Raw genomic sequence first — 70,010 nt, forward strand, 5'->3', positions numbered from 1 at the left:
AACTGTACTATTCTTTGCTCACAACAACATAAAATAGAACAGAATGAGCTAGGAGAATTATCCATGGCAGTTTTTATAGATAATGGTTAAAAACTAAATCATCTGCTTTAGGGCCATACTGGAGGGCTAATTGGTTTATTTAAAACATCTGAAGATAGAAGACACAAAGACCTGTGCTGTGTATCGTATACTATGCAAATCACACCTGTTGGGGGTTGCACTGCGTCATTGGTGGCTTCTTCAATTGCTGCAAAGGTGTTCATTTTTTGTTTATTTATTATTATTATTATAGAACAGTAAAAAAAATGCAAGTTTCTCAAAGGATTACCATATAATCACAAATAGGTGTGTGGACTTGTTCATTCTAGGATATACATGATTTTCCTGCATATAATAGGATTATTTGAGCACTACTAAACTCAGAGGAAGAAGATTTAATACTGTCTTTTTATTTATTTTAATAATAATAATAATAATAATACCGAAAGTTTTTATTTTAGTCTGATGCTATAAAACACCTGACAAATCAGTGGGTTTGTGTCACTTACCTTCCCGCAAATGAAAACCTGTTGACTGAATGCCATGCAAATCTCAAAGCATAATCCAATATTGTACAGATTCTCTGCTACTGACATGCAATTGCAGTGTTATGTTACTTTTTCAGTGTGATTATGTCATTAATAATAATGATATGAAGAATATCAATGTGACCTGTGTCCATTGTACGTGTGGGACATTCCAAAGAACAAATAGATCGATGTGCAGGTTACTACATATAGTATACCCAGTTCAAATACGCTAACCAAGTTCCATCACAACAGGATAAGCGGTTAGAATTATTTAATACATTTTGGCAAAAGTTTCAAAGGGAAGCCATATATTATAAGCTTTGTGGGTTTGGGGAAATATACGTTATTGGGGTGGTGCCGGTCACTTCCAATAATAGGAGTAGGATTCACAATTGAGCACAGAGATGACTAATCAAGAATTACAAATTATTACTATTGCTTTGAACAGATATTTGAAAAACACCAGATCCATTTGCTACAAAAGAAATCACACATGTGGCATGCAGGGTGCTTCAACAAATACAGACCAGCAGGGGGCAGAACAAACCACTCACAGCACATGCAGCATGAGAGATGAAAAGGTACAGTTCTTTGAAACACGCAAATAAGTTTACTTGTATCAATATTTATATATTTTTAGTTAAGTGGTAGTTATATGCCACCTAAGTAAACCTGTTTGCATGCTGGGCAGCCTTTTAAACAGTTTTTGGCAGATGGAAACTGTAAAAATGATATGCCAAAGTTTAAAGAAACAGTTTGAAAAACATTTAATTCCAGTTTGATTCCATGTGAGGTTACACCCTTTCCTGTTACTTTTATTGTGTATTTAGAAAAAAAAACTAATAACATTTATAAATAAAGTATATTGAATGTAGTTGTGGTTTGGCTGAAAGTTTGATAGAAATTGTTTACAGTTTTGCCTTACAAATGTTGCAACCCCTGCCAAAAAAAAACAAAAAACCTGTCAAATTATATTCATTATGCCAATTAACACGATTACAGTAACAGCACTACCATATTCTTAAAGTACTTAATATTGGGCAAGATTATATTTGGTATATTAAATATTTTAACATGGGCACAATACTGAAGAGAAGTTTTTACATTGCCCAAGTACTGTACTGTATTATAAGGTATACCAATAGAGCAGAATCAGAAGACAAAACTTGAAATAAAATATAAAAAGATACAAAAAAAACTAAATAATGGTTTGATGTTAACCAAGCAGACAGAGTGAGGAATGTGGGGTTCGTTTGCAAATAGGTCCAGGAACTGCCTAAACAGACCAGGGGCCCTATTTGGAAGTCACTGCAACATTTTTCAGTTAGGAATAATAAAAATAATGTTATGGTATAAACTGGTTACACAGAACAGTAACTGAATTTAATGTTAGTCTTATACCTTTACAATTGTTTATTCTTCTCAAATGTTTTCCTTTGCACTTACTTCAAAACAGTGCCCCAGCTTAAATAACTAAGTGGTATTTAGCTTCTGTAATCGAACTGGGTCTTATTTCTTTACTTATGTGAAACGCAGAAGAATATTCAGGTGACGCTTCACTCTTTGAGAAGCTGTTCACCGCAGTGAAAGTGTATGGGAATGCACCAACAAGACACTTCACACCACAAAGGTTAGTATAATGGATGAGAACGTGTTTCAATAAAGTGCCCACAACATATCTATAAAAATGCATCGAGAAAATGTCATTTAAAAACACAATTTCTCTCTCCTTTGGAATCGGTTCATTACCAAAACAGGTTAACTCGTCGTTTTTTCCCCCTGTTTTGGATTCACGTGATTAAATAATTGAATGCACTTGGACATCTCTGGGTTCTTTTTTTTTTTTTCAGAAGTTTTAAAATTCTATATATGTTGTACGCCTTGTATTTTATAATAAAATGTATTGCTTCTTCCTGGTATCTCATCACTGTGTCTGTGCTTGCGTAACATGACCTGATCTGAAACGAAGCTACAACACAGAAGTAGCAGTAACCTTAACTTCCCTAACATTGTCTTTTAAATATCTGCATATTAAACAAGTATAAAGAAACTGCAGAAGAAAAAAAGGATGCAGTGATAATATTCTTCAGCAAGAGGCAAGAAAATGGATTTTAAAAACTCGATTAGCACTCCATTATTTTGTAATCTTTTTCCTCTCTCTCTATTTGAATAAACAAAGGTTAATAACGTGGTCATCAAGAAGTGATTTTAAATGGAATTAAAAAGACGGTATTCAGATCTGCCAGAGTTTATATTATTAATAAAACAGCCTCTTCCCTGCCCACCATCTTGACAAACGTGTGCCATAATCTGTACAAAGTTATACAAGAGAAAAAAAATCCTGTGAAAATACTGAACATGAGAAAACAGCCACTGGATGACTTCAGGGAAAAACAAATGGAGCATTATGGTTTTCATTTGATTTTATTGTATTGTATCAGTGGTTATATAATCAGCAAAAAAAAAGGCACAAAGCCTTTCCCTATTTGAGATAATAGGAATTGTGTGCAGTTTTGTGATCATTGTACATTATAAAATCAACATTTGAACCACAGTTTCTATGGCTTTCTCTTTTGCATACATTTAAAAGCAGTAAAATAAAATAAAACGTAGTGTACCATACAAACATTATTTTGGCATATCAGTTTTGAAAATGCATGATTTTTAAAGAGATCAATGAAGTGCAGGCATTTATTACATTTCTATGGCAACTGCATTTTTTATTATTCAATAATCAGTTTTTTTTTTTGTTTAAATGGTCAGAATAAAAAGTTAAAAATGGTTAGTCCATAATGCAGTTTTAATTGTCAGTGTCCATGCTGGGTTTAAAAATGCAGATGTTATGCTAGAGACTAAAACTTCCTGACCTCACCAAGCAGTGGCATGTGAAAGACCATTATGCAAAAAAAAAGTCAAGACAATTATTAGTCAAAGGAAACCTAGGCTTTTTTCTACAAAATTACAATAAACACGTACCACGTTTCAAGATAAAGATTTAAAAATCGTCATCTATTAAACTTTCTATACAAAATAAAGATTTACACCATCTGAGCTGCCAAAAATGTATAAAAAAAATCATTTTTCACATCAAACTATACAATTTATCAGTAGGTCCAAAAATACCTGGGCATAATATATCCCAAATAATCATATTCACCGTGTAAAAAATAAAATAAAAATAATCATCATAACTATATGTAGCTATGATATTCAAATCGTATACAGTAACATCTACCTATTTTTTCTTCTTTTACAAATAGATAAAAAGCACTGTTTAAAATGCTCCAAAATATTTGTGCAGAGTAATGCTGCAAAGACTGGTTGAAAACAAGGCACATTCTCCCAGCTAGCAGCGCCAGATACCATCTTATTATTAGGAGATGAAATTAGGTACTGGAGAAGAAAGGTCAGGGCAGGATCCCAGGTGAAGGTGATAACAGTCAGGGGAGACACAGGAGGTAAATGTTTCGGAGGTAAAGCTTTACACAGAAGTGGTCACTCTGTCACTAGCATTATTGACCTCGTTTTTGTTGGAATCCAGCCCTTTAGCTGCCTTCATATCATTCCGTAAATTCTCCATGGTCTTCTTCATGGTCTTCAGCTCCCCAGGGTGCGGCGTGGCTCTCCTCAAAAGGGTTCCCTGGGGAAACGAAGGTGACATGTCAGTCATCGGATGACGCACAGACGCTTTCATCTGCTAAAGTTCAGACAGTAAAGGGACGGTAACAACATGTGGCATGCTTTCTATTTTAACCCTGTGTTGCATTCATTCTCCATACTGGCCATTTGATTTGGCTACAGTAAAACGGTAAAAAAAATAATGAATTACCCGTCACCTGCTAGTAAACCTCAGAATGGATTTTCTTTGTTCAAAGCAAGCAAATAAGTGGCACCTTGTATAAGCAGCCACTTGTTTTATGGAGTCACAAATATTCATTCACTTTTGGAACCAGGTTCATTTAAATTTAATTGTATTTAATTTGTATCTTTGAATAGCATGTTCATTACTACAGACTTTTTTGTCCATTCTACTGTATATTATTGCTGTATATTATTAGCCTAACAAAATATTTAAAATAAAAACAAATATAATTGTTTATTCGACCCAGGTCATCATAACCAAGGGGATTAAAAGCACCAGCTGGTCACTAATGTCAAGGAAATTCCCCCAAACATCATTAATAACTCCAATAGGGCAAAAATGGAGGCCTATTTCTTTAAATAGAATTAACGGGACCATTATTTATTTTTACACAATATGACTTTCAAAGTCGGTGACTGAACATTTCTAACCCTGCCTGTATCAATGTGTTTCTCCAGGCAGGATTTTCTAATTTCCCCAGCAGGAACTCAAAGAGGATTCTCTGTTCACAAACCTCTTCATCATCCTCGTCATCCTTCTCATCCTCCTGGAAGCGAATGGCACTGATCCTGTTCACTGCCCGATCGTTCCACGCCTCATCCGACGTCTCGTGAACCAAGCTTTCAAATGCGCCATAGCGAGCCAAGTTATCTGAGTGCAACAAAAAAGCAGTTTTTACATGCAAGTGAGTGAATAAACTACTAGCATGTTTTTCAAAAAATTTCAAACACTGAAAACGATTGTGTGAAAACAATCAGTTTATGTATGTTTAAGAAGCTGATTTACAAAATGAAAAGCACTAAAAAGGAACAGTTGAACTAACTTTGGAAACAAGTACAGTTGGTGTTCACAGTATTTTCCCCCATACGCCCCCCACCCAAAATCCAGATTCATGTCCCCATTTCTGTTAGGTTACACCCAGCTCCCCAGCTACAAGACAGGCATGCTGTGGAAAATGACAGTTGTGTGCAGTTTTAAGAGTCACATGTTGCAGTGTGTATTTTAATTTTAAATACATGATGCCTGGTACTGCATTAGGTTCCATGCCTTATTCTCAGGAAATCTATATTACGCTTGCACATCTTAGGTCATTTTACATCAGCAGGGGTCAAAGCATGTTATTGGCTAAAAGCATGTCAGTCAGTAAGGGGAAGCAGCTGGTTGGTTAATGACAGGAAAGAAGCTGTTGAAGGGGCAGGAACAATTTCACACTTCAGATGAAATGACCAAGAAATTGAAACTTCTTAAAGCATGGCTTGAACAGATTTTTTTTTTTTTTTTTTTAAACTTAATGCAACACCAGATATCAAGCTTTAAAATAAAAGTATGCGTTTACTATAACATGCTGACATGCTTAAAACTGCACATTTGAGTTAAATAAAACAAATGACTCGACAGATAAGATGTATTACATTATTTTGTAAGCTACAACCACATTCCGAAGGTTCCTCTGTAATAAAACCCTCCTCTGTATTTATCCAGAAGAACTGCAGGTGATTATGATCTTTCATGCGAGGCAAAGCACATAAATACATATAAAATGTGTCATTATCCCCCAAAATGGAATGTGGCCTGGAGGTTGGACCCTGGAAAGAAGATCACGGTTTCCAGCACCACCTAACAATCCCTGCCGCTTGACCCCTGAAATGTGTACAGTATATCCATGCCGATAAATTGGCCAAAAATAAATACATTTATGAGCCTGCAGTAAAAAGACATTTTGAAGGGTAAGGATGAAGAACATTTTGTCACGCTGTAGTTGATTACCTCGCACTACAGTCTGGATTGGAAGGCCGACCCCCAGATAATGCTAAGCCTCTTCAGTACTTCAATCTGCTGGCTGGTTGCAACATCAACAGTAGTATCACGAGAGCAACCTGCAGCTATGCTGCTCAGGACTCAAAGCAAAAACAGGCTGAACCCCTACCTTAAAAGGGCACAGAAAATACTGCCCTGTTGGGATTAAAGTACTTGACATCAGCACACTCTTAGTACAGACACAATGGAAGTCATGCACAGAAATGCTGTTAATGCCTGCTGTACAGTATGGGTTTCCACACTAAGCCCACCCCTCATATAACATGCCATTAGGTTTATTAGTAGCTAGCAGGATTAGGTTTGCAAACTCTGAATGAGTCTTGGTTTGAGGGAGGGGAGCTGGGAAATGCGTTTATATTATTTTGTTTGCTCCCCTACAGATTTACCCATCACGATTAGAGTTCTGTGTAAGTGGCACCCAATTGTGTTCACATCAACTGTCACATTCAATCTGTGTTTATTCACGTATCATGCCAGCCACTGTGTATGGCAATTCAAGAGCTGAAAAAAGATTTTGGTATGCAGATTTAGCCCAAACTCTAGACGACACTGGGTTTTCTTGTGTTGTTTCAGCAAATACAACAAAACCACTTTGTATGAATGTTATTTTATAAAAAGTCAGACATTAAATAACAGGCCTGAAAAGCAGCTCAGCATCTCCTCAGAACTGCTAGATTTATCATGCAGGTAAAACTCTTAAAATAGCTCAAGACCCTTAGCAATGCATTTTATCTAAACTAGACTATAGCAATAGAACAGTATGCAACGCCTACATACAAATGGAACAACCAGAAATCACTTAACTATTAACCAATTAATGCACGAAATATTGAAAATAGCTGAAAACATAATACATATTTTTCATTGCTTCATATGGGAACCAATGGTATCCTCATATGATGTCATCATGCATTTGCATCTTCCATCCAGCCACATATAAAAACTAGGTTTTTTTTATCTGCCACCATAGGAGTGTTTTTTCTCCAGGTATATACGAATCTATGTGGAATGTATATACTGTATACATTGTTTCTATTTAGTTTTGTAATATTTTAATGTGGAAGCAAGTGTGAATATATATCTAAAAAAAGGCCTGCCATCCCTAAATTTAATTTTTCGAATTTTTAAACAGTTTGCACGGACTCTATGGAGTTCGCAAAGTTACCCTGCAAAAAACAGATATGCATTATAAACTCGATAACATGGTACAATTGCACACAGTGACTGGAGGGGATATGTATGCAATAAGGCTCGACAGAGCGTCCGTATTCATCGAATAACTCCAAACCCCGAGAAGTCTGTATATTCAACGTATATGGATGCCCTGAAGGGCCTTATGGCATTTATAATCCAGGTCAAACACTGGATTTGAAGAAAAGGAAAAATATATATATATCATATTTAGAGAAATATATATATTTTTTTTATTAAATATCTTTACTCTAATAAATAAGTCCCATTTATAACTTTGAACTACACACTAAGTTTAGCTGAGCTGGAACATGCAAAAGAAAGTAAATCTGTATTTGATATTGTGGACATTGCCATCGAAAAGATACACCAGGGGGCGGAGTTATTTTTATTCCCTGTCATTGACAGTGCAGACACACTGTTTGAGCAGAACAGACGGGAGGAATAAAAATAAATCTGACCTCCTTTTCTTTCCCTCCTCCTCCCCCTCCTCTGATCTCTCTATCTCTGTTCCTCTGGAATCTACCACACTCTCTCCCTCTTCCTCCGCTAAGAACCTTGGAGTCACCCTGGACCCCTGCCTCTCTTATTCCCAGCACATCTCCACTCTGGCACGCACTTGCCGATTCTTCCTGAGCAACATCCGAAGAATCCGACCCTTCCTCACCAACTATGCTACCCAGCTCCTGGTCCAGGCCCTGGTACTCTCCCGCCTAGACTACTGCAACTCCCTCCTGGCTGGCCTCCCTGCGTCCGCCACCCGTCCGCTCCAGCTCATCCAGAACTCTGCTGCCCGCCTGGTGTTCTCTCTGCCTCGCTTCGCCCACGCTACTCCACTACTCCGCTCGCTCCACTGGCTCCCGATCACCGCTCGCATCCAGTTCAAGACTCTTGTACTAGCCTACAGATGCCTTGACGAGACTGCACCCAGCTACCTCCAGACCCTCATCTCTCCCTACACTCCCACTCGACCTCTCCGCTCCGCCTACACTAGAAGACTGGCTCTACCTCCGCTACGCTCCCCTGCCTCCCGAGCCCGCTCCTTCTCCACCCTTGCTCCGCAGTGGTGGAACGACCTTCCTACAGATGTCAGGACTGCCCAGTCCCTGACCACATTCCGGCGCCTCCTTAAGACTCACCTCTTCAAACAGCACCTGTAGAACTCCTCTGTTGTATCCTGGGACACTATCACCCTTCATTTAAATGTGCTTTATTTTGCTCTTATCTGCCCCCTATTTTACTGCATTTAATCCTGTACTTCAGAATATTGTAATCTGCCAAGTGTTTAACCTGTAGTATTTTGTATTTAATCACATCCTGATGTAACTATCACTATTTAATCATATCCTGATGTAACTATCACTATTATCTGCTGTATTATTGAATTGTGGTTTGTCACACTTGAACAAAAGTTATTGTATTTCTTGCTCTTATTGTATTACTTGTATTGTAACACTTGAATGTATTTGTATTTGCTTGCGATTGTAAGTCGCCCTGGATAAGGGCGTCTGCTAAGAAATAAATAATAATAATAATAATAATAATAATAATAATAATAATAATAATAATAATAATAAATACAACAACATCTCGGGTTTCGGTAATTTTTCAAGGTATGTGTCTGAGAGGGGTGGATAATGTGCAGAAGGGTCTGTTTGTGTTTCTGTAGTGTTTACAAACCGCTAAAAATACATTATTTTAATTGACAAAGTCGGGGTGACTTGGTATAAAGACAGCGATTTTTTTTTTGTTGCTATCTTCCAGTTCATTGAAATGTTGTTCATTCAAACTGACATGTCTACTTATTATTTTGGGATTTTTGGCAGGTAATTGGTCACTCTGCAAAAGCAACATGGCTACTGTCTGATACTTTTCTGTGAGGCAGCGCAGTGATTTAGAATATGTGACAAGACTCCAACTGTCTGTATCCATCCAATATACAGAAACTGGAACCTTGCTCAACCAATCACATTGCTTGTTTCATGTTCCACTGCCAGCCCTGGATTATAAATACATATATACACTGCATCACCATGAAATAGGTTAATGAAGTACCTTGGCTGTCTGGTTCAGAAGGCACCTGAGGAAGCAACACACAGGTCAGAACCTTTTCCCCTGTTTCAGTATCCACGTCCGTCTGGAACGTAAGCAGCGGCTGGGATTGGTTTTCAGACAGCCAAAGAGCCTTCAGTTTCAGAGTTGTAAGGGACATTGGCAAATACGTCAACCTGTTATTAAATGGAAAGTCAAAACACACTGAGTGCATGGATAATATCTGGTATGCAACAGACAAAACTTAAAAAGAAGGAAAAAAAGTTCATACCGAAAGCTGGACAATTTTGTGTACATATATTTCTATACTATGACCAACCAACAAACTAATCCCTCAACTTGACTTACTGGTGTACTATACTATAGGTTTGTAAATATTAAAACTTTTGCAGTTATGCTGCGTGCTGATTTCCAATGGACTATGCAGACGGAGCTAACTATTTAAGATATGAGCATGCACTGCTGCCTAGTGTGCTTTTATCTTTGCATCCTAATCTTGCTTTCGGCTGTGAGAGCAGCCAACATTTTTGGAATTTCCTGACTGGCATTTCTCTCTGCACGAAAGCACTTCTTACAGGAAGGGAGAGACAGACAGAATAACATTGAATTACAAATAGTTTTGCTAAACTGGAGATAACCATCACAAACAGAATTCAGCAATTCTTAATGATTGTAATTATAATTTAAAAAGTTTTTTTTTTTTTTTTTTTTTTTTACATCATACTAAACTTACACTGAAAGAATATTTAAGTGTAACAGAACATCCTGCAAAGTTTACAATAAACCCACATACTGTGTTGTACATATATCGCATTGGTATATTTTTAAACAAACACATTGTCGAGGCATCATGGGTCAGAAATCAGCTTTTGCCAGGACAGCAAAGTAATTCCCTAGTTTATTTACCCATTATGTGTGGGGAAAAAAAAGAGAGAAATTTGGAAAAATGTAATTGCTGCGATATTGACAATACGGGATACAGCAAAGGTAAAGTAATATGATTCTTGTAAACACTGCAGGGAGTTCTGTAACAAGCACAATAGAAAACATCCCTGTACTACAGTCAGTGTTTTAACTTCACAGGCTATTTATACAACAATAGATAAATACACACACCTTACTGGTATACATTCTTATTTTAATTTGACTTACTGCATTATTATTTTGTCTTACAGTGAAAACAGGGATTTACAGGCTAGCAACAGCAGAGGACCGCTTAGTTCAGGTGGCTGCAAGTACAGGCTTTACTCACCTGTTCCCAGCAACATCAAGTACATGCAATTCAGTGGCCTGGGAAATCTCAGCAGGAATTCGAGTTAAGCGGTTTTCTCGTACACAGAAGACATTAAGACTAGAGCAGCCACCAATCTAAATGCAAATAGCATAAAGCACTGTCAGATTATTGATTAATTGGGAAAACACAGTTGATTAGAAGACAATTGTGGATTCTGTGCATACCCATCATATGGTATTTTTATAGTTATACGTGTTATTTAAATTCAAATCACATCTGCATGTAGGATTTGTTTTTCTTTCTGTTTTTCTTTTCAAATTTTCAGAAAATCTTTCCTATTTTAATAGGCTTCCATAAGACATGCTTAGAATTCAGCTTTATGCTTAACCTTAGAAATTCTTCATGTACAATAAAGCTTGGATTTGAAGTCAAAACACGAATGAAATGTATCAAAAGATGGTGTATATAGTTATATATTTACAGGTTAAGAAAAAGCAGTAAACGGTATATTTTGGATGGAATTACTGCAAAAATAAATCTCCCTGAAAAAAAAAAAAAAAAATTTTTATAAGTTAAACATTAACTAACAATACTTATGTTTACGTAATTAACAAGTCACCTTGGAGAATTGGCAACAATTCTAAATGCAAACAATCAACTAAAATTATGTCTAAATTTGGATCTGTCCATATTAATCGGTAAGCCACAGTTAAAACTGCGGACCTGATGGTGGTGTTAGTAATATTTTAATCAGACACAATGTCAGGTTTCCTCAGGGAAGTAGCCGAGAAAAGGTACTATCAAATTAAAGAGACAGATAAGCTTGCCTGTTGTCCTGTCTTGGGTGCGATTAAGGAAATACCTGCAAAAGGTTCTTCAGTGCATAAATACAGCACAATAACTTCGTTGTGTTATTTAACTGTTTCAACACTACAGACCGTTAGAGGTTTTAGAAAGAGAGCACCACCCAAAATAGAAGTTTGACTTGTTAGTGCTGAAAAGCTTAATATAACATTACAATTTCAGAAAGGTTTATTTTTCCACATTTATTACCTCAATAATGTACAGTAAGGCTTGCATTAAGACCACATTATATAACTGAAAGTCAGCTGTATGGCAGCATGTCAGAGTACTGTATCTCTTTCTTTATTATCATTTTTACTCAATGCAAAGCACTATTAATGAGTAAAAAAAAAAGGAATTATTCTGTGTTCCACCATGGCTTCTTGTTGCCAAGTTCCTCATTGAAAGGAGTCAGAAGTCCTGAACTGAAGTTTCCACTGAATTCAATAAAACAAGCATTATGCCCTAGCTTGGTTTTGCTCCCAAGTCTCCATTGAACAGCAGTTTTGGACATGCTGCAAGCACTGATAGAAGCAACATGTAAGATGCAGTCTAACACAAAGTGCAATAATGCAAAAGATGACAGGAAGCCATTTACAATCAATGTGGTTCTGGACTATGGTTATTTGGAATGACAGCAGTGCACAATGCAACTGAATAGTGTCTTAAGACACACAGAACCCGGTTTTCGGCAGTTCCCAGCTGAGCATAATAGCAGATCCAGAACAAGCCTGCATGCATGTAAGGGTTATGTAACGGCAAACACAAAACAGACTTACTCACAATGCTATAAATTTTCATAATGTTCCAAGCAGCAAATATTTAAAAGTAAAAAGGAGGATTCACTTTTCCTTATTTAATACAAGAAAAGAAGCAAAAAGGATATATCAAATTTACAGCACACAATACCTTCATTTGCCACTACCTAAATTACATAAATGGAAATATTTATTTTACCTATTTATTTTAAATCAGGTTCAACATGAACTAATCCTGAAGTGTGGTAAACAGAAAAAAAGTACCTAAAAACTCTGCCACACACAAAGTGCTGACGCATTTGGGCCAACTGCTGAGTGTGTTTAAAGATGAACTCAGACTTGGGATAAACAGCACTACTACGTTTAACAACAAAAAATGCTCATTGGGTTTGTAATCCACACAGTTATTACTACAGTATATGTAAATCAGCCGAGGAAACAAGACTTTTACATAGTCTGAAGTTGTTCAATTGCTTTTTGAGCAGCTGCAAAGCAAAAGAAAACAGTTGCTGCCGAACACAAAAATGATGCATAGTTTATAAGTTTGCACTGTACAAATCACTAGAATACAGTAAATACAGATCACTGTTAAGTGGTTTATACCACATAGCTGATTTTTTTTACATACCTCTTTTGGTAAAGTCATTAATCTATTTCGGTCACAATTGAAATTTGACATTTTCCAAAGTTTCCCGATACTTCTCGGCAAACTCTGGGGGGAAAAATAAATAAATAAATAAAAAAGATGGTCTTACTTAATCTGCAAAGTACAGGATAAATGGGCTTTACATGGTTCATTGTACAAAATAATAATAACAAGGAAAAACTATCAAATCAACCAAAATGTACATAAAACAGACGTGAGAAGTAAGAAAATGTTTCTAAAGCCTTGGTTAGGGCTCCTTTAAAAGCTTCAAATTAGGCAAATTAGTAAACTGCAGCAGTGCCATTACTTACAAGCAGCTGGTTTTCAGTGAGTACAAGCTCAGTGAGGTTCACACACTCTCCAATACTTTCAGGCAAGTGTGTTAGCCGGTTCTGATCAGCCTTCAGGATTGAGAGCTGTTTTACTTTTCCTACACAAGATATAAGCACACAGGTAAATCGCACATAAAGAAAGCTTCTTTTTTTTCATGGACATTTCCAATCCAATGGGATTGTTAAGAGATATTTTATGGGAATATGCTTTAATTCCAAAAATCCATTCATATACATATACTTTTTATGATACAGCATTACCTAGAATCATGGATTATTACCATGCACTGACATCGCTGCCAAAGCACCTGCAATGTGCCTTGCAAAGCCCTCTTTCAAAACATTCTGTTTTCATCACAATGAAAGGTCAATTCAGTTCAATGGATACTATGTTTTGTGCAATGAGTCTTGGAACTAGAACAGGCATTTAGCTTTTGTATAAAAAGGGAAAATAAGAAACTGTAAGCAGTTCCCAGGGACTTCAACTTCTACATAAACATTTTGTTTACTTGCGCTTTTAAGAAGTGGCATGAAATTATGTGAACACAGTTTAGGAAGACTGCTGTGGGTTTCACGGAGCGTGCTACTTAATTAGCACACCGCTTAACCCCACGTGTCCTTCACAGGCAGACATTAAACTACAATGAAGGCATTAGGCAAAATAGATGATTTGTTAAAAAAAAAAAAAAAAAACACACCATAGATATACACTGCCTGTCCAAATTATTAGTACCTTTACCTAATGTCAGGTTAAACCACTGTTTGCCCAGATGACAGCCTTGACAGACTTCAAATTGTCTCAAGTGATGTTAACCCATTCAGTCATTAATATTTCATCCCAAACATCCTCAATTAGATTGAGATCCAGGAATTGGCTATTATAAAGTCTATTATTTTTTTAAAGCCATATCATCTTGAAAGTAGCCACCACCATCAGGATACAAGAGCAGCATTATTGGGTGAACTTAACTTGATTAAGTAAACTACATTCATTCTGCTTCCAAAGTAATTAAGGGACCTGCGGTATACCACTCCACGTCAATGGAAAATGAAATAAAGTGAACTGGCAGCGTATATCTGAAATACCTATCAGCAAGGGTTACCTATTGGTTACAGAAAGTGAAATCATTTCACTCTATTTTGTCAGCTATATTTTGAATATTAGCTTCAGAATAAAGGCCTTTATGTTCACTGTGGGTTTCGGTAGATGTTCAAACACTAATATAATGTTACTGTTAGTATTATTTAAGATCTTATGATTGATTATTATAGATACAAATACCTCCATGGCTGCACTACCTATTCAGATACATATGTAACAATGTGAATTCAAATACAACATTTTCAGTGTTTCAGGGTTGAAAGAAAGGAATACATACCAATACCATCTGGTAAAACCTCTAATAGATTCTGGGATACAAAAAGGTCAGTCAGGGAGCAGAGCCCACTGATCTGTTCGGGTAACCTTTCCAGTTTATTCTCAGACACATCCAAACACAGCAGGTTCTTCATACTTCCAATCTCCTGTTTTAATTAAAAAGGTAAGAGATTCATGTTCAGGCATGCAATGTAAATAATTTCCCTTAACTGTGGCATCTGCTTTAGGCCATAAATACGTTTACAAAATGGAACATTCAAGTACTTTCAGAATGTATTATTTAATTTTTTTTACTAAGCAGGGTTTTCAGTCATCATATTGTTTTTATGCTGTCCTTTTGATACGGCCTAAAAGACACTTCTGATGTTTGTTGATCTTAAGTTCAAAGAACAGCCAAGCTGACAAGCACTATATTATATGTGCATGATCTGTGCTCAGCCCAGAAGAGTGTAACAGTTTTCTTTCAGAGTACAGAGGTTATTGTTAGCCCTACTGTGATCTAACTCAATACTGTAAACCTACTGGAATAAAATGTCCTACTGTTGTGAGGATTTAAAATGCTTACACAGCCTTTATTCCAACCCAGACAGTAGGGGTATTTTATTTCATACCTACTTGGGCTTAACTGGTTTAGGATCTGCAACTATTAACACTACAGATATCCACATTGACACACACAGACTAAGTATCACATTAACTTTTGCTGGAATTAAGCCAGCCTTTACACACACTTATATGACCAGATCAAATTCAGACCGTGTGGGTTTGAATGAAACCCTACTGACATTATGGTTTGTGTGCATATTTGTTGGTGTTTCCACACTTATTACCATAAACTCAATATTTGTTTATGAATGACCCACTTATACAGCAGAATAGTTTATGCCTGGTACACTCTACCACTCCAGTGACTTTTAAAATTATTGGGAGTATAAAACAGGCTATTTTGTGTGTGTTAAATTATTTTAATTATTTATTTTTTGAAAAGTATTTATTAATTTACCAACTTTTCTCCCAATTTTTTGAATGTCAAATTATTATTCAACCTGGTTCACCGCTGCAACCCCCCAACTAACTCGGGAGAGATGAAGACGAGCACTCGCGTCCTCCGAAATGAGTGTCGTCAGCCGTCGGCTTTTTTCCACTCAGCAAGCCCGCCGTGCAGCCATATCTAGAACTCACAGCGTCAGAGGACCACGCAGTTCTCAATTGTGTACAGGCAGGCCTGCAGGCACCCGTCCAACCACAGGGGTCGCTGGTGTGTGGTGAGCCAAGGATTCCACAGCCAGCCTAACCCCTATCCCGCCTGGGCAGCACTTGGCCAATTGTGCGCTGCCCCCTGGGAACTTCCGTCCACGGTCGACAGAGGCATAGCTTGGATTCGAACCAGTAATCTCCAAGCTATAGGACACATCCTGCAATTGGGCGGAGTGCCTTTACTGGATGCGCCACTCGGGAGCCAATTAAAATTATCTATAAAAAAAATATCTTACCATAGGCAAATCTGCTAATTGGTTTCCATCCAGCCAGAGATCCTTCAGGTTTAAAAGTGATCCAATTGTTTCTGGCTATAGAGGGGAAATACATTTTGAAAGTACATTAGTAGCTTACATGCCCTGCCACAGTTAATACACAAATCAGAGCTATCAATATGATGAAACAGTACAGTGTGTTACCAATTACACTTACTGTGTTTTGAACAATGTCATTTAAAAAACTGAAAATACCATAAATATATTTTCTTTTAGAAAAACTAAATTATGGTGAAACTGAGTAAAAATGAAGCGATAACTTTATATTGCTGACCGTTTTAAATGGTCCCGAAAGTATATGCATCTACAAATGCATCTACTCTATGGGCTACATTACCAGAGCTCCATTCTGAACTGACCTAATCACACTGGACTAGAGTCTCAGCTTCTTTAAAAAAAAAAAAAAAAAAAAAAAGTAGATCCTGTCTAAATCAAATTTCTTCAGAGATTTTAACTTAAAACTGGGATTAACAAATAACACTTAGTTTGTCAGGCTTATTAATGCAACATAAATTTTAAAAAATACGCACCAAGTGGTAAAGCTCATTGTTTCCTAGATCAAGTTCTTCTAGTTTGTGAAGTTGGGCCAGTGACCTAAAATAAAAAAAATTAAAATGAACAATTATTGCTTTATTTTAATAGAGGATGGTAAATTTAAACTGACCATTCAGTTCACAAGTATTGTTGTAGAAAAAAAAGAGATATATTTATATAGACATATAAACTTGTATTTGTACAAAATCATTTCACAACTATAGGTAGCATGGACATACATAAAAATATGCATAGTACGCAAAATACTGATGTTACAAAAATGTGAAGTGTCCTTTTTGAGAGATACTTAAATATGTGGTATATAGTAATTTCATATATTCCCTATCTCTTGGCTACCAGTTCTTAGTTTAAAAAAAAAAACACAAAAATCATGACTTCTACTTTATTATTTATTTTGAAAATACAAATTAAGGTTGGGGGATTAAAAAACATATTTAAAATACTCACACTGGTAAATGCGTCAGCAGGTTCTCCCTTAATTCCAGGGAGATTAAATTATGAAGGCTGAAAAAAAAAAATGTAAAAAAAAAAAAAAAAGTCATGAATGGGAAAGTGATAAGTTGCATCACACATGTAAAGTACATGCAAACTGATCAGACAGTCTAAAACTAGAATCCACACAAGACAGGTTATTTAATGTTGCACATCATTGCAAGTACACCAGCTGACACAAAAATCCACGAAGTGTGTACTGTCCAGCGTTGCAGATTTCTGTATTTTGCAGCACGTTTGTCATGCTGCACACACTCTCAAGATGGGGTTGATCGGTCAGAAACTGCTTGATTAATTTAATTTAACACCTTCACATATTTTGTTGATAGTATACTTATTAGACATCACCCACAATAAAGTTTTTCTACAATACAAATTTCAACACCTTGTTCTATACATTTCAGTTCGAGTTAGAAATGGGGCTAAAGTAGATGGTCTCTAAAAAACTGTATAACCAATTGCATAGAGGCTGCTACTATGTGTGTGTATGTATGTACAGTACGGTGCAAAAGTTTTAAAAATGCTGAAAAAATGCTGTAAAGTAAGAATGCTTTCAAAAATAGACATGCTAATAGTTTATATTTATCAATTAACAAAATGCAAAGTGAGTGAACAGAAGAAAAATCTAAATCAAATCCATATTTGGTGTGACCACCCTTTGCCTTCAAAACAGCATCAATTCTTCTAGGTACACTTGCACAAAGTCAGGGATTTTGTAGGCATATAGTCAGGTGTATGATTAAACAATTATACCAAACAGGTGCTAATGATCATCAATTCAATATGTAGGTTGAAACACAATCATTAACTGAAACAGAAACAGCTGTGTAGGAAAAAAACTGGGTGAGGAACAGCCAGACTCAGCTAACAAGGTGAGGTTGCTGAAGACAGTTTACTGTCAAGTCATACACCATGGCAAGACTGAGCACAGCAACAAGACACAAGGTAGTTATACTGCATCAGCAAGGTCTCTCCCAGGCAGAAATTTCAAGGCAGACAGGGGTTTCCAGATGTGCTATCCAAGCTCTTTTGAAGAAGCACAAAGAAACGGGCAACGTTGAGGACCGTAGACGCAGTGGTCGGCCAAGGAAACTTACTGCAGCAGATGAAACACATCATGCTTACTTCCCTTTGCAATCGGAAGATGTCCAGCAGTGCCATCAGCTCAGAATTGGCAGAAAACAGTGGAACCCTGGTACACCCATCTACTGTCCAGAGAAGTCTGGTCAGAAGTGGCCTTCATGGAAGACTTGCGGCCAAAAAGCCATACCTCCGACGTGGAAACAAGGCCAAGCGACTTAACTATGCACGAAAACACAGGAAATGGGGTGCAGAAAAATGGCAGCAGGTGCTCTGGACTGATGAGTCAAAATTTGAAATATTTGGCTGTAGCAGAAGGCAGTTTGTTCGCCAAAGGGCTGGAGAGCAGTACACGAATGAGTGTCTGCAGGCAACAGTGAAGCATGGTGGAGGTTCCTTGCAAGTTTGGGGCTGCATTTCTGCAAATGGAGTTGGGGATTTGGTCAGAATTAATGGTCTCCTCAATGCTGAGAAGTACAGACAGATACTTATCCATCACGCAATACCATCAGGGAGGCATCTGATTGGCCCCAAATTTATTCTGCAGCATGACAACGACCCCAAACATACAGCAAAAGTCATTAAGAACTATCTTCAGCGTAAAGAAGAACAAGGAATCCTGGAAGTGATGGTATGGCCCCCACAGAGCCCTGATCTCAACATCATCGAGTCTGTCTGGGATTACATGAAGAGAGAGTAGCAACTGAGGCTGCCTAAATCCACAGAAGAACTGTGGTTAGTTCTCCAAGATGTTTGGGCCAACCTACCTGCCGAGTTCCTTCAAAAACTGTGTGCAAGTGTACCTAGAAGAACTGATGCTGTTTTGAATGCAAAGGGTGGTCACACCAAATATTGATTTGATGTAGATTTTTCTTCTGTTCACTCACTTTGCATTTTGTTAATTGATAAATATAAACTATTAACATGTCTCTTTTTGAAAGCATTCTTACTTTACAGCATTTTTTCACACCTGCCTAAAACTTTTGCACAGTACTGTATGTATGTATGTATGTATGTATGTATGTATGTATATAAAATCATCATCTTCAGCCTTTTTCAATCCACTGCTGGATGAAGGCCTCCCCAAGATTCTTCAACAAAAGCCTGTCTGCTGCATCCCTCATCCATGTTGCTCCAGCATGTTTCCTAATTGAAGTCATGTTCAATAAATATGCCACTCCACAGGCAACTGAAGTCAATGGGAACAAGCTTGAATAAATTATATTTATATATATATATATATATATATATATATATATATATATATATATATATATATATATATATATATATATATATATATATATATATATATACACACACACACACCTACACACACACACATATATACACAGTGCCTTGCATAAGTATTCAACCCCCTTGGACTTTTCCACATTTTGTAGTGTTACAACCTGGAATTAAAATAGATTTAATTTGGATTTTTTGTCACTGATCTACACAAAATAGTCCATAATCTCAAAGTGGGGAAAAAAATCTACATATTTTTCAAAATTATTTACAAATAAAAAACTGAAAAATCTTGATTGCATAAGTATTCACCCCCTTTGCCTTCAGAAGTCACATAATTAGTTGAATGGAGTCCACCTGTGTGCAATTAAAGTGAAACATGATCTCAGATTAAATACACCTGTTTCTGGAAGGCCCCAGAGTTTGTTAGAGAGCATATCTAAACAAACAGCATCATGAAGACCAAGGAGCTATCAAAACAAGTCCGGGATAAAGTTCTGGAGAAGCACCAATCAGGGTTGGGTTATAAAAAAATAACCCAAACTTTGAACATCCCCCGGAGCACAGTTAAATCCATTATTAAAAAATGGAAAGAATATGGCACAACCGCGACTCTGCCTAGAGAAGGCCGTCCACCAAAACTAAGTGACCAGGTAAGGAGGGCATTAGTCAGAGAAGCAACCAAGAGGCCAATGGTAACCCTGAAGGAGCTGGAGAGATCCACAGCTGAGATGGGAGAAACTGCCCATGGGACAACTATAACCCGGACACGTCACAAAGCTGGGCTTTATGAAGAGTGGTGAGAAGACAGCCATTGCTGAAAAAAAACCCATATCAAATCCCGTTTGGATTTTGCCAAAAGGCATGTGGGAGACACAGCAAACATGTGGAAAAAGGTTCTCTGGTCTGATGAGACCAAAATTGAACTTTTTGGCCTTAGCGCAAAACGCTATGTGTGGCGCAAAGCCAACACTGCTCATCACCCTGAGAACACCATCCCCACGGTGAAGCATGGTGGTGGCAGCATCATGTTATGGGGATGCTTTTCATCGGCAGGGACTGGGAAACTGGTCAGGATTGAGGGCAAGATGGATGGAGCCAAATACAGGGAAATTCTAGAGGAAAACCTGTTTCAGTCTGCAAGAGACCTGGGACTGGGGCGGAGGTTCACCTTCCAGCAGGACAATGACCCTAAACACACAGCCAAAGCTACACTGGAGTGGTTTAAAAACAAGAACCTGAATGTCTTAGAATGGCCCAGTCAAAGCCCAGACCTCAATCCGATTGAGAATCAGTGGCAAGACTTGAAAAGTGCTGTTCACCAATGGTCCCCATCCAACTTGACAGAGCTTGAGCAATTTTGCCAAGAAGAATGGGCAAAAATTGCAGGATCCAGATGTACAAAGCTGGTAGAGACTTACCCAAAAAGACTCACAGCTGTAATTGCTGCCAAAGGTGCTTCTACCAAGTATTGACTCGGGGGGTGAATACTTATGCAACCAACAAATGTCTTTTTTGTTTATTTAACTTCTGTGTCACAATAAAAAATATTTTGCACCTTCAAAGTGTTAAGTATGTTGTGTAAATCAAATGGTAAAAATCCCAATTAAATCCATTTTAATTCCAGGTTTTAACACTACAAAATGTGGAAAAGTCCAAGGGGGGTGAATACTTATGCAAGGCACTGTATATATATATAAAAACATGAAGTACAGTAATGTAGTTCACAACATTTTCATGACCGTTGAGACATTTCAATTATAAATGAGGCAGTGGACAGAAAAAAAAAAAAAAATCAAGGCAGTTGAAACTTGTACCAGTGCCAAACACGCTGCACAGATTGCATCGTTATTATAAATACCATGAATACAAAAATAGCTTATGCAAGTTTAAACTGGAATAGTGGGATTACAGTCTAATTATTTTGTTTAATGGACAATTAAATAAAATAGGAGGTACCAGCAAACCTAACATAGGCAAACACATTCAATGCTCCTCTATACTTGTATGTACTGTACAACATATTGTAATTCAGCAGGTAAACATTTAAATGTGATCCTATAGGGCACTATTCACAAAACTTAATTGGTTTTAAGTACTGTTTTTTAAGTGTATTTTGATTAATTAGATAAAGTTTGTAGTTCATTAAACATTTGTCACTGTCCATATATATATATATATATATATATATATATATTTCATTCCTTAAAACTGTCCTTAATAAATGATAGGATCCATACATTCAGTAAAGGACGATGGTGCACAGAAAGTTTTAGCAGAGTTCTAACTGGAAAGGGAATATTTTTCAAAGAGAAATTTTTTTTTTATAAATATTCCAGTAATATAAATGTCCAACTCCTGTGAAAAGGGTACTGACGATAATAAAGAAGGGAGTGGGATTATTAAAAATAATAATAATAATAATTCAATTAAAACTAAACCTCAATGCGTAATTCATTATCAAAGCACTCTCTGCCTTCTTTATAACCACACATTTTCATCTCAATCTCATCTTCCAAATACTGTATCAAATGTGTCACTGGTTCTTTCTGCAGTCTACAGTCCAACCTGCAACCTTACTTAAAAGGTCAAAGTTTGTTTATATACATCACGTTTTAACAATAAAATAAAAAAAATTTAAAAAAAGATTTCACAGCCCGCATTTTTTTTTTTTTTCCCTTACACAAAGTTCAACACCTGCCATCGGAGTCCTTTGCATTTGAAGTTTATTAGAGAACTTCCTCATGTCCTTTAAATCTTTATCAGTCCCTTAAAACAAGTGACTGAACCTTCCAGTAGTAATTTCAGACTACTGCTGCCTCACATTTCTCTAGCCTGCTTTACAGTAAGTAGGAGAAAACTGAGTAATCTCCTATAAAGCTACAAAGGAGTATTTTCAGGGATTAACTGAATAGGCGCAGTGATCAGATCAAACTCACAGAAATGTGGTTTAAAAACAAACAGCCTCTACTGTGGGATGAATGAATTACAGAGCTCTCTGTAATGCCGTCATCAACTGACCTTGGGACAGAAATGCTGTCGCTTTACTGTAGTGGCTTGAGGACAGGGAGCAAATACGACCACCCGTAAATGGCAGGCACAAAAGATAAGGCAGGTTGGGGTCCATTGTGCAGTTGTGGGTAATGGAGGGGAAATGGGGGGGTGTTGACACAAGTTAAACCATCATGATTCTCTGACTGGAAGACATAAAACAACGGCCCACGTCTGCAAAGTAGTGGCTATCATGAAAATCAAAACAATGCATAAAAGTAATAATAGTTATTGGAAAATATTTTCCAATGAAATACAATTTTAGCAAAGACTCAAATAAGCACAGAACACTCCCATATCCTAAAAAAAGACCAATTCAATAGCAGGACCTGTGCTGTAGCAAAATCAAAGACGCATACTGACATGTTTTGTAAACAGTCCAAGGACAGAAACAAAGCATGATGTTAAAATACAGACTTTGTTCCTAGAATTGTAATTCATAAATTCCTTAGGACAGACTACTTATTTGTTTACAGTTTGTTAATGAAACCAAGTCTGTGATAGTCATCTGCATCTATAGTACTGTACTATACTCAATGTTTGTGTAAAAATAAAGTTTTAGGTGTAAACATTAAGGCCAGAGAATGTGCTGCCACACAACAAACACTACCCCTTTTATAAACAGTCCCAGAAGTATTCACAGGACCAAATCTTACTTGTTTAAAAGAGTATATACTTAAAAAACAAAACAAAAAGGAAAACCATGCCCACTGTCTCTACAATATGTTGCAATACTTACCTCAGTGAAAATGTGAACAGTGTCTTGATAAAAACAGCTAATGAAATATAATGACATACACCTTATTCACTCTGTGGTTTTTGAGTGCAACATGTTTTGCTTATAAGATTCTTTGGTTTTGCAGCCTGGTACTGCAATTTTTTTCCACTAAACCGCAAAGAGGATGTTGTGGTCATGCCGACTGTAGGTCAATCAGTTCCCTACAGGCCTCCCTAATAATTTTCATTATTAGAATCTTAGCTCTACTGTTATAGTACATGATTTTCAGGCTTTTACTATATCACCATGGTAACCCACAGACGAGCAAGGATTATATTAATGATTCTCTTGCAGCAGGCATACAGTACATCTGTGCACTGAACTGGTGAAAGATTCCATCATTTAGGTTGACAATTACAGGAACACATGAAAAGTACCAGTTGTTGCCAGTAGGATGCCGTTTTGGAGACATTTTATTTAACATTTTCTAAAACGTGTGAACAAATAGGGATTGTTGAAAGTGCAATCTAGGTTTTCAAGCTTACACAAAGATTGCAGGCTTCCTTATACTGTGCTATTGACCAGGTAACGTGGACCACAGTATCACTGCAAACTAGACTAATCATACAACCAATTGCATACCTTGTGCACAGAGCCATATTTAAACACTGGACACTGGAGCTTAAAGTTTACTAAGCTGCCAGCCCTTTCTTTCTTTTTTCCTTGAATTAAAATGTAATTGCATTTTTTAGGTGCTTAAAAACAAAAAGAAAACACAGCAGGTTGACTTTTAATCTCTGTAAAGCAAAAAAAAAAAAAAAAACGGTTCACAGCTGCAGCTTTTGATCTTTTGTTTAATTATTGTACAGCTTGTGTAAAAGCAACCTGCATGCCACACATTCTACAAACAAATGTGATTGTCATTTTACTTTACTGTAAAGAATAATCTAAAGGGAAGGCTTTACAGGTAAAAACATAAAACACAACATGGCTTAAATGTTTTGTTCACCTCCACTACTGATTATTCAGCTATAAGTGTTTTAGTGTTTACATTATTTCTCATATGCAGTAGGGTTTGGTGCTCATGACCCCAGCGGAAGTAATGTACTTTCTGGACCCTGGAACTGGCTAATTCACCTGCTTGTGCATATCGGGGCTTGAATTTCATTTTTGTGTGAGGGGGGATTTCCCCCCTATGCTGCAGCAAAATGGGGGGATAGCAAAAAAAAAAAAAAAAAGGCACTTCTGCATATAAAAAACTATATATATATTTTTCTCCATCATTCACTCTGGTGTTGCTTTAAAATAAGCTGCTTTCAGGAGACCTAACAGCTGTTCATCACTGTGAGACAGAGCACTCTCCTTTGCTTTTGCCATTGCCTGACGTGAAGTTTCTACTTCGCATTTCCTTTTCAAAGCTGCGTTTGTACTGCCACTAGAATGTCTCAATAATGTACACGTTTTGTAACAACGGCTAGTAAACTTTACAGTTGCATAGAAACTGCAGACTGAACAGTTCATTTCACCGTTAAACTACAGCTATGGGTAAATCTTCAGTTTGGCTGAAATTGATCTTTTTCGCCTTTCCCTTCACTGCTATCGTTTGTGTTGTACATTCTGCACTGTTTTCATTTAACAGCTCCGGCACACTTTTCTTTTTAACCAGCTCTCCATTTCCTTTTTTTTTTTTTAAAGCAAAAAGTCACCGCTTGCAAAACAACACCTAGATAGATTTAGGTCATTTTTTTAATGTTTACTTACTGCAATGTACTGAGTTTCTATAATGCTTAAAGATAGCGACCGAGAATCACGTACGAGAGAATAAAGTCTTGCGGTATTTAAAATATCCAGACTTATTTATTTACTTATTTATTTTATCCAGCACTACTCAGAATGCGGCTCATAGTGCTTTCGTCACTGACACCCACTTCCTTAGAGATTGTTGTAGCGTTTTAATTAGTAGTTTGGAGTCTTAAAATATGTCTGCGGGATTTTCCTGCACTGAAAGTTGCAGATATGCGGGAGCAACTTGGAAAATGCATGATTCCCGTGATCCCACGCTGAAATTTAAGCCCTGCATATTAGTATTTATTTTAATATTTGAGTAAATTCTATGTTGTTTTAAATGGGGAGGGCAGTTTCAGCTATGCAGAGTTTGATTAAACTGAATGTTACTTTTACAAGTCCTCAGATTGTGTTGCTTTGTGCTTGGTAAGGGTGTGATATCTTAACTAGTGTATTCTTGTTTTGTAGATTCACTTCACATTGTCTGACAGTCATCACAGCTTGGTGTCTTTTTAAAGCACCCTGTGGCCTCAACACTGTTCTCAGAATCAGGTCTTTCCTCCAAATAAACCAGATTTTTACGACCCGCTTTCGACCTGGACCCGCTACTACAGGACCCGACCCAAACCCGTAACCCACTGCAACACCATCTTCTTACCTGCGACCTGATCCGCTTTAATGAGATCTGCAACCCGACCCGAACCTGCAAGTGTTTGTCCTTTACCTACTGCCTGCGCTGACCGACTCTCATTCACACAGGTATCTCTACCATTCTCCACAGAGTTTATACAATAGGCTACAGCGTGGTAGCTTTCTCTAGTGGTCTGGATATATTTTAACATTGTAACATATTAACTACCTCTACTTAATTTACTATAAAATACCTATTCCTTTCATGCCACCAGTTGAAAGGGAGCTACACCTTTGCTTTCACAGAGATGTACCAGTTTTGTGGCTGTCATACACAAAAACATAATGACAGGTTTTACAAGCAACTAATCCAGTCGCATGTTCATTATTTTCATTCACTAGGATTCCAAAATAATTGTACACTTCTGATTTACCTCTCGAACTATTATTTGTTTCACCTTATCCAGAGGCACTTGTAATATCATCAAGCAAACGTGATAAAAGAATCTTGTGACGTATCAAACAAGCAGCAATACAAAATGAGAACACTGCTTAGTCACCTGACTCCTCCCTAATCGCCTCCTGCTTTAGTGCAGGAAATACCGGTACATTTAACTTCTAATACGTTATTTGGGAAAGGTTTACAGACGAATACGCTGAAAGGACACAAAACGTTTTTGGCGATTCAAATTTTGACCGGAAAATTACATTTTATTGACCAGCACCCGAACCCGAACCGCAAACCGTGAATAAGTTCACATTCTAACCCAAACCAGACGCGCTTTTGCGGGTCACCTGCAGGTACCCGACCAGATGCAGTAGACTAATCCAAGTATAACACTGTCTGTAGTGGATGTAAGAAATAGAACAGGGGAAAAGGTTAATGGTTACACTCTGATGTACAGATGTGTTTGGAGGGTAGACATGACTCAGAGCTCTATTGAAGCCACAGGGATGCCTTAAACTTCCTTGTTTTCAAAAGTCACCACAATGTGCTGACTGAAGCATAAAAGAAGAAGATACTCTGACATTTGAGGCCCATACCAAGTATCTCCTTTTAAGTGTAAAAGGCACCATTTACAGTTTAGTAAGTAAACAATTTTACAAATCCTGGCTCTGTCTTAATCAGGGGTTGGTAATCTGCTGAAGTCCTGGTCTTTATCCAGCCATTTCCCCAATTATTAAACTAAACACTGAAAGTAAAACTATACCTAGAAAGCCTGCAATGGAATGGCACTCACATCTGGCTTATTAATATGATTTCAGCAGCCACAACAACAGCTTCCAACTAAGCCTGACATTAAAGGATCATGATTACTGTCCTGTCTCCATCACTGGAGGACATCCATCAACCTCTGCTGTTGATGAACCACATACATTATGTAGAAAATCAGAGGCTAACCTTAGTGTGAGATAAGAACTCATTACCTTCTGATGAAGGGTGTCAACAAATCTACAGCTTTATAATCACATCTAGTTCTTTCTTGGTCCTTTAAAACAGTCATTCCAATTTAACCAGCAGTGAATAATGTGCTCTTCAGTTCAGACTGAGGGAGTCCAAACTATTGCTTGCTAAAATAAGATAAGGTCACCAAAACAAATTACTCAGGTCCCAGATCCCTTTTAGGATCAAGTGCTTTTTTAAATGCATATTTAAATTGTCCCAACACAATAACAGTCCCAGAAAACTCACTACAGACATTTGTGTGTAAACAATAGCAGTCCTTAAAAGAGGCTTTTACTTATTTGTGGCAAAGTTTAAGAAATATGGTAAAACTGGAAACTGACAAAAAATAACTCCATGGGATTACATTTTAAATTACAAAAACAAATCTGATTGGAAGAGAAAACAATTCATATTTATACTTTAGAGTTATGAAGTTAGAGAAATCAAAACTTAGCTAAAGTATAACTGACTTCCCCCATCAAAATAACACACATTAAAACAAAACAACACAGAGTAGATATTGGTACTTACTTTCCAATGTTTTCTGGAAGAGTCTGCAATGAAATGTCATTGATGGAGAGACATGTTAAATTCCGTAATTCTGGGAAACTTTCAGGCAACCTAGAAATAAATATTAAGACCAAATCAGCTTGCAGTAGAAACAAACAGAAAGATTGATGGTATTCAGAACGTAATTTATCTTGAGTTAATCCTAAACAGTTTTTTTTTTGTTTTGTTTTCCTGATGTTGCTACTCAGTCATTTCCGGTGGTTTTCCTCAGGCGGCTGTTTTGGGCCCAGAGATTCTACGCTGTTTTCTGGAAAGATAATTTGGGCAGCATACTAGAGATCATATTTTCTTACCCTTCCATACAAACTTGGGTAACAGCTGTATGCAATTCTCACTTGTTTTTTTGTTTAAAACGTGCCTTAGGTTTTAGTAATGTGTTACCACTTTGAAATAGGAAAACCGAAATGTGTTTTTCAGGGGACAGAGCCTGGCAATACCATGAGGACCAGCAATCTGGTGTCAAAAAAGTCCATCTGTGTTGAAGATATGACCTGGACATGCATGTCAATTGCAAATGAAAGCACTGAACTAATGAACGGTCTTGCAGACTGACACATCAATCCACGATAGAATTCAGTAAATCCTGAACGACTACTGGAATCATACCAACATAATCGCAACATCCCCTAAACGTCTCCTCCTTTTGGAATACAAAAAATGGTGGATATTTTGGTTTGTGTTGAGGGAGCGGGCAGCATTCTTACGTCTTTGCACACAGTATTCAACTGTGTGTCTTCAAACATTTCTTCCTACTCCTTTTAACTTCTGAACTTTTTTTTTTTTTTTAAATAAATCATCCTCACACGTATTTTAGCTCATTCAGGGCATTCAACAGTATTTCCCAATTTGTTGGCAAATGGTCTGTACAGTCATTTTTAAGGTAAGGCTCTATTCATACAGACAAACGTGTCAGTTACGATACTATTGGATCATTTGTCTCCTGCCAACATGTGACTTGGTTTGTCACGCTTACTGAAAAGCATTAAATGGGAGATAATGCATCTCTCAAAAATATCACAAGCATCTAGTTAATCCAAGATGATAACCAGTGCTCCCCTCATAATCATGTAATAACTGCACAGTACCTGAAACATTAATTCGTTGTATAAAATCAAGAGCTTGTCGGATTACAGCCAAATGCCAACCAAAATGAATACAGGAGGCTAGGTTCAAAGTTCAGTGAAGTTTGGTGCAAAATCAAGGTCGTTATTGTCTTCACAAGACTGATGGAAGGACACGATCAGCCCATAAGGTTCCCTGTTTTTTGAATGAGGACCATAAAAAAATGCATTGTTTTAAGCACTTCCAATTAACCAGCCTAGTGGTTATTTTATTTTACCAATATACCACATTTATTAAGAGGCAAGTTTGTACACAAGAAAAAAGAACCGTGTTCAACACTGCATACCTTATTAATACTTTATTAGACATGTGTTCAGCAGACATGTTGTGCTCCCTGGCTTTCTTTCACTTGTCTCTTTGATGTGTGCAATCTGAGCTTCGTCAAAACAAACTGCTGGGCTTATTTTAGTATGCTTTTAGTTTTTCTGTCAACACTTTCTGGTTGGAAACACAAATTAGCAGTTCCACCTACCCATGCATATTAGTGTTCGGCAGAAGAAAATGCAGCCTGACCTGTTTTTAAGGAAAGGCTGTTCTTGTTTTACAGTGTAAATTAGTTTTAAATTGCTTTCATTTTCAAAAAGTAAGATGACAGTAAAATTACCTTGTTATGGGGTTACCGCTAAAATCTGCTACTTGAAGAGCTTTACAGTATGAAATGCTTTCTGGAATATCCATAATATCTGCAAAGAAAAAAATGCATGTTATTATGATTTTTAAAAAAAAGCTGACCAACATAACCTATTTCTTAAATATCTACTGTATGTAAAGTTGCTTTGCCGTTTTACCACTACTCCTACACATTCAGAAACAAAATGCACTTCAAAGCATTGCTTTTTTTTTTTTTTTTTTTTTATTTAAATTTAGTCGTTGCTAATTAGTTTTTATTATTTTCTCCCCAATTTGAAATGCCCAATTATTTTTAGGCTCAGCTCACCGCTACCACCCCTGCGCTGACTCGGGAGGGGCGAAGATGAACACACGTTGTCCTCCGAAGCGTGTGCCGTCAGCCGCCCTCTTCTTTACACTCTGCAGACTCACCGTGTAGCCGTCTCAGAGATACAGCGTCGGAAGACAACGCAGCTCTGGGCAGCTTACAGGCAAGCCCGCAGGCGCCCGGCCAGGCTACAGGGGTCGCTGGTGCGCGGTGAGCCGAGGACACCCTGGCCGACCTAACCCTACCTCTCCCCGGATGACGCTCAACCAATTGAGCGCCGCTACCTGGGAGCTCCTGTCCATGGTCGGCTGTGGAAAAGCCTGGACTCGAACCAGCGACATCCAGGCTATAGAGCGCATCCTGCACTCTAGCGAGTGCTTTTACTGGATGCGCTACTCGGGAGCACCTTAAAGTATTGCTTTTTTATCATACATAATTAGTGCAAATCAGAACTGCACATGTGGAGAACTGGCAAAGGATAACTCCATGGGGTTTTAAAAAAAAAAAAGGTAGGCTGAACTTGAACAATCCTCAAATCCAAGTCAGTGAAAGGGACATATCTGAGTCCACGCCTCCAGCTCTTAGTGCAAGCCATGAGACCATTCTTTTTAAATACTGTACTGGGCCTCATTGCACAAAACTGTAAATGTGAGTGCAAGATGAAGCCCAGTGTACAGTTTGTTAATGTCAAGAGCTGATGGGAAGCTCCCATTGTGTCCAACAGTTCCATTACCTAAATAAATAACTAAATAAATACATTAGGTCTATCTTGGTTATCTTGGTTTTAATTGCATATTTAATTGTTACAATTATGCCATCCATCTCATTCAAATTAGTTTTATTACTGATATTGTTATTACTATTATTATTATTCAAAAAACAGTGCATCATAAAAAACTCATATCTTTGTTGGCCCCTCTTTATGGATTTATATTTATTTGCACAGAATTATACAGCAAAAGCATTTGCTGTTAACTTGTTTGAACAAACTGATCAATCACAACGGAGTCAGTTTATTACTCAACTTACCGCATGTCAAATTAAACTGTATATTTTCTTATCAGTTTCCTTTAAAAGGGTATTAACTATTTTTTATATCTTAAAATATCTAAATAAAACAAGACATTCACTGAGTAACGGTTATATGTTCCTCAATTGTAAACAAAATCTTTTCAAATAAATGTGGTAATTGAAATCAAATTAAAAGTTGGTAGCTATCCACTTTGCAACAGCATTGTTTATACAGGTTGTCCCACTGAAAGTAGCCAAGTAAGTATTACAACATACACATAAATTAATAATCCCATGATGGAGCAGCACAGACATGTACAGAAATCCTCGCTATTACAACACGGTTTATACTGGAATGTCACTCCCAACATGAACATGGACTGAATGCCATCTAACTGAAATACTTACAGGGCTACTTTCATGTGGGACACCCTGTATCGTACTGACATGATGCAGCTTGATTCACAAGCTTGCAGAGAGCCTGAATTAAATAAAAAGAAGTAAGTACTGTGTCGAAACTGACGTGTTTCATTTGTTATTCTGTTGTTGCTGTCCGTAGCAGAAATGTTAGAAAGTGTATTTTGAGTTGTGAAGGCGTGTTTACAGCACGCAGGAGGTACAGCAGACTAGATGCATTCTGTGATATTGGAACTAACAGATACAAGTAACAGTCTTTCTATCCAATAAACTGTCAGAAAGTTTAAAAAAATAAATAAATCCCATTCATAAGACCTTCACTTTTAGTGCTTTGCTCCATAATGCAGTTCCGTGACTAGCTTTCTATTCAAACGATGACAGCACTCCTTGTGTTGCATGCACTCGAGTATATTAAAAAAAGTGCTGCAGGGAATGAATTACGGTGTGTTGAGAGGGTCAAGACAGAGGGCAATTAACAAGCGTTAATAAAAATTAATCTAAAAAAACATTAATGCGTTAATCGCAGAAGTTAACTGAGATTAATTGACAGCCCTTAAATACATGCATAAAATAAACCTGTTTACTCACCATTCCTAGATACATCAAGTTCAACTAGCTGCATAAAGTTGGCTATTTCTGGAGGGAGTCGCTGGATTTCATTGTCACTTAGTCCAAGTTTGCGTAACTTTATTAGTTGGAAAAATGGCTGTAAAGCAAAAAATATTATTTTTTAGAAATTAAAAACAATAGAAAAAAATTTAAGAATGTGCTTGATTTAAGCAAAATGTGTTCTCAAGCAAATCAATGTACTGTCCTCCTCATTCCTGTGGGTTTTTACACGTCTTTTTTCCTTGTTGAACCAGATACTGCTCTGTGCTGTACAGTAGTACTATTATGCCCATTCAATCCACATTTAATTGTGCCCAGTAGATAATGTACAATTACACTGGGATGCTATTCATGAAGCAAATAATCATTTTAACTGCAATAAATACTTTGTATAGCTATAACACTCTGAGATTAAACAGATGTTTTGGCAACAGGAACTCTAATTATTGCAGTTTCTTTTTTTAGCACAAATAGTATTTCTTCTTACTGAACTCAAGACTTATGAATGGTAGTGTACATTTCCACACTTAATAGTCCCTACGGAAATCCGCGCAAAAAATCTAAACTCTGCAAAGCGAAAAATGTATTTTTTTGCAAAGAATGTGTCCAATTCTGCTGCAATTACTTTTCAATGAAAAATAGTGTTAATGAGAAATAATAAATAAGAAAAAGTAAATCGCAGTTAGTTAAGTAAGCAATAACCCACGACAGGGTGTGTGGGAAGACATAGGCCTATCTTACACACGCCTGGGTGTGCTGTGAGGCATGAGGCTGCCTGAGGCCAAGATATGCACACACCATGGACTGAGTTACTGTGCTTATGAAATGGCTCTGTTTAATTTTATAAAAACAAACCAACACACAATAAGATTTTAAACTTTAAGTTTCACTTAAACCCAGGGTATTACAGGAACTATTGTCATGGCCGAAGTGATCAAGATTTTGAGGTTTTAAGGAAAAGAAAGGCTATTTGCCCCTAGCCGTGCATAAGACAATTTTTAGTGCATGGTCATGTGATCTTGTTCAGCCAATCACAGCATTTAATTTATCAAAGCCATTTTATAATTTTACTTAATTGAAGCTGTATGGCATAAATAATACGTTGTTTCCCACACTGAATCCTGCCACACCTCTCACTATGCTACTTTATTGCCAATGAAGAAAAATGCAAACTTATCAGTTTTTCTGCTATGCATTGAAAAATCTGCTATGCATTGAAAATTCTGCAAGAAGGGGCTCATTCTGCGTTTTATTGGAAGGACTAATTAAGACTATTAAGCTGAAATTCATGATTAGTGCAATATCATATTAAATATGGCGTGGTCGTCTACACAATCCCTTGCTTAAATAGACTGAGAATGATGATCCAAAAATGACAATAAATCAGAAAAACAAGGATGGAAGAAACTAACTAACTAACTAACTATCAGTAGTTTGGGCAGTGAACCATTGTGAAATGTTGCAAATACGTAAGACACTGACCTAAAATTGCACATCTTAGAATAGTCCTTTCTTCCAGCAGTGGGTGGGGGCATGGGCATTTAAATTATAAAAATACGTAATTGTAACTTTTACGCTTGGTTTGTTTTGCATTCAAGTTACAGTGCAGCTTCCAAAAAGTTCTCATGTTACTATAAGTTATCTACTACTTTTGTAAAACTGGCCAAGACTTAGAAGTATAATTAAAGCAATCTTAAGAATCCAGACATTTCTGTCAATGTAGGAACATGTGTTGGTAACATCATAAAACTCCTCAGAGAGACCCCAGAACAGCAGGGCATATTAAAGAGAAACACCAATTTAAAAAAAGAGGCTGTAGTGACCCACTTTACCAGTGGTGCATTCAAACTGCATTGTATAAAATGTAAAGAATACTATATTGATAACAATGCCTGCAAGTAGGTGAAAGAAACACCCACATTTCAAAGAAAAGCACCTATTTGTGTTTACAAAAAGACTGGTCAGCTTTGCAAAAGGAAACAACCATGAAACACAAAGACTGGTAACTGATACAGCGAATCCAACCCCTGCGTTCAGGTTCAACTTTCATCCCTCTGTGTAGACATATACGAGAGAACTGGTCTTCATAGTAGTTATGACAAATAGAAAAATACTCAAACTCAGTTGACTTAGAATACAAAATGTGCATGAAATTCATAATGAGGAAATGAAGAAAGAAGCAAAAAGCTTGTTTATTTGGTTTAAATTTCTGTTTATTTTTTGTTTGTTTTTTTAACCCTTCAGAAAAAGAATGAAAATATCCTAATAGCCAATCTTCGAAACCTTGGGATTAGTACATCATACAGAGCATAATGGTACATTTTGCTTTAGAATTAGCAATGCCCTTTGAAACATACAGTAAGGCTCAAGTATCGTTATATAAATAACTGCTGTGAAAATACACTTCAAATAAATGGCATTAAAGAGATTACACACCAGTTTAAATGACACTTTATGTAGTATAACAACCTGATGCATTTCAGGGTCTCACCATCACCTCTAGTTGAAAGTAGAACAGTGGACTACTATATTGTGCTTTGAGCAGTGCTGGCTGACATCCCAGCTGTCAAAAACGGAGACATTAATAGTATTCACTGGCCTGGCAAACATTCCTCTGCTTACTCCATTGTCAATTTTGATTGTCTGCAGTTTCTTTTTTTTTTTTTCTGGTCAAACATAAAATATATATGTTTGTAAGGTGATGTTTGATATTCATGTTCTCAAGACTGAGCAAGTAGTTCATGCTACTCAAATATGAGTTACCGTCTTGGGTCATGTATTGATATTAATCTTTTGATAAATAAATTTACAAATTAAATAAAACTAAAACAAAAATAAACTGTTTCCTGGCACCAAATCACATCTTTCTCTGTAAAGCTGCATCCACACTGGACGCGAGCGAAGTCGCCAAATGTCAGTCCAGTCCAGATGCGAGTTGGAAACGATCCAAAAGACTGGAAATAAATACATGACCCCGCCCCTATTGGACATGCCAGAGATGGGCTGTCCCATTACAAAACAGGTCTTATTTTGATAAAAGGTTACCACCATAAGCTCCAGAAACTCTGTTGTAAAATAAAGGTTGGACTTGTAAAATCTACAGATCAGAGTTACTGAACATTCCTACACACACACACCAGTTTTATTGTTATCATATATTAGTAGTAATTGTATAGTAGTACTCGTAGTATTTTTTTGTGGTACCAGCAGTAGTACTGTAGTCTGATTTGAAGCCCGGTACAATAGTAGTATAGTTGAACTGATATTTTCAACAAAATTAATTTTATTGTTATACATTTATATATACAACTTACTGCAATCTCAATTGTGTTTCTTTACAAATTCCTTCTTTGATCATTTTTATTAACTTCTTTAAGTATATAAAGTGCAACATTATTATTATTTTTATTATTATTATGCATACATAATCACTATTATTATTATTTATTATTATTATCTGTGTTATTATGTCACCATTACCTTGTATTACTACTGATGCTGTTCTGCAAATCTATTTCTCTACTTTATCGTAGACGCCATTAAAGACTGTGATGCATAAAACCACGAGTGAGTGTTTGAGCCGTCTCTGAATTAATTTACTTATGAATAATTATACACAGAACAAGGTTGTGTGCCATGGCAAGACGCAAGACTTTGATTCAGTTTTTCCTTTTAGAACAGTCCAGTGAACAGATATGGCTTGTAATCTTCAAAACTATGAACTTGGTAATGTTGGGATGTGTCACATAGAACACAAACATGTTGCTGGCTTTGTTTTATAATGTATAGAATTGTAGGACCTCGATAATATTTTTGTTTGTTTGGTGAATCTCTTTATGCAGATGTTCACTTTATGCGTATGTAAAGACATTCTTCTTGTCACAGATTTGTGCCACAGAACAATTTAGTGAACAAAACGTTATTTATCTTAAAAGCAAACAAACAAACCAAAAAAAAGCCATAGCTTAAAATGAGGTCACATGTTCAAGTTGTGTGAATGCGGGACCTTTTTTGTGTCATTTTTAAAAGCCAGCAAAAGTGCACATTTTTTCATTTAAATGCTAGAGATATAGACTATGTATGGTGCGGTTTATTTTTGATTATTAATAAACCTATTTTTATGCAACTTGCATAAACCGGAAAGTAAATGTCTCAGTGCAGCTAAATACACCACCTGCAAGCCACAACTACTGGTACTACATAAAATGATTAATTTGTTTTGTGGCGTGACATGTTTTGAGGCGTGTGTTTGACATGTTTCAAGGGTGTTAACCTTGCTTCTGATTGGTCAGTTTCATTCCAGTTGCGTGACAAAAAAATAAAATAAATAAATAAAATTGTAACAGGTTCTATTTTAGCGACGCGAAATTCTCAAAGCGACGTCACTCGCGTCGCTCGCTGCTGGTTTGGATGCTCACTGAAGTGACTTCCAAATTATTCGCGCGCATCCTGTGTGGATGCAGCTTAAGGCACATGGTCTAACTGTAGCAAGGCCAGCGGAGCGACTGACAAAGCAAAGGAATTCATTAAGCACCAGGAAACAGCAGCAACCTTTAAATCAACCTGTAAGTCTGCTTACCCCAGAAAAAAAGAAAAAAAAAAGTACCAAAATGTCAACACAAGAAGGGAACCTAAAAGATCATAAAGCAATTCACACAAAATAGCATGGTTTGTTTGGTTAACCTTTAATGAATACATATAAAATGGGTTAGAATTAGGCAATTCCTGAGAGCCTCAGACCTCAGTATATTCATTTACAGAGTATATGGACAAAAAATATCTGTTGAGTCACCTTAACTGGGCTTTGAGTGAAAGCACGAAGGGCTTTCAATCTTCTTTTAAAGCTGCATGGATCACACTTTCAAGTTTAGTCTTTATTAATCCAAGAAAAGCTTGTTTTACTGCTGCTTTGCAGAAAGGCCCCCCCAGCATTTATAATATCATCATTTTTAAACACTAAGCTTTAAACAGACTCACATCCGTAGTCACAACAACTTTTACAAACAAAAGGCTAAATTTTTTGGTTTTTAGAGTGTTGGCATTCATACTCAATGAAAGTAACAACTTCTTAATCATGTATTTGCTTAATTGGAAAAACTACAGAATGAAATAACTTCCAGTTAGTCAGCTATGATCATTATAAAAAACAGAACCACGCATGCAGGAGTGAACCACTGCAATAAAACCACAAGCCGTAACACTGTCAATATGGTGTAGGGTCACCATGACAAGTCAGGACAGCTCTGACACGATGTGACAAGCCAGCAGGGTGCTCAAATTGTTTAAAAAGGGACATGTGACAAATCCTTAATGATTCCAACCTCTAATTTCTTCAAGGGAGAGGAAGCTAGCAGCCAGGTCTTCAGAAAGGCAGAGTAACTACTTTTTGATGTTTGGACAAACATTTAAATATTCAAAACTAACACTGCTTGAAATGTATTTGGTGGCAAAAATGACCATGTTTGTATTCTTTCACATTTCATTTGTAAACAACTTTATCAAAAAGATAGCCTGCAAAGAAAACCAATGTGTAAACGACATCTGAAATAAACAGTTGTTAGTCAATGTCTTGAGCATAATATAGAAAAAATGCATGCTGTGATAAAACTGAAAGCAGTTAATTGTCTAAGCTACTGTGGACACACTTCTGTACTTTAAATGACTTTTAAACAGAATTTTCATTAAAAGAAAGAAGACGAGATGAGCTACACTTTAAAGTGTGCCTTTTCTTTTAGTTGACACATGTTGAAATAACACAGTCCACAGGTTTGTCTTCTTTGTTTCTGGGGTCTTTTGATGGGATATCAGGTTTATTTTAGCCTTGAGATTGATGTATCATACATAATATGGTGCAACGTTTTAGTTTGTTTTTTTTTTTTTGTTTTTTTTTTTTTTAATTGCTTGCTTGATTTTTAAAAGATCATTCAAATATCAAAATCCCATGTTCGCCCCATCACTATGTTGTATGTAATTCAAAGCAACAGATTTATAAATGATTACAGTAAAAGGAGTACAAATTTGTTTTTACTTCAAGTCAATATTTGCTGCCAGGGCACAGAATATCACTGACTCATACAAACAGATTCCACACCCTGAGCATGTCCCTTTGGCCTGGTACAATACTGTAGATAAAGAAAGTTCTGTTTGTATAAAATCGAGCAAACAGCACATTTAAAGGATCGTACAATGGACCAGAAAACATGTTCCATATAAACGTAATATCTACAGTATACTGATAACTAGGGATGTGTAGATAAGTACTCTCATAAGAAACATGTCACTATATGTAGGGGCTACAACAAGAAACACAATTGGTGTGCTTAAAGAATAACTTGAAGGGCATGGAGGAAAAGACAGTCTTCTTTGCCAGAGATTTTAATGTTATTCAAAATTATTTCATTTCATTTCATCTCATAAATACAATTATCAAAGGGCGCAAAACCTGAGACTAAGAGCACAGAGTAGTAGATTGTAATGGCTTTAGTTCGCCTACCAATACTTCAGTATTACAGATTATGTCAGCTGACGTTGGCGCAAAACTAAATTCTACCCATGGGGCACAGCACTGTATTACACCAAGTTACATCCTGTTTCCCTAACATCAAATCATCCGTCATTGAAAGGAACACTGTATTTCAACGTGAACTATATATTTATATAAAATAATTTCATTGACAATGACTCATACAAAATCCCTAAACCCTTCAAGACAATATAGAATTGAATACAGTATATAAATGGGATGTAACATTTAAATCCCAGTTATAAACAATGAACTTTTAATTTAACATTTGCCTTTAGATTAGAGGTTTCTGCAGTATGGGAGGCCGATCCAAAGCTCCCCAAGGCATTTTCTGTGCTGACAATGCCATCCTGTTAGAAAAGGATTCTGACACACAACCATGTGATATCCAGGACAACTGTTAACAGAAGCAACCATTTCTGCGCGCGCAAACACACACACTACAAGTCAAAGGTGTACAGTAGAAAGAAAGCAAATACACACACTACAAGTCAAAGGTGTACAGTAGAAAGAAAGCAAATATTGTAAATCATGTCAAATGAAGTATGTCTGCAATCGAGTGGTTGGACAGTGCCTGTCTTCTCATACTTCTGCTGTCCATAGGCCACATAAAAACCATTTCAAATAGAAAAGGGATCATTTAGAAGAAAAGTATTGTAGTCTCCTATGCTAAACAGATCTGATGATTTCCATTACATGAGAGTAGATGTTAAAACTCCATGATGATTTGAACTTGGCTCTCGCCAAGATATGCACCAACTAAGACATAGCTTCACAGACATAGCTTTCTTTTAAACTGAGTCAGTCTGTTTTGAGACAATGCCGTCTACAGGCTTATATTGTACAGTACCTAAAATGTTACTCACCTTAAATAATCATACTGTATCACCATCTAAACTTAGAAATCACATCCAGGAGGGACAGCAGGATTCACAGTGTCCGACGTGGTGAATTGTAATCCAGATACGGTACCAAACCCATATAAAAACTCTATCCAGGATACTGTACACAATCAAATACACTGAAGTGCAATAATTCACTATGGACATTTATTTTCCAAAATTGCCTCCATGCATGCATGACCTGAAGTTTGGCTAGTAGTGGCAAACTCCATTGATATCAAGACTGCATACTGTAGCCCTAGCATCACAAAGAACTGAGCAACATGATGATTCACATATACAGTACATGTATGTGATTATGTACATTTGAAGGGCAGCAGGAGAGAAGCAGTCTGAATGTGTGTATACTATATGTATTTCAAAAACATTCCCTCACACTAAAGTTACTAACAGCATGTACTGTAAACTAAGGCTTTCTAGCCTAGATGAAATCACCCCATTATGTTGTCCACATTACTGTATGCAGTGTACTGTAGACGACAGCGCGGTATTCACCAGTAAAAAATACTATCCTCTTTATACAAAATAAATTACCGACTGCCAGACTGGCACCAAAGAAAGAAAATCCAAACAATTTACAGGATGCACTCATCCTATGAGGTGACCGTCTCCTGTGTGATTTGTTCATTTAGGATATATTTTGTGTTAATCATACCCGGGAAGTGAAGTTACAATGCTCCATAACTTGGTACTGTAGATGTCATTGTTTTATTAAATGTGTACTGCTCCAGCTTATTTTGTTAACCCTGCCCAGTACATTATTGAGTCTGAGATGCTACCTTCTATGTTACAACTCTCTTTCCAGCTTCTTTGATTTGATGAATTACTGATTTCATTCATTACTTGAACTTGCTTTGGCATTTAGTCAGACCACATGGTGTTTAAATTAAGGTCTGGTCTTTTTAAGGCAATCAAACATATTGTATTGTGTGAAACTATTTCAATGAGCCTCAGTTTAAATAAAACATTAAAAACGCAATCCTCTCATTATTGTGTACCATGACTGTGTAATAGCAGGTGAACTATTTTTTTGTTCTTTTTCTTTTGAGCTTCACAGTTCAATGTGGGAATAGGATATAGTGTTCTCAAAGCCCTGTGAAATGTAGAAGGTCATTTAAGTCTGTGCTACACCATATAGTAAAAAGTGCAGAGACAGTCTGGCAAATAGCTTTTATACATACATGATATCACGCATGGTTATTGTGGCTAGTGTGCAGTCCATTACAGAGCAAGGTTGAAACAGGGCAGGGGAGAGATCTGGAAGGGGCAAGGTTGGGGCGAGGCTGAAAACAATCACATTTAGTCGTGCCATGTAGTCAAAGCCAGTCATTTTAATGCCATTCACCGCACAGGACTCACGTGACTCACTGCAAAGTGGTTAAACTTGGACATCTTGTTTGGTTACCCTAACTGGGTTTGCAGCTACAGTAAAGTAACCTCATTAAACTTTCAACACAAGTACTAATTAAAACCCAAATGACACTTCAGAACAGGTAACACATACTTACAACACATCGATCATTACTGTAACTGACAGCTGCAAAATTAAAGGAGCATGATACTACATGAATGGTTAACTAGCAACTCTACAAAAATACATCAACCGTTATGAGTCGAATGCAGTTTGTCAAGGAGACGACGGAATGATATCAACAATGCATGGCACCTACACTCGAACATATAGTTATTATAATGGATTTAAAAGAAACTGCAGTATTACAACTGCAACGCTGAAGTGGAGAGTAACACAAACACGTCACTTGTACTGTACACCCCCACCAACACCAACACACATTTCCCTTAATCATACATTTCACGCTGGGACAACAGGCAACAAAATATAAAATTTAATTAAATACTACTGTGCCTGTCTGCTAATAGCATGAACAGCAGCTCAAAGGATCAATAACGTTCTCTTGTGCACCTTAGCTAACATGCAGGTGGCCCAGGACATCATTAACCATGTCTGGCGTGTGTTCTTGTTTTGTCTTAACTTATGTACAATACACATGCGTTCTTCGACTTTGGCAACTATTCAGCTATATTGGCTAGATTGCGCTACTGCATAACTTAAAACAGCAACCTGCATGCATTATATACATACTATTATATTTTAATTTGATATAGCAAAAACGTATTTATTGTGTTTGCCAGGTAGCTACTAATTCACTGTTTGTCCCCAGCTTCTGACTTACCTTGGGCAGGTCCCGCAGCTGATTTGCGTCCAGCAATAGCTCTTCCAAGCTGCGGCTGTATCGGTAGATTTCATCGGGTACAGACAGCAGCGAACAATGCCTCTTATCGATCGATTCGACGTGACGGTTGCACCGCCACAGGGGAATGCAATGGAACATCACGGGGAAGATCCAAATTCCAAACAGGAAAAGCCCGAATGAAAGAACAAAAATTCAAATGCTTCCAGTTCCAGTTGAGAAACCATTCAACCCGAACGGAGCGCTGAAGTTTACTTCACCGATTCTCCTCGAGTAGTGGCTTCAGTTCAACAAGTTCAGCAGAAGCAGCACAAAAATAAAACCTCGTCGTAGGGGAATAACTACTTACAGGCAGTAAACAGAGTACTAACGGCGAATGAAACCCCAGCTCTTTCTCTCGGTCGCTATCCCGGCGCTTTCCCTTTGTAATGTAAATAGTATATCCACTCTAAGGGTCACATCTCTGTGTTGGTTTTGATTCACTATTTTTTTTATTTTTTTCCTTGGGTTAATTTCCTCTCATTCCAGTTTCTGACCCGGAACACTCACTCACTCCCTCATTCCAATGTGACGTCATTATCCCGGGTGCTTGCTCCTCCCTTTATTTTTCTCTCCAACGTACCTCTCGTGGGAATTGGAAATACTAGACTAGATGTTTTGGTAACTTATTCGTTGCATGTTGTTTTTTTTGTTTGTTTTTTTTTTTTTTTTTTTAATGTATGTTTATTTAAATAAACTTCTATACTACGAAGTAATCTCTTCGGTCATTTGTTTGTCATTATCCTGAAATGTAACCAAAAACAAAACCTGATATAATATATGTAAATAAATGCTTATGGTATGCAAACAAGACAAGTCGATGTAACATGTTCAAAATTGTTTCAGTTAAATAAATAAGAAAGAAAAAAATAAGCAAACCCTGCAATTAGAACTAGTTATGGGGTGTGTCTCCATGGGAATCTACCTGCTCCATTAGAAGTTGGTGCTATTAATTACTTATTAATTTACTGCATTGAAAATACATAAGCAGCATAAAGCAACAGGTAATGGAAAGATACCATTATACCTACTGTAAAGCTTCTCCATATGTGTATGGAAATATAGTTTTGTTCCCCTATTTTTCTCTAATTCTGCAGCTGTTTAGGATTATAAACTTTTATGTTCTATTTCTTTTACTCCAGTAGCAGGGCTGTAGTGTAGGCACCCTGCAGTGCCTGCACACTGTGTGTCATACTTCCATTCAGTCCTGTCTTGAGAACCCATCGCTCAGTTGTGATAGCACCTGGTATGGACATTGCTTTACCAATGACTTCTGGTCTCTGATTGATTGGGTGAATGCTATTTCACCACTTGCACCAATCAGAGGAAACCTTGCCTGGATAATTTTACCACATACTGACCAATTGAAGGTTATATGGCACAGCTAGTCCAAATGAGGTTCAAAAGACATTATGTCTGCTGTTCCCCTTCCTTGGTATGTTGTTTCCAATAATTAAGAGTGGCCTGGATTGCAATTACTCAGATGTTGTGTTTTTTTTGTGTGTGTCAGACTTGCAGTACTTTGCTAATGAGTTCAGAGCTATTTTTCTGTTCTATTTCCCTGCCTAGACATAGCTGTGTAATGTTATTTATTATTATTATTATTTATTTCTTAGCAGACGCCCTTATCCAGGGCGACTTACAATCGTAAGCAAATACATTTCAAGTAATACAATAAGAGCAAAAAATACAATAACTTTTGTTCAAGCAAAGTACAAGTGTGACAAACCACAATTCAATAATACAGCAGATAATAGTGATAGTTACATCAGGATATGATTAAATAGTGATAGTTACATCAGGATATGATTAAATACAAAGTACTACAGGTTAAACACTTGGCAGATTACAGTATTCTGAAGTACAGGATTAAATGCAGTAAAATAGGGGGCAGATAAGAGCAAAATAAAGCACATTTACATGAAGGGTGATAGTGTCCCAGGATACAAACAGAGGAGTTCAACAGGTGCTGTTTGAAGAGGTGAGTCTTAAGGAGGCGCTGGAATGTGGTCAGGGACTGGGCAGTCCTGATAATGTAGGCTAAATCAGCCAAACATGTCTCTATATTTCACAGCAATGTATTGCTAGCAAAGCTAAAGGAAACTTGATCCAAAGTGACAGATGAAGACTAGTCTATGTAACATCTATGGCAGACCACAAAGAGCAGCTGCTGAACTCAGGAGGACTGGCAAATTAGACACAACACCAAGCCTCCCATTCAACTGGGATAGCAGTGATCACATGTGTCCATCAGGCAGGGTTATTTTGTGTTAATGTAGTCAGGTATTTGTTTTGTTAGTTACATTCCTATTATGACATAACTAAATAATAATGGCTGTAATGAAATCAAGATGGAAAGTACCGTACGTGATTTTTTTAATTTTTTTAAATTGGGATTTAATGAACACTTGTCTCCTTTTAATCTCTGTAGCCCAAGCAAAAAGAAATAACTTCCTTTTGGCTATAGATTGTGCAATTAAAGGAAGCTGAGTTGACATTTCAGTAACCCTTTAATCATTCATCAGGTATTACAGAGTTATGTTAAAGTTATTTCATTTACAGGTGGGCCGCGGGTATTGACATTCTATGTATTTTTTAAATATTACTAGCGAAAAGCAGGCGCCAGCTGCAGCTATAACTGTAAAAAAAAAAAAATTGCAGTCTTGGCAGACTGTCAATCAAAGCAGAAATTCACAAATCAGAGCTAACAGATTGCCTACCTGTAGGCGGGATGTAAAGCGAGAGCTCTGACAATAGGGCGGTGTTAACTTAAGGTTATATGATCGCTCTGCTGGCAGATGTAATGTTGAAAACGCTGCAAGGAATACGTTTTCCAAAATATAAAGAACAAAAAAAGGGCAGCGACAGGAGTTTGAATTGATTTTTTCTTTAGTAGAAACGTTTTCATACTAACTTTTGTACTTGATAACATTCATTTAAAAATTCAATTGATGCATATGATTAATACGTTTATGACTAATTAGCTATTAACATTTTAAATATTGAGTACTTTGACATAAGTTTCAGTAGTAACTAAATCAAGTTATTATTCAAACACAGAAATCTTGTTACATAACGGTAATTGATTTATTAAAATGTTTGGATATACGGCTATTTTTATTAATTGCTGGCGCGTGCACAGTCGTCTTAAAATAACGCTGGAATATGTTTTGTTGGAAAATAATACAAAAACGTTTTTTTTTTTTTTTTTACTGATTTCAAATTTACATGCAGGTGGATTTATTTTAGTAAGTTTTCGTTTAGTTAAGTGGCGCAGCTGCGCTCCGATTATTATTATTTTTTGGGGGGTGGGGAGCCAACTGAATGCGATTTTGCAAGTTGTATTTGGTTGCACAGAGTAGTGGCGCAAAAAGTAACCTCTGCAAGGCTCTCGTTTCCCTCTGTATTGCGCGCATTCGTCTTTTTGTGCATGACAGTTCAGCGTGAGAGGTAACTTTACACAGTGTTCACGGATTTGAGAGTTATGTTCCTGTGCACGTTGTACTGGTTTTACTCAAAGTGATTCCTGTTCAGGTATGTATGAATGGGAATAATAAGAGGACATGCACTTCTTTCTTGTTTGATGACCAAGAAAAATAACTGCATTTCTAAAATGTTCAATTATACAAAAGCTGTCCAATTTAAAGGTTTGATTAAAACGTCTGTTACGTTTTTGCAATTTATTTTCTTTACTAAAATTAAAGTGTTTCCATTTTTTTCCCCCACTCAGTTCATAGTCTGTGTGATATTCTCACACTATTTATTCAAATGAATAAAGGCCAGTTTAGATTAGGTTTATTTATAATGTTACAAGTTTAAACATATAAAATGTTTTTAATTTGACATTTTCCCAAGGAGTGCCAATAGTGGGCCGCAGTGCCTAATGCAGCTGAACAGGTGGGCCTCAGGTAAAAAGGTTTGGGAACTCCTGACTCTACAAGAGTGGGAGCAGTGGGGGGGAGGGGGGGTGTCAATGTCATGGCAACCAAACAAACAACTGCCTTCATCCATTGCTTTCCTCATTAAAGATCAATAAACCCAAAACAGTCAGTGAGGTGACAACAGCTTTTCCTGAAGTTGTGATGGCTTTGAAACGAGAGGCTGCACATTATAAAAGTACCTGAAACTGTAGCATCTACCTTATGGAATGATGCTGTATAGTCTGAAGCATTTCACTGAAAAAAATAAAATGTTATCTGTACCCACAATTCATAAACTATTGTAGTGGGGTGGTGCTTGGGTCTCTACCAGCTCGCAGCAGTGAGTTCCAAGCAGCAATAGACCAAGTCACCTCACTGCTACAGTCTCTTCCTAAACGCCTACTCTGTTGTTAAATTGTACGTGTAATCTCTAGGCATTTAGTGACAGATTTTACCTTGCATTCTCTGCAGGAAAAAAAAAAAAAAAAAATCTTGCATCATTGGTAAAAACACAAAGCTGCCACTGTAACCAGGGCCATCACACCTTCCAACTGAAAACAAAACAAACACTGTATGCATTTTATGTGTAACAACTAAATAGCCTTCTATCAGCCAACATTGTTACATCATCACTAATACCCAAAATAATCTGAAAGACACCAATCTCGTTTTCCCTGCGTCATAATCTGCCAGCATTGACCCAACACTGGCATCAGAGGTTACATTCCTGCCTGATACTAGATTACATTTTCAAAAAGTGTGTTTGGGATTGGAGGACACGTTTCTGCAAGCTTAACCTTTCAGCTCTTGAGCCCTAAAACAGAACTCTGGATTACATACAGTATTCGATGAATGCATCCTCAACTCCCTCCCCTTTTAAAAGATATGTAGTCAGGTCAGTATATAGCTATTCAATAAGGCCCCCCCCCCCCCCATTTCTTACGTATTATGTCTCACCTCCCTGTCATTAGGAGCACCTTAACCACTATAGAACACTTGGATAGCTTTTAATCTTACATGGCACAGTGGAAGAGCAGTAACAGTGCTTTGCATCAATTGAGACTGCCTCAGGATTAAAATTACATAATCTACATCTCCATTTGTAACTGCTGATATGTTTAATTTCCACCAAGATATTATAAAATGGTATTGCATGCTTTTTTTTTTTTTTTTTTAAAAAGATAGTTCTTCAGAACTTAACTTTTCTGGAAATTCCAAAATGAATGACAGAATAAACTAAAGTTAACAAAATTCAAGGATATGGATATAAAATGTTATGAATGTCCCCCCCCCCCCCCCCGGTCATTTTAATGCAAAACCAGTATCAGATAAGGATTCTAAAGATAATATGTAACTTTATCTAACATTACAGTCTATACTAGGGAAAAAAACATTTCCAAATTGTCCGCCCTGAATAGTAGTGTGGAGTATTCCCATTGAAGCAATCCAAAAATAATTCAGTCCAGCACCTTTACCTTATATACAAAAGTACAGTACTGCAATTACCAGGTGCAGAGAGAGATGACATTTGCGCTTGGAAAACCAGGCACACAACATGACGGGTTAAAACATCTCTACCCAAGTTTGTTCTCTCCACTTGGATCAGTGCTAGCTGGCTGTATTAACTCAAATCCCATGTTTTGTACAAGGCCTGCCATCTGTAGAACTTGGACTATGGAAAAAAAACGCATACACTATAACCTTATTCATTGTCATTCATGATTTTGAAATAAACAATATCCATACTTGGTTCTGAAATGCCAAACTTTAGTCTTTGTAGTAATGTTTTTTTCTTAAATTTTGCATTTGACGCTTGGTGTTGAAGTATTTTAAATAAACCTTTCAGTCCCAGAGGCCTCATTTAAAGGACCAAGCCATGAAGTCTTTTAAATTTGTTTGCAGGTAACTTAAAAGCAATTTTTGATGTTATGCCAGTAAAGGCTTATTAAAACAAATGTAAGTAAAAGGACATTATGGATATTCACTCATAGTGTGGCATCTCATCTTGTCTTATTGAACTTTTGTTATGATGTACACATATTGCATCACATATTAAAAACATGTTAAAGGCTGTTCAGTGCAGATATCAAATTAACAGTACCCTTTTAGTGTTAAAATAAAATCACATTAACATTATTTTGTTGTAACCCTATCATAACTGTTTAAAAACAATCCAGGTGCTTTCCCTACACTTAACATGACCATTCACTTGCATTCAATTGAAAAGGGTTTAGTAAGAGACCGTTTCCTGTGATGACACTAGATGGCAACAGCACAACTGGGTTTCACTCAGATTGTCAGCTTTAACACGGAAACAACCCCTGAAGACTACATTATATTTTGTGTTCAACCCCTGTTCACAGTGCAGTTTACTGCCGAGATACTAGTATGAGGCACACAGCTCCCATCTGACTTTGACAGTATATACACCTTTCTTTTTTTAAAAGCTGTTAAACTGAGTTTCTTCAAAAACCCAGAATTTCTAAAAATAAAAACACTGAAAAAAACCCACAAAAAACACAAAACCACCCAAGACCATCATCCTTAGCACAATACAGCCAACATACAGTAGCTGTGTTTGATCTTCATAAAAATAAAACATTTGTGCCAAATGGATAGTGCTGGTCCAAGGTGTAGTACACAGAGTACATGCTTCAATTGAACAAAAGAAAAGGGTTCCAATATTCGAAAATTAAAGTCAGTTATTAGCTCATCCCTGGAAAACATAATTGAACAAATACAAATGAAGCAGTCAGACATTTTAATCCCTTTATGTGTCTTATTTTGACATTTACAGTAGTTATTATATATATATATATATATATATATATATATACACACACACACACACACACACACACGAAGAGTGCTTTTATATTTCGTTGTTTAAACTTGATAATTATACCTTGAATACATTACTCATTTAAGGTGGAAAAAAAAAAAAAATTGGTCCAGATCAGAATGGTTCTTTATCAAACAAAACAAAGTGATTCAAAAGTGCATCTATCTGCGTACCAGTCGGCTCTTGAAGATCTTTAATGACTTGGCCATCATTGGTGCAATTTCTAAGGGAGAAGGAAAAAAAAGTGAGGAAATACTTAATACAATTAAGGCTACCACTAAGCATGAATATTCACATATCCAACACCCTGGTTTTCCAAAGCATGGGCCCCAATCTACTGGGCTTCTGATGAAGTGAAAAACGTATAGCTGGTGAATCGTGTGACAGTATCAAGTGGTCGAGATACAGGGATATCTTGAGCAGCTGGGGGTAGGAAACAGAAGAGGGTAATTTAATCCCTGTGGAATTTCTACAATGGTTTGGCCAATTGATCCAGACTGTAGCCTTGTTTAATTAATACAGTAAACACAAAGTAAGCAGTACTTATTTGAAGTCACTTGTTTTTTCTTTGTTTAAAAATATATAATTCACTTCCATATTCATAAATCAGTTTTGCCCAAAGCAATTATTTACTACCACAACCATTAGTTCTTGCAACAAAACACAAGAAAAAAGTGGTTGAATTGTTATGTAACATTACTGTTGTGAAAAAATAATGGTTGATGTGTTTTATAAAATCAACGGTATGAAGGCTAATGACTTCTTACTTTTGGCCATTTTCTTTGGATCTTGACTAGGACCAGCACTGGAAATGCTCATTTGGACATCCGAAGAGCTGTGTCTTGCTTTGCTTTCTGGGGTCTTTACACTTGAAATTCTGAAAAAAAAATTATATATTTCATAGCTGTTCCTAGTATACTACTATTGAAACAGCAACTCGTGAAGTTAGACTTATATTTGTTATATATGGCACAGTCACTTCAAAAACTGGTTACCGGAGGCCTACAGGAGCAGTCACTAAGACTTGTAACTAAACTGGAAGTTCAACTGGCAGCAGAAGTTACAGCCAATCAGAAGACCACATCGGCTCAAATGTCTTCTGGAGTATTCTTACAAGCATAAAATGTACTGTAGCCATTGGCTGAAATCTATAGGGATTTATAATTTAAAAAATATATAAATAATTAAAAAATGGGGAGGAGTGACTGCTTCATCCCAGTCATTGCAAAACAAAACAAAACACCCCCCCCCCCCCCACACAAGACTTGCGTAATAACATTGCAATGAAGAAATGTGGCGTGAGGAAAGATTGCTTTTAAAAGATGTGGGACTTAATGCAGGTTCTCATTGCCAATCCCAGACATCATGAAATTTGATTCCTGTCCTTATTGGATTTCACTTCTCTATACTAGAAGGCTCCAATTGCACAGTAACTTCAGGTTTGCTGTGAGTTTAGCTAAAAATACGCTGGAGTTCACAGCTGACCCATAGTAAATCCCGGCGTCGCTCAAAATGTTCTACAATGGGAATAGAGCTGAAACCTGCATTTTAGGTGGCACACAGTGGTAGAATATGATTTAAGACAAAATAAAATGTGAATTTTGATAAGAGTAGAACTAAATTAATCATTCACAAATAGAAAATGGTAATTCAGTGAACTGAAACGTCGCCAAAACAAGTCAGACCATTTAAAACTAGGAATAATAATTACTGTGACATCACAAATATCAAATTTACTTTTAAACCTTAGTTATTCACAATATTCAATAGGTTTAGTCTATTTTTAGATGGTACTGTAGTCCACATTATATTCTCTAAAAGTAGTTGCAGCACTGTTAAAGGGCTGAAACTTTAGTCTTTATAGTTTTACCTCTATGGAGTGTTGATAGTTATATAACTTACTTCATTTTATCAACAGAATGAGGCTGGGCAGTGGAGCCTGCAGTCCCATAGATCTCCTGTTTCCGACGCACCTCTCTGGGAGGTTTGGCTACAGAGTGAATAAATGCTCGCTTTACCTGTCGGCCTGGGAAAAAAAAGGAATAAATAAAATGGAGGCCCAAATCTACCTGGAATTATAACAGGAACTAGGTTTTATATACAATACACAACACACCACCCAGCCTGCTGACCAAAAAGTTAGTTCAATAGGGATTACTTCTAATCAAAATGACACGTACCCAATGCTAATATACAGTAGTGCTCACTTTGAGAAAATCAGTGTGGTAGTTGTGAATTGACATGTCTGTATTTTAGGATATAAAAAGCAGTACGAAAACATTATAATAACTGTTAGGATCATTTATAAGGCATGTATTACCATGAACCAATTACACTATTTGAGTTCAGGCAATCTTGCAATAACCTGACGGACATTTAGCATAATACAAAAATCTCACTGGCCATACCTATTTTCTGTATTAGTTCCTGGTAATCCCAATAAAATGTTAAAAAGCTATGGTTCCAGGGTTTGTGTTTGGCATGGTAAATTAAGAGGGATCCTTATGTGCTCTCGGACAGACATTGTATTTTCAGCAACTAAGCTGAACTCCACTTGAAAAGCTATTAATAGGAGGTTTCAGATTGTGGAATGTGCTCATGGGAGTCAGATAATCAGACTATTTATAGATCCTTGTCTACAGTACTCTTCCATTTTGAAGTATCTGCAGGTAATTATGAAGGTGGCACTAATTGCAGTATGGTAGTGGTGCATTAATATATCCCTGACAATTCATACTGTAACTCTCTCCTCTTTTTCACCCACTCCCCACTCCTCACAAGAGACAATGACATGGTGTCAGCCACCAAAAAATTGAATGCAGGGGAGATCCTACAATGGTAAGTGTACTGTACTGTATGTCCTGATACTAACCTTTAGGTTTTCCAGAGTGTGCAGAGACTATGCTTTTTGTCAGAAGTTTAAACTTTCTTTCTCTTTCTTCAAAAAGCCTCAAATACATTTCTCTCCATGCCTCGTATTCTTGAGGTCTTTCATTTTTGAACTCCTTTTGACAGTGTTTAATCCACAAGTGGTCAGTATCCCCAATATAAGCCTTAAATGGGAGACAAAGTGTGCAAGTCATTTGAAGTGCTTCATTCACATTACTAATAGAAAGCTCGTGGATTTTAATAGGTTACAACAAACAATGATATTAAATCTTCAGACTTTGGGGGTATTCAACAGCTACAGTTGAATACACCGATGTGACTGGTTAGTACAATATGCCCCTCCATAATCATTTTCCTTGGATTCCAAAATACCTTCAAAACACCGATTTAAAAAACAATGTTGCTCCTGAAAACGGAATTACAAGTTATTGTAACTATTGTAGTACTGCAAGCTGCTTAACCCCATTTTATACTGCAACCAGCAACCTGCATATTTGATTACATGGTCATGCAAGCATATGAAACTACATGTTTCAATCAATAGAGAAATTCTTTGTTCATTTTTATCCCATCTGTAGAGGATCGATGCACAGACAAAAAGAGACGCGCACTTGTTTGCTGAACATCATATATATATATATATATATATATATATATATATATATATATATATATATATATTTTATTTTCGGCACGTCCTGCCCATAGGACTAGCCATATTGAGCAGTGTTAGACAGCAGCTGTGAACTGCAACAAAAGCATTAATGGATTGGATTCACGACATTACACCATCCAGTCCAATTACCTTATGGTTTTGACTATTTTAGTTTTTGGTTTGCGCCAAGTAACCTAGTTCATTTTTGTGTACAATTTGTTAAGGTAATCTTAAAAACTAGAGAAAATCTTACCGGGTTGCACTCTTCAATTCTATACAGCTGTTCTGGTGTACAGTGTTCAAGTACAGGCTCTAGAATTTCAAATGGAACTCCTCCACTCTCGTAAAGTGCTGTAAGAGAGGACTTTAACTTACAACCTTGTTACTAGAGGCAGTGTGCATTGTAAACCTGTTTTCTAAATAATAAAAAACTCAGCTTTTTTTTTATTGTCCTTACAGTCAATATTGTTCTGAAGTGCACGTATGCACTGTTGATAAAGGGTCATCATGCCTGGAAGGAACACAGTCTTAGCACCAGAATAAACCTGCATCTTGGAGTTAAGTCTCTGCCCTGTAAACCCAGCGGTATTTTCAAATGTATTGGGGACCTCAGCTTGTTCTGAGAATTCAAGAAAACAACCAATGAAAATCGCAGTGTCAAAAATGGTGGTGAAGAAACGTTTTTTACTACATTCATATATTGGTCAATGGAACAAGATGGCCTTTACTTTTGGTTTAAATTAAAGCAAATTTGACCATCAGAAACCATGCATCACAATATTGAATTATTTTAAAAAAATAAATTAAATAAATAAATAAATAAATAAATAAATAAATAAAAATAATAATCCACTAGTAAACTTTAATGTCCACAAACCCTCCCCTTTTTATCTCCTTCACATTACTTACTTTTATTCTCTATGTAAGGAGAAGGGAATAAGAAACAATCTGGCAGAAAAGATGGCAATGGAACATTTAGCAGATCCATTATTGATCCAGATTCCACCTATGGGCACAGACGTAAAAATTAATCAATAATGTGAAGATTTTTTTTTTTTTTTTTAAACTTTAAAAATTCTATTTAATATTAAGTTAGAAAAAGAAAACTTCCATTCTGAAATGTGTATATGGAAGTTAAGTAGTTTACTTGAAATAAAGTGCTTTAGCTATAAAATAGAAAATCTTGTCTTCTTTTTTGAAATACCTTTTTAGGCGAATCCTCAGATTTTATGTTCTTTTTCTCAGTCATGCTCTTATCTTTCTCTGACACCTTTTTTCCTAAGGATTCAGTTTTACCATCATTTTTATGTTTCTTGGTCAGCTTTTGAATTTCGGAAGGCTTTTTTCTTTTTTTGAAGGTGGGTCCCAGGTCATAGTTCAGGCAGGTTTCAAAGGACATGGTCGGCTCCTCAAAGTCACCATCGCCACTCTTCTCCTTCTCAATGAACTTCACAGACTTTCTGCTCTTTGCTTTATCCATTTCCAGGTCACCCAAAGCAGCGGATCGGTTCTCTGTCGACCGAGTACTTTTCCTATCATGCTTTACATGATCATCATTTGCAACGTCTGTTGACTTTTTGTCCTTTTTCACAAAGCTTTTGGAACTACTATACATTTCCTCTGTTATTGAGTTGAATGAGGGAGGCTCCTTGTTGGTCCGCTTGTGATCATATTTCTCTTTGTCTACATGGATAGGTGCCTTTTTTTCTGGTGGGGGATCATGGGGGGCCTTGATAGATCGGGAAGGCTTTTTGTCACCACAGTCTTCAAGATCACCATTTGATTTTTCAGTGTTTCCACTTGTGGGGCAATGTTTTCCACTATCAAGATGCTGATCTTCATCTTTATGACCTTCAGAAGCTTGGTTATTCAGGGTTTTTGTATTAACAGTTTTGGACATTTCTTTGGGCACAAATTCTGATTTTTCAAACCCCCTTTTATCCTGTCCTGTGGAATGCCTTTTCTCTTTGTTACTGGAAGTCTTTTCTTTTAGAAAATCTCCCTTTTCTTTTTTCTTGGAGCTTTCTTGCTTTTCTGGAGTGTGGTCATCCTGTGCAAGGCTAGAACTGAAACAGTCAGGGTGGCCAATTATCAGATATGTGCTTTATACAGTACAATAATCACCATCTTGCTAAAAAAAGTGTCATACTTTAAACACCCACAATGAACTGAATATTTCACTGCATAAACCTACATAGACCAATCTATGACACATCAAAACAAAAAAGTGGCATTTTAGATAATGGCTATATATTAAATAAACAGTTACCTGTTAGTTTCCTTGGGAACCAACTTTTTCCATTGGTTAACTAATGCTTTGGCTAAATCACCTGCAATCTCATGCTTCCGAAAACAATTAACTGTTTTTCCAATCCCAGTTTCCTATGGAGAGTCCAACAAAATGTTAAGGTACAAATTGTTACTTATCCACCAACTACATTTAAACAAATTGTTAAAACGGCACATCATTTCAGGATACATTTTGTACAGTTTTACTTTATTTTAGTTTTGTTATATACAAGACTACGTTGGTAATTTCAGTGCTTATCCTTTACTGTCTGAATCCCCATTTACAATTTGACAAATTTATTTACTGGACTGACTAATTTGTATGCACTACCACAATATTTACAAACCTTAACCTATGGAGTTATTAAATGTGTATGTTTTACACCTTGAAAAAGCTAGGAATTCACAGACTCATGGCACCAAGTAAATTAAAGTAAAAAGTGCCTCACAGTACCAATGATAAGATGCTGGCCAGGCACACAATACAGTTGATTCTCTTGATTAAGGGCAGAGGGTGTTACATTCTGTTAGTGAAGCATTATTTCCAAAAGTCTTAACATTAAAATATTTCTGGTTACCCACAAACAGCAATAGATTGAACTAGGACTCCTAATACTTAATGTTAACCCCTTTTCTTCTGTCTTGTCCATGGGTCACAAAAAAGTTTCCTTCATAGTGCACTGTGACTTTGTGTTCAATTCTCAACTGGTATCTGTTTCACAGCTGTCACTTAACACTAGGCCTATTCAACTATTTCTCTCAACCCCCAAATTTCGTTTTGGTTCCTCCTTCCAACAATTTGGGGCTCAAAATAACAGTGTTTTACCATGGGGAGGCAACTGGAAGTTTAACTCTTGCAAAATCTGAAATACTAAAGGGCATCCCCACTTCCTCCACCCTTAACCTGGTCTCTTACCGCTAGGATGTCCAGTGTTATCTTCAAGTCCTGCAGTCGCTTCAGTGTTTTTAAAACCTAAAAAAAAAAAAAAAAAAGGTGTAAATATATCTCAGAAGAAAGCCAACCGGTGACTTGGAATAAAATACAGATTTAATTCTCATTCCAACCTTAAAGCGACCAAATCAAATATTATCAAATGTTTTAAGACAACTGCCTGGGTTAATGACCATTTTAAAAAATGTTGCTACACATGTTACAAATTGCCAACAAAACATGCAAGCTTTTCAATCCAATGTTAAATATTGTAAGATTTGATAATAAACTTATTTAACACATTAAACATGTATTCAAGCATTGGTCAATAAAAATTAAAAAAGGAATTAAATATATTTTTGAAATTTGCAGTCTTAATCATGCATGAACATCAGTAGTTTAGCTTTTTTTTTTTTTTTTTTTTTTTTTTTAGCTAACCCATAACTGGACCTCATAAAACCTCCAAGTAAAAAGCAAAAAGGTGGTTGAAAAACAGATCGCCTAAAATTCCAAATATGGGAAGCACCCCTTCGTTGCACAGAAACAGCTGAATGGCTGAGTCTGCACTGAGATCAGAAGCTATGTATGGGAATACCAAAGGCTGAGGTACTCCATTTAGCATGTACTATAAATGGGCAATGTAAATGTGAGTAGCTACCACGGCTGTAAAAATAATTAGCTGACCTCACTAGCAGGCACTGGTGTACAGCGTCAAGCATGAGCACCAACAGCAGCAGCAGCAGGAAGAGGAGGAGGAGGAGATTTAGAACAGATAGTAATTCTTCAGGGATTCAAATTACAGGGCAGCCGCTCGGAGGAAAGCAGAACACCTTTTGCACAATTCATCTGACAAACTAATTCATGTAACTTTATTGTAAATGGCTTTACAAAGCCACACACACATGACAGCAACACAGTAGCTAGGATTTATTTATTTTTGTAAGTGGAGAGTTAGAATTAAATTAATCAATTCTGGTCAGGATAAAATTCAATTAATGTTAGTGTTACACTAAAGTATTTTTAAAACACTCATTTTCATTAAAATTACTTCCTTAAAATGAAAGCAGAATACATAGAGAACAAAGTACAAGCTACTGTACATAAATCAGATTGCAAAAAGCCGCCAAGGAGTTCTGTGACATCACAAAGGACGAGGCCGCAGACTACAACACCATGGTTCATCTCCCATGTATGTTATCAATTTGAATAACCAGTGACCAATTTTTTTTTTTTTTTTTTACAGATGCCTTTTACTTGGTGCCTGCTTTCCAATGTAGTCCATGCAGAACAGGTGTAGTGAGCAAGTCATTTGTGTATCAAAGACAAACACATTTTAAAGGAAATGCCAGCATCTTCCCTGCCAGTTCTTAACACTGATGAACTGCTGCACCTTCTATTGTCACTCAAAGAACACCAGGTCAGTGTCACACAATTGCTTAAAATAAAAATAATAATTGAGCAATATTTGGTTGTTTGTTAGTCTATTATATAAAAAAAATACATCTGCTTTATACTGACAATCTGATTGAGAGCATAGAAGCCTAAACTATGCAAGAATGTTGGAGACTCACTAATGTGCAGGAGTGCTGAAACCCCCTATAGTGTCATGGCTGCTATCATGCTTATCTAGGTCAGAAAGCAATATAGTCCAGACATGAATTTTAGGTACAAGCAGTTTTTATTTATTTTAGTGGTCAAATTCTTCAGACCATACATAGCTTGTTCCCCAGATCCAATCTACAACATACATCAGCCAGGCACTTAGTCTGCTAGTTAGTCTGCTAGTTAACCTGCTAGTTAACTCCAGATACATCCAATGCACGTCTACATAGCTTGCCAGACTCATTTCAGGAGTCGGTACAACACAGTAGGTGGCACAAAAGAACCATCAACCTTACCAGTAACTCTATAGTAAAATACTATTACAATTTTAACAAAGTATACTGTACAATAGCAAAACATCTTAAAATGAATTCCAATAGGTTAAAGACCATTTGAAATCGTTGCATTCCATAACGACTTTTTAACATGTTTTCAACAGGTTCGTTATTACCCCATCCCATCCTAGAACAAACAACAAACAGCTATGCTGGAACTGCAAATCAAATGTACACAATGACAAGAAAGGTATTGTAAACCAACCATTCTGAGAATATTGTAGCAATAACCCCCTATGCCCACGTAGTATTAAACACAAGGTCCTTCAATTTGAAATGAACTACAAGGGCAGCTTTTTAACTAGAACTTCTGTTGTTCCTGAGGATTTGTTTACCTGTTTCATAGTTCTGGATTGAAGGTTTTTAGATCAACATGCAGTCATATCCACTGAAAACACAGTTATAAATTTTGAATGTCAAAGTACAAAACTAGCAACAGTCTACTTAACTGTTTTATTCCACCCTGAAAAACGTATTTTGCATCAAACTAGGGCCCTGACTCTTAAGGATGTAACCCTAATATACACCGAAAATGTAGGTCTGCATTCTTTGTTAACCAAACAACAGATCAGTTGTGTGGGTAGGATCTATTTTTATCGTGGTGAGGAAGTGGACATTTTTTTTTCAAGCAAATGGGTCATGTAAATATAAGATACGACTCAAAGAAAATTGTTATAAGATTGTCAAAGAACAACCTCCAGAACTAAATAAAATAAAAGTAAGATTGAGGTTTAATGAGCAATGGGTGCATCCTTGTTTTAAAATGTACCCGGCACATGTATATAAAAGTTAAGGGACGACGGGGTTTCTTCTGCCACTGAATCGGTGACCTTTATTATGTTACTGAAAAAAATGTCCTGGGGGGGGGAAAAAAAGCTGTAACTGGCAGAGATCTAGTGAAAAGATGTTAAAGTATAAAATACTACGTGTACCTTCTTCGACTCCGTGGTTTCATTGAGAAGCTCTTTTAGTTTAAACACTTTTTCCAAAACTTCAGGCTCGGCCATTATAGATTCTCGTAGAGCTGGACTGCAGTTGTTCACGTGGATCTTGTTTGTATTAATCCAAAAGGGAAATGCGCCATGCCTTTCACCTTTTATATAGGTCGGTGTGCGGCGTCAAAACGAAGCGCGAATGTTAAATGTATAATTTCTCATTGAAAGTTATTGGATTTGTGTTTGTAGTTTTTTTTTAATCTGTAAAAACAATTGCACATTTTGCAAACAACCCGTATATATAACTTATAAAATAATGGGATCACTAATTAACTCGTTGGCCCATAATAGAAAATGTAATCATTAGAAAAAAATAAATAAACAAACAAATCAGGCGCCTCTGAACTCCTTCAAAAAGATGCACTGCTATCAATTACGTATAAATCGATTAACTGATAAGATTTCACACACGTTTGGGTGCTTATGGGTTACTTCCCCTTCAGCTCCAGAGACTCGGGTTCAGAAGTGTGACATTTAATTTGTGGCGTCACTCTACATCCCAAAACAACCACACCATTGAAACTGTATGCATGGAATGCAAGTCGCAGGTGAAAGAGAAAGCTGTCCTTTGCTTTGCTGTGCAAATATCTATGGAGCATTATAAGGGTCAACATGAAATAGTTAATTTGTAATTAATTTGTCAATTCATAAGTTAATTCGTTAATTATTTGTCAATTTATAATTTAATTCGTAAATTAATTGATCAATTCATAGGTTAATTCGAAAGTTAATTATTATGCTTATAAATTAACTTTGCAATTTATAAATTAATTATTAAGTTAATTTGTCGATTCTTACATTAACTCGTAAATTAGCTGTTTGCCAATTGAACTTTCAATTTAATTTGCAATTGAACTTTTTAGAGCCTGTGTCTGAACATTGTCAATCACACGAGGGGGCGTCTACAATCGATAGTGCTGCCAAAAGTCTTAGTGATGTCGTTGTGTTCCAATAGTGTGTATGTCTGCAGACCCGAGGTTCACCAAACGTACAGTTGAAGATCATTAGCACGTGTGGCGTCAACTGGAATAAAATAATAAGGTAAGTATATTAATTTGTAAACCTACCGCGTGCACATATTTACCCCCAGGCAGTAACAGACCGGCATAGTGAGTACAAATGTATTTTAATTACTGGGAAAAATCGCTTAAATATGTGTATATAATATATATTATATGTAAACTAATAGTTAATTTATAGGTTATTTATTATATTTTTGGTTCGTGGTGTGCATGGTTGAGAAACTTATTATACCTATAAATATATTTATACGTAGTTAACGGGGAGTACCGTTAACTCAACAATATAGGAATAAGCTTATCATTAAAAATGGGGTTTGTGACAAATAACATCTTGAGATTGCTGCGTTCACTTTTTTTCTTTCTTTTTTTGGTTAGTTTCCATTTGCTTGTATTTACACATAGCTTAATAGGCCATTAGTTAATCAGTTTTTGTTACATAGATGTGTACTTTTATAAGAGTGCAGTGGGATCAATGTGTCATTGACATTACTGTGATGTGCGGCGCACGAATGATCCCTAAGTAATAAATGCACACAGTGCAATAAAATGCGCCACACATCACTGACTGAGGCATAACCGTTTGGCAGCATTATCGATTGTAGATGTCCCGTCGTGTGATTGACAATGTTCAAACATATGCTCTAAAAAGTTAGATTGGCAAACAGCTCATTTACGATTTAATGTAAGAATTGACCAATTAACTTACAAATGAATTTATAAATGTAAGCATTAATTTATAAATGTAAAACAGTAATGTATAAATATAACTGACTTTCGAATTAACCTATGAATTGACCAATTCATTTAAGAAATAACTTATGAATTGACAAATTTAATTAACAAATGAACTATTTAATTTTGACCCTTATAATGCTACATAAATACCCCCCCCCCCCCCATTAGAGAGTCACGTGAGTCAGGTGACAGTTACTTTATTAGGGAAAGACTGGCATAAAACTAAATAGTAGAAGAAAAAATGTATTTATTATTAGTGTGGTTATTGATTTGTTTATTAATAATAATAATAATAATAATAATAATAATAATAATAATAATAATAATGTCTTTGTCTCACCGTTTTGGTGTTATCATATAAATATTGTTTTTGAAATTGAATATATTAGGAATACTCCATCAAAATGGTTGGTCAAGTGTCGTTTTTCAGCCAGCTACTGCGCAGACGCCTCCCTTTGATTGACAGAGGAGGAGTTAGTTGTGGGTCTCTAAGTGTGGTACCCTTGGGTATTACAATTCTCTTCTCACTCACTCCTCACCAGTACTGCGACTTGGAGGTACCTGTCATTACCACCCTCTTTGTCTCCTTTGAAGCTCTGTTCATAAACTATAGAAGGTGAGTCATGTTATGATTTCAAAAGTACCCAAAGCTTATTGGCTTATTTTGAAGTGTTTATTTTAAGTGTGTTTATTTTTAAATGGCATGTAAGAGTTGGGGAAAGTTTTAAAGTTGGATTACTTTTTTCCTCACAGTTCTGCCCCTGAAGTCAATAAAAGTGACATTTATTACAAGTCGTTTTATTAAAAATGTCATTAAACTTTTAGTTATTATAGATTTTGATAAGCCTAATATATTAGGTATATAACTACACATTACAGGCATTTACAAAGAGCTGTGAAATACTTGCAAATGCCTCCTATTGTCCCGATACCATTAAAAATGGACATAATCTTTAAAGTAATCATTTGTTACACATTAAGTAGGAGCAAAGTAGCGAGTACTTTTATGTGAGACCAGCTTAATAAGGAAAGCCTAGGACAACACTCCAATGTTACTATTCCTGGATCTGATCCTGATGAATTCCAACAGATGCCGTTTACACAATGCTGTTTAGGAACAGCTGACTGGCCCTTATGGCATCCTAAGTGGTGCACTGTCTGCCTAGATTGTCAGTAGTTTTCACTGGACATGGAAATCTACCATTCTGTGTTTGGGACAGTATTTTAAAGAATATAATTAACTTTTTGAGCAACGTTTGTTAAATTTTTTTGCTCCACAAAAGGAAAGGCATAAACATACAAAGAAATAAACTAGCTTTAGTTCTAGAACCGAACAAAAAAGTTTGTACAAACTTTGCACTAGAGCAAAATCTTACTAATCTACTGTATCACTGTTTAATTTGTTTTTTTTTCTGTAGTTGTTCTTTAAAATAATGATATTAAAAGTAGTTTCACTAATGCATGGATTTTAAGTGAATAAAGTCAGCTTTCTGTAGAACTTAAAAAAAAAACAAAAAAAAACATTTTAGCTATTGGTCTATACAATACATTCATTTTCTTTTACATGATATACTTTACATACATCATATCATAAAGGAACACACCAAAGTCTGATGATCAATTTTGTTTATTCAGGGGACATGCTTTTAGCCTAGGATATTAATCAAACCATACACAGTAGGCCCTTAACACAGAGGAAAACAGCTTTACCTTAGAGGTACATTTGTGTGTCTGTTACGATAAAAGTCTGAATATTTGCAAATCTTAAGATTTACTTGTAAATGTTGACATTTACCAAGTAAATCAGTAAATGTCTGAAATAAACATGAAAACGCTTTACTTCGGACATGTACCGGTAAATCTCAAGAATAACCAAGTGCCTTTGCCAATAAGCTTCGGTAAATGCCCGGAAGGCAATGTATTTCTTCATAATTCTGGACATTTACCACCTTACTTGGTAAGTGGTGACAGTTACCGGTAAAACTTAAGATTTACTATTTTAACATTTACCGTGATGTGTATAAGAATACACCAAATGTAATATAAAAGCCGGTAAATTGATCCTTGTGCCGATATACCTTTTGTGTGGTAATTTTCCAAACTGTAGATTGCTCACTGTGGCAGCAGCCTTAGGTCAGGGTACTTAAGAAAACTGTTGTTTAAGATTTTATTGAAATGTGATGTTTATACCGTTACTGGTACTCTTAGGTGTTGTCTTTATTAATTAGCTGTATTTTAGTGCAGATGTATGGCTTCTTTTTGCCTTTATTAATTTTGCAATTTATTCAAGGTGTTCGTTAAATGAAATAACCACTTGTCTTGTAGGTCTTGGCTGTGACTCAGAATTGCAGTCATGGCACCTAAAAAGAAGAATGTCAAAAAGAACAAAGGGGACATCAATGAGATGACCATCATCGTTGAGGATGGACCTCTGAGCAAATTAAATGGGTTAAACACTCTTATAGAGAGCGGCAATGGTTTCAGCTGCATCTCCACTGAGGTAACCGATGCTTCCTATGGGCCAAACCTCATGGAAGGCCTGAGCAAGATGAGACAAGAAGGCTTTTTGTGTGACTTGACCATTGCCACCAAAACAAAGTCTTTCAGTGTTCACAAAGTGGTGATGGCTTCCTGCAGTGAATATGTTCATAATGCACTGAAGAAGGATTCCTCCATCCAGAGACTGGACCTCAGCGAAATATCCCCAGTTGGCCTGCCCACAGTTATTACATATGCTTACTCAGGGAAGGTTGCCTTGTCTTTGTATACCATTGGTAGTACCATTGCCACTGCAATCTTTCTCCAAATTGATAGCCTTGTAAAGCTGTGCTGTGACTTTTTAATTCAGGAGATCAATGTGGAAAATTGTATGTATGTGGCCAACATTGCAGATACTTATGGACTAAAAAACACAAAAGAGGCTGCACAAAAATTCATGAGGGACAGTTTTATAGAATTTTCCGAAACAGACCAGTTCTTGAAACTGGCCTACGATCAGATCAACAATCTCCTCTCGGATGATGCCCTACAGTTGCCTTCTGAAGTCACAGCATTCCAAATTGCAATGAGATGGCTGGATTTCGACCAAAAGAGGATGAAATATGTAGCTGATTTACTGGCCAACGTCCGTTTCGGTACAATCACAGCGCAAGACCTGGTGAGCTTTGTACAGACTGTGCCTAGAATGATGCAAGATAGTGAATGCCACAAGCTTCTTGTGGATGCCATGAATTACCACTTACTTCCATATCAACAAAACATGTTGCAGTCAAGAAGAACAAAGGTGCGTGGTGGCCTCAGAGTCCTAGTCACTGTGGGTGGACGTCCAGCCTCTACTGAAAAGTCCCTCAGCAGAGAAGTCTTGTACAGAGATCCTGAGAATAACTGGAACAGGCTGACCGAGATGGCTGCCAAGAGTTTTAATCAATGTGTGGCTGTCATGGATGGATTCCTTTATGTGGCTGGTGGTGAAGACCAGAATGATGCCAGAAACCAGGCCAAGCATGCTGTCAGTAACTTCTGCAGGTAAGATCCAATACATCTATTAGAGCATTGCAAAAAATAGAATTGGTTTAAATGTGTCATATTCCTTGGTGCATACTTTGTAGGTGCCTAATACTGGTGTCAAGTGGAAACAAGAAGACTTAATGACTTCACAAACCAGCATGCCCAAAATGGGGAGGCTGTGTGGTCCAGTGGTTAAAGAAATGGGCTTGTAACCAGGAGTTCCCCGGTTCAAGTCCCACCTCAGCCACTGACTCATTGTGTGACCCTGAGCAAGTCACTTAACCTGTCTTTCAGGTGAGACGTAGTTGTAAGTGACTCTGCAGCTGATGCATAGTTCACACACCCTAGTCTTTGTAAGTCGCCTTGGATAAAGGCGCCTGCTAAATGAACAAATAATAATAATAATAAGGCCATAGGGGTCTAATAAATATGTCTTTTAAATGCAGTGTCACTTCTAGGAAACAAAAGCTTTGCTATTTTATTAACGTCTGTTTAAACTGTACTGCATCCCTTTACACGTTTCATTCTCCCTTTCTTTCTTTAGATATGACCCCCGTTTTAACACTTGGATCCATTTGGCTAACATGACCCAGAAACGTACCCACTTCAGCTTGAATGCCTTCAATGGCCTCCTTTTCGCAGTAGGGGGTCGCAATTCAGATGGCTGCCAGTCTTCAGTTGAATGTTATGTGCCTACCTCCAACCAGTGGCAGATGAAGGCACCCCTTGAAGTGCCAAGGTGTTGTCATGCCAGTGCTATCATTGATGGGAAGATTTTGGTCACCGGCGGCTACATCAATAATGCATACTCACGCTCTGTGTGTGCCTATGACCCGTCAAGTGATAGCTGGCAAGACAAAGCCAGCCTCAGCACCCCACGAGGGTGGCACTGCTCTGTTAGTTTAGGTGACCGTGTCTATGTCATGGGCGGCAGTCAGCTTGGAGGTCGTGGGGAGAGAGTTGATGTTCTGGCAGTTGAATGTTATAACCCGCACACTGGGCAATGGAGCTACTCTGCACCCCTACAGACAGGGGTTAGCACTGCAGGGGCTGCTGCCTTCAATAATAAGATGTACCTGCTTGGGGGCTGGAACGAGATTGAGAAGAAGTACAAGAAGTGTATCCAGTGTTACAACCCTGATCTCAATGAATGGACTGAGGATGAGGAGTTGCCAGAAGCGACAGTAGGCATCTCATGCTGTGTTGTTACCAAACCGAGCCACAAAACTCGGGATTCTAGGGCAAGCTCTGTATCATCGGCTCCAGTCAGCATTTAAAAGTTCACAGTGGAAGGGAAAGTTAAGAGTTAATCAATTAGCCAATTAGCCAATCAAGTGCCACCAAGCCATAGAAGTGTGGAAATTGCTGAAGATTTGAAATGTAAACTTTATGGCTTTTGTCATCTTTGAGTATGTATTTAAATAATATCTAATTTTAAATTAAACTTGTGTCTCCCCCCCCCCCCCCCAGATAACTTATGTATTTAACAGGTGTATTTAAATACTCTGTGCACATACATTTTCAATTTGAATAAGTCTCATTTATAATGGATCCTATATAGTTAATACCCAATACTATAAATGTTAAGGAAAACAACAGGAATGTTAATAAAACAAAAATGGTAAATTGGATCTACTAAATGGAGTGATTTAATAAAAGATTAAACATAATTGAAAGTTCTAAAATGAACATCTTATTAACCACCAAATTGTAATTTGTTTATGATCTTTAAATGTCAGAGGGAATCGTCCAATATTTAAAATTTAATTTAACATCATTTATAACTGTAAAGTTATTTAAAAATAAAAATAAAAAAAACTTGATTTAAGAATACAAAAAAGGGAACATAAACATTTTTGAAAAATGTGTAAAATAAGTTTCAGTATTTGTTTAAAAATAGAAGTTGAAATAACTTTATAGTGGTTAGGTCTGTGTGGAGTTAAAAAACAGAATGTTTAAAGCAAATCGACTTTAACTATAATACCAGTAAGGAAATATTAAACAAGGCAATTCATGTATTTTACATGACTGTAAAATGTATCAAATTGTACATTTTATATAGTCCATTTATATAGTCCATACACATTTTAAAGTTGTTGTAAACACAAAATATATTTTCAATTTGGGGCCAATAATGTGTATAGCTTTTATCAGCCCTTTGTTAAAAAAAAAAAAAAGTTGTATTCTAGCAGACGACAATTGCTCCATTGTGCTGTGGGCAATTACATTACGTGTAATGGAGAAGGGTGTTTTAATCTTCGTATTTACTCTCGTGTAAAGCCAGGCCTTTTATTGCTGTATATAAACTATCTGATCTTCCAAGGCCAGCTCGCCATCAGCGCCCTCTGATGGTGAAAAAGGAAGGTAATAGCTGTATGCAGTTCTGAGCCAGTCCAACCAATATACTGTATAAAGGTTAATAAAATGCGGGTTTGCAAATGCTGGAAAAGGGTTAAGTTGCAAAAAGAAAAGAGAAATATGTACATGTATTTGAGGTGTTGCTGTTTAATGTATGAGAATTATTGTTTTATGAGATTAAAGGGATTTCACTGCAGGCTGCCCATATGCCTGTGAAAAGTTGTAAAAAGCTAAAGAAATCCAAGCATTCGATTGGAGCTGCTTGGAGTGGCAGTAGTTTACTGCTGCTACACAATAGACTGTATGTTACTGATTAAATACAGTGTTGAGAAAAAAGTAGCGATGGTAACAAGAGGCTGAATGGGAACAGATGGTATATATACAGAGATATATTCTACCATTGGGCCACAAGGGATATGGACAACTTCCATCCGATTACCTTTCATACATTCTATGACAAATCACATTGTTTTAAGTTTATCATACTGAAAATGATCATTTGAAATGCATGCAGATACTACTAACCTGGGGACAGTACTAACACTGCAGGCAAACCCAGGCTAACAGTGGTGGATTTTAATGCAATACAGATGCAGTGGAACATGTTTACAGCTGCTGTAAAGTTCATTCAGATCATTAAATAAAATCATTAAAACAGACCCCATTGTGTGAGTCTGAGTACTGTGTAAATGAAGGGGAAAACCAGCTGCCTGCTCTGAACTTTATGCTTCTGAACTCTTGTTCTAGTACTGTTAATAGTCCCACGTTTTCATTAAAGCTTTATCCATGAAAAAAAAAAACACATTTGCGTCTTTCTTTTATTTTTTAATGATGATTCTGTTCGTTGAGGTATAATATTTTGAATGCTCTTAGTTTTGGTGCTTTTTACTGTACAGTAAAAGAGTTTAATACTGTGACTCACAGCAACTGTATATAAGACACTGCTTGTTTTGATCACACTTTTGGTGATAGAACCATAACTGCCGCAAACCATAAAAGGCAGTGTCAGCTATAAAAGAAATGAAACTACAAAGAGACTACAACACCCAACACATTTTCAACAAGAAATATGAAGGGGAAGGATTGAGCCGAAGAATATTTAAAAACAATGGACAATAAAGTGACTTCACTGTACACAAAAAATCCATATCCCCAGCACTGTAATTTGTAATGTGTATCTAGAGCAAGGTTATATGCACCTGTTTGTTAGCACAAATGGGTAGTGTATGTGTGAACAGTGTAGTGGCTGCCACTAGCAACTAATTGCATATCATAAACAAATTGGTCAAACAGTCAGGCAGCTCCTAATACCGAAGTAGGTGTTCCTTTATCACAGGAGAAACTGAAATAGAGAATATGAACATAAGAACATAAGAAAGTTTACAAACGAGAGGAGGCAATTCGGCCCATCTTGCTCGTTTGGTTGTTAGTAGCTTATTGATCCCAGAATCTCATCAAGCAGCTTCTTGAAGGATCCCAGAATCTCATCAAGCAGCTTCTTGAAGGATCCCAGGGTGTCAGCTACAACAACATTACTGGGGAGTTGGTTCCAGACTCCCACAATTCTGTGTAAAAAAAGTGATCTATCTAATCTCCATTTGTGACCCCTGGTCCTTGTTTCTTTTTTCAGCTCAAAAAAGTCCCCTGGGTCGACACTGTCAATACCTTTTAGAATTTTGAATGCTTGAATCAGATTGCCACGCAGTGTTCTTTGTTCAAGACAGAATAGATTCAATTATTTTAGCCTGTCTGCATATGACATGCCTTTTAAATGATAAACAAAGCATACAAATAACACATTTAAAGGCATACTGTATTAAACAGTGGTGTAAATGTATAAATACAGTATTACATATAGCATCTATACTTCCATAATATTTAATGTACCACCTGTTTAATTTCCTTTTACTGTGTTTTCTATCATTCTCTATTGTTTCGTTTTAGATCATTATTTGCTATACGTACTATGTCTCTGTTCTCTATCTCTCTTTTATGAGTGTGTGGCCAGTTTGCTTGTGCGTGTATGTAAAAAAAGGCAAATTTGGATAGCCTAGCTGTAATTTTGTAAATGTTGTATTGCATTTATTTCACTATATTAGCAACTACAGATTGTTAATAATTTTCGAACACAAGTAATTCACTATCATTTACATCAGGAAGACATCTGAGGTCCTTTTAAAAAAAAAAAACACGACAATTTTAACAACAATCTTACAAGAACAGCAGCTCAATAATGAACTGACATTTTACGTTACAAAAAATAAACCACTCAACTCAAGTCAATAATACTTGCGGTAGCCACAAAGCTGAGCTACAAGACAGCCGCCTATTTCCTATGCCTACCGTCGACTCTTGGTCATAATTCCAATTCCGTTGCACTTTATGCTTTAATAAATTAGTGTAATGTAAATTAGTGTAGTGTAGAGGTTATCTATTTTATGGCTACTGAAAGCACAGATTATCTTGCATGAGACACAGGCCACGTATCCAGCCACAGTGTAAGTAATCGAAATGTTTTCCAGACTGATGACTTGTCTTTCTCTTATCTTCCTTCATTAACGTCTTGTAAACTTGGTTCTACATATTAAAATACAAACGTTTTCGTTCACAAGCAACAGGCAACTAAGGAAATTGCAAACAGGTGACTGTGTCAGCTGACAATGTTGTCACATGTTTATACTCGCTGTACTGTGGGCTCGCAGTGGGAAAAGAAACTGATAGCTTGATAAGGCAAGATGACCACAAACTGAACTTTTGTCAGCCGAATATTCATAATTATATCAGCATCCGGTCTGCCATCCGCAAAGATGTAAAACAATACACACGCATCCGCATCCGCATACTTTAAAGTATTCGAAAAATAAATAAATAAATAAATAAAACTCCACCCACCTCTGAGTAACTATTTTATTCCCCTGTGTGACTGCTGAAAAAAAAAAGTTCTAGTTAAGATCAAACTGAGGGTGTTTCTGTGCCAAAGGTGTAAGTAGGACTCTTTCCTCTGGAAAAGCAGTACAATGGTGTGCGTGCATTAATGATGGACCAGTATGTTGCATATATGTTTGTTATCACTATTACTTTTCTTTATCAAAAAGCTAACTAATAATGACTCGGCAAAAAAAGGTAAATGAAAATGCATGTCATCGTTTGTGGGTGTTGCGTTCCAGGCATAATCCAAGTTGATTGTGAAATCCAAGGTAATGTTCTGTAATGCTATCAATAACGAATGTCGGTATTTTCACAGTATGACCTTAAAATAGTCAACAAAAAGTTTCAAGAATCTAAAAATTTGATAGATTCATGAAAATACGTGTATTTAAGTAACTCACAAGTTAATACTTAGACGGTTTTTTTTTTTTTTACCAATTTAAATCATATGTCCCTAGCGTGCTCTGTTTCTTCTACAAATACCAGTATTATTTTCCACACCTGTGTTATTTAACTTGCACACAGTGACCAGATGGCATGCCAGATGGCAGAACAAGTAAAGCGCATTTAAGGAAGAGTGATAAGTGTCCTATTCTGGGAATATAAGGGGGTGTCTGTCTATGCATTTGTATGGCAAACAGAAGAACGAATGCATAGACAGACACCCCCCTATATTCCCAGAATATGACACTCTCAATAATTTATGCTAAATATTGTTAATACTAAGTTCCATGAAAATTGGATAAGCGGCTCTCCAGTAATATGCAAAAATAAAACTAAGTGTGACATATAGATGGACAGACAGACAGAAACCCCCATAGATCCCTGTGACAGAGATCAAATGGTGCTTGGTGTTAGAGCTCCCTCTCGACCTGTGAGGGCACAGTGTAAGAGGAACAGAGTACCCTTAACTAAATGGCACCACAATTTATTCCGTTAGGTAGGTGGAAGTTGGTCATTTAAGAAAGGGGCGCAGCTACGGTATCCAAACTCAATGACCCAGATGGTAAACGGCGTGGCATCTGAGGATTGGAGGAGCGGATGCGCTCGTTAACCTAGGGGTCATGAGCGAGTATAAATAGGGGTCATAGCTGAAGTGATCTGTTCCTTGGTAAATGGTTAGTGTTGAAAACCTACAAGGAGCCTGTGCTGTTTCGTGAACCGTGAGTTTTGTCTTGTGTTTGTTAGTGTTTTGTTAACTGTCGTCTGTTTTTAATAGACTACCAGTTGCACGATCCAGAGCTGTAGCGAAAGCCAGCATAAACCCGGACATCACTTTCACCCCTGCATTTCACGGAGAACTGTATTACACCACTTGCACGTATTCACTATCACTAAGAACTGTGTTTGTGTTTAGTGTTGGTGTGTAAAACTGGACTTTTTGGTTACGGGTCAAACCCGGGTAATTACAAATACCGACAGACGCCGCTGTATCACT

At 36.8% G+C, this 70,010-nt stretch overlaps 3 protein-coding genes across 4 annotated transcripts; 1 reads left to right on the plus strand and 2 right to left on the minus strand.

Moving 5' to 3' along the window:
• Positions 1–2,974: 2,974 nt before the first annotated feature.
• Positions 2,975–42,181, minus strand: LOC117411423 (leucine-rich repeat-containing protein 1-like). Its single transcript, XM_034018949.3, has 14 exons — positions 41,508–42,181; positions 31,867–31,984; positions 29,518–29,596; positions 27,753–27,842; positions 17,218–17,274; positions 16,746–16,809; positions 16,177–16,251; positions 14,685–14,829; positions 13,285–13,403; positions 12,956–13,039; positions 10,745–10,860; positions 9,496–9,668; positions 4,946–5,082; positions 2,975–4,209 (listed from the first exon to the last, which is right to left on the minus strand). The coding sequence occupies exons 1-14, from the start codon at positions 41,664–41,666 to the stop codon at positions 4,051–4,053; spliced, it is 1,575 nt and encodes a 524-aa protein (XP_033874840.1). The 5' UTR covers positions 41,667–42,181; the 3' UTR covers positions 2,975–4,050.
• A 5,003-nt stretch (positions 42,182–47,184) lies between these two features.
• LOC117411267 (elongin-A-like) lies at positions 47,185–58,326 on the minus strand. 2 transcript variants are annotated; one of them, XM_034018554.3, is made up of 11 exons: positions 57,960–58,326; positions 55,076–55,132; positions 54,140–54,252; positions 53,075–53,936; positions 52,780–52,876; positions 52,328–52,489; positions 52,124–52,221; positions 51,199–51,379; positions 50,229–50,352; positions 49,094–49,203; positions 47,185–48,549 (listed from the first exon to the last, which is right to left on the minus strand). In XM_034018554.3, exons 1-11 carry the CDS (start codon positions 58,032–58,034, stop codon positions 48,488–48,490), a joined length of 1,941 nt encoding a protein of 646 aa, XP_033874445.3. In that variant the 5' UTR covers positions 58,035–58,326; the 3' UTR covers positions 47,185–48,487. The 2 variants fall into 2 exon arrangements, with proteins under 2 accessions (XP_033874445.3, XP_058881017.1); XM_059025034.1 differs by lacking the exon at positions 57,960–58,326 and adding an exon at positions 57,363–57,421.
• A 580-nt stretch (positions 58,327–58,906) lies between these two features.
• LOC117410768 (kelch-like protein 31) lies at positions 58,907–64,956 on the plus strand. The gene is made up of 4 exons (XM_034921571.2): positions 58,907–59,063; positions 60,322–60,395; positions 62,105–63,304; positions 63,831–64,956. Exons 3-4 carry the CDS (start codon positions 62,133–62,135, stop codon positions 64,561–64,563), a joined length of 1,905 nt encoding a protein of 634 aa, XP_034777462.1. The 5' UTR covers positions 58,907–59,063; positions 60,322–60,395; positions 62,105–62,132; the 3' UTR covers positions 64,564–64,956.
• The last annotated feature ends 5,054 nt before the right edge of the window (positions 64,957–70,010 follow it).

This window comes from Acipenser ruthenus, chromosome 6 (genome assembly GCF_902713425.1).
Source record: "Acipenser ruthenus chromosome 6, fAciRut3.2 maternal haplotype, whole genome shotgun sequence".
In the NCBI taxonomy this organism is placed as follows: Eukaryota; Metazoa; Chordata; class Actinopteri; order Acipenseriformes; family Acipenseridae; genus Acipenser; species Acipenser ruthenus.

Coding starts and splice junctions, on each gene's coding strand:
- LOC117410768 (XM_034921571.2), top strand. CDS start 62,133: ATGGCACCTAAAAAGAAGAATGTCAAAAAGAACAAAGGGGACATCAAT. Junction 63,305..63,830: donor GCTGTCAGTAACTTCTGCAG/GTAAGATCCAAT, acceptor TTCTTTCTTTAG/ATATGACCCCCGTTTTAACA.
- LOC117411423 (XM_034018949.3), bottom strand. CDS start 41,666: ATGTTCCATTGCATTCCCCTGTGGCGGTGCAACCGTCACGTCGAATCG. Junction 29,597..31,866: donor ACTTGATGTATCTAGGAATG/GTGAGTAAACAG, acceptor TTTTCTTTGCAG/ATATTATGGATATTCCAGAA. Junction 17,275..27,752: donor CTTCCAGAAAACATTGGAAA/GTAAGTACCAAT, acceptor TTTTTTTTTCAG/CCTTCATAATTTAATCTCCC.
- LOC117411267 (XM_034018554.3), bottom strand. CDS start 58,034: ATGGCCGAGCCTGAAGTTTTGGAAAAAGTGTTTAAACTAAAAGAGCTT. Junction 54,253..55,075: donor TAACACTGGACATCCTAGCG/GTAAGAGACCAG, acceptor GACTCTCCATAG/GAAACTGGGATTGGAAAAAC. Junction 52,490..52,779: donor TCCTTACATAGAGAATAAAA/GTAAGTAATGTG, acceptor TTGAATTCTCAG/AACAAGCTGAGGTCCCCAAT.